Source organism: Lagopus leucura, unplaced genomic scaffold, assembly GCF_019238085.1.
Source record: "Lagopus leucura isolate 7727_CA_CO unplaced genomic scaffold, USGS_WTPT01 Super-Scaffold_100001, whole genome shotgun sequence".
NCBI lineage: Eukaryota > Metazoa > Chordata > Aves > Galliformes > Phasianidae > Lagopus > Lagopus leucura.
Window position 1 is genome coordinate 72,102,426 of NW_024962262.1, and position 72,089 is coordinate 72,174,514.

At 39.3% G+C, this 72,089-nt stretch overlaps 1 protein-coding gene across 3 annotated transcripts; it reads right to left on the reverse strand.

Annotated features, from left to right (window-relative positions):
• Positions 1-2,534: 2,534 nt before the first annotated feature.
• On the reverse strand, positions 2,535-27,216 carry KCNJ15 (potassium inwardly rectifying channel subfamily J member 15). 3 transcript variants are annotated; one of them, XM_042867280.1, is made up of 3 exons: positions 26,880-27,216; positions 4,800-4,937; positions 2,535-4,422 (listed from the first exon to the last, which is right to left on the reverse strand). In XM_042867280.1, the coding sequence occupies exons 2-3, from the start codon at positions 4,865-4,867 to the stop codon at positions 3,279-3,281; spliced, it is 1,212 nt and encodes a 403-aa protein (XP_042723214.1). In that variant the 5' UTR covers positions 4,868-4,937; positions 26,880-27,216; the 3' UTR covers positions 2,535-3,278. The 3 variants fall into 3 exon arrangements, with proteins under 3 accessions (XP_042723214.1, XP_042723215.1, XP_042723216.1); XM_042867281.1 differs by lacking the exon at positions 4,800-4,937; XM_042867282.1 differs by lacking the exons at positions 4,800-4,937; positions 26,880-27,216 and adding an exon at positions 5,221-5,413.
• Between the last annotated feature and the right edge of the window lie 44,873 nt (positions 27,217-72,089).

A 72,089-nucleotide genomic window follows, 5' to 3' on the forward strand; every position in this document is an offset into this window, starting at 1 on the left:
TAGAGCAATAGAAATTAAGCCTACATGAAAGCAGAAAGGAGAAATACAGCTCATTGCAGAGTAAAACTGTTCTAAAGAAGGAAGTGAACAAAAGTACATTACATATTATACTACCATGTGTATTCTATTGCTCACTCTTTCATTTTGCTGAATATTTGTTTCCATTTATTTATTTGTTTGTTTTTCTTTTTAATTACTTTTCAATTGCATCACTGAAAGTTCAGAAAGAATCACTTCTGTAATGCTGTATTTATTTCCAAGGCTTTTGCTTATGATGACTGTTTTCTTCAGGATGACCTTATGACTGAAATGGACTAGTGATCCCCAACAACTGAGCACTAGGATTGGTGTACATGTTTCCCTATCTACTTCCTTACATCACGAGGTTCAGATCCTATAAAAAACAAGAGCAGTTTGATCTTTAGTCTCCTAACTGGCTGCCTCAAAAGTTCCAGCTCAACTGCACTGCTGCAGCTGGATACCCACTTTCTAGATACAAAAATCAAGAAACACATAAGCTTTTTAGGTCTTGACAAATGTATCCACTGCAGGGCTCAAGGAATTAGGTTTTTGTAAGATACTACCAAGAAAGTGCAATAACAAATGAAAGGATGTATGCTCTTCTGGAAGACTCAAATTGCAATCTTTATTTCAATTGATCAACAAGTACTCCTGGAGAAGAGTCAGGACACTTGCTGTTGTTAAAAGTTGTTCTAAAGTCATTTTACTGCCTGGGGAATGACTTTAGAAATGACTATCTAACTGTAATCTGTGTACTTATCCAGACAAGAAAGAATTGGAATGGATTATTGAGCCATGGAGGCTAAGAATTGATAGTAGAAAGGTTATGATGCCTGCTCACCTTAACCTCAGAGCATCCCAAGGCAGTGCTCTTTGAGTGGTAGGACATGAACCTAAGGTACACAGAATCACTGAAAAACTTCATTGAGCATATACGGCTCCTTCCATCAAAATAAGCAGTCAGACAAAATAAAACTGGAAATGAACAATCAGTGACTTAAGCATTAGCATCCTCTGCATATGGCTGGAAACGAAAACTTGCATGATAACACTGCACAATATCCCCCAGAAATGCTTTCCAAAAATACTAGGCAGACCCTGTAGTTACAGTGATCTGAGAAACCCTGCTTGCATGGTAGTGGGTAGTGTATCTTCTTGATTTTGTGTAAGTCTCTCTCTCTTTGGATAACTCAGGAGAGCTAACGTTAGACAAATGAGCAATTATAAGCCCTTCATTCTCCTATCCCTTGACACCATCTCCTTCCCTGCCAATGGTACATGTTCTCTTCTTCTTGGTACTCATTATTGGCGCCACAGACTCTATTCTTGACTAATGGGGTAGCTCCTCAGGAACAAAATTCAGTTCACTTGTTGTTTAGGATATTGTACTGCAGATTGCAGGACTGCATAGCAGTACTGTGTGCCATCTCTGTTCACAGTAAAACACTGTCAAATATTCAAGGAATCATTACTGTGCATCAGAGCTAAGCCACAAAGTGCTGGCAAGTTATGTACAGTAGCTCTTAGTTTGATGACAGCAAAAGTCCTTTCATTACTGCAGGTCTTGGTGGCTCTCAGGCCAAAACGTCTCACAGACACAAAACTCACAGAATCATAGAACCATTAGGGTGGAAAAGACTTCTAAGATCACCTAGTCCAATCATCAGCCCATCCCCAATGTACCCACTGCCCACGTCCCTCAGTGCCACATCCACATGGCTCTTGAACACCTCCAGGGACACTGACTCCACCACCTTCCTGGCAGCCTGTGCCACTGCCTTGACACTCCTTCTGAGAAGAAACATTTCCTAAAACCCAACCTGAACCTTTCTTGGTGCAACTTGAGGCCAGTTCCTCTCTTCCTATTGCTATTACCTGGGATAGGAGGCAAACCCCTACCTGACTACAACCTCCTTTCAGCCATTCTTGATAAGGCTTTTGTTTGCCAGAGTTTTCACAGAATCAAAGAATAATCTCTAGAACTCATAAAATTGCCAAAGTGATGCAAGTCAAAAATAATTTCTAGGTTTCATTAGAAAGCTGATCTACGTGGAACATACATATTGCATGGATATCACTGCTACCTGATTTACTACCTATAATCTGACCACTGCAGTGATCTGCTGAGATCCTTGGCTGTGTTCTGAACATACCTACATATGTGAAGCACTCAACTTTTTCAACATCTGCAAGGTCCCACACCCCCTCCCTGTGCCACAAAGAGATCAGGAGCTGCTCAAACTAAATTCCTTTATTAGTGGAATGGTTTTAATAGACCAAAAATGAAATGGATGAAAGGAATGCTTGTCCTTTATGGTTGCCAGAAAAAGTAAATATTGTCTACAGACATAACACAGATTTCTTTTAACCAAATTAAATATGGTCTATAGCAAAGCAAGCAATCTGTAGAAATGTATTGTTATGCTGCTGTTACAAACTATTTACACTGGATAAAAAACGGGTGTCTCAAAGTCAGCTTTAACTCTAGTTGATTACTATTACGATTCTGTATATCTTGCCCTTACCTCCTTTTTTTTTTTTTTTTTTTTTTTTTTTTTTTTTTAATATCACCTATAAAGTTTTAAAATTTTTTTTTTTTTTTTTGCTATGAATCAGCCATTAACAAGGTTAAAAAAGTGAGTAATCACAAAACACGTTCTGTGCAGCAGAGAAAGAGAAATCCCTTCCAGATCACCCAGCACAACTACTCCGTCACTCTCCTTCAAGATTTAAGGAGTTTGTCCCTTCCCTGCAGGCTCTTCCCATGGTTGGCAATTTGTCTCCCTGATTTTCCTCGCCAGGAATTCCTTCAAAGATAAGACCTGGTATGAAAATTTACATTTTAAGTAGACATTTTTTTTAACAGAGCACATATTTTTTTTAGTAGTACTATGTGCTGTCTCTGCTCACAGTAAAAGTTCGTCAAATAAATATTTGAAGGAATCAGCACTGTGCATCCAGTTTCACTTTCCAAACAGAAAGTGGTGTGTCTGCTTTTAGCGTTGGTATGAGGCAGACACTTGATACAAATCCAACTTTGCTAAGATCATGAACAAAGAAATCCCACCTAATTATAAAATACTTGATTAACAACTCAGCCAAACAAAGGGATATGTTTACTCTACACCAAAGCTATTTTCTGAAAAAGTCTTCACCGCTGGTTTTATAATAGACATACAGTACAGAAAAAAATGTTTGTTTTTTTTTTTTTCTTTCAGGTTTTGGAAAGAATTTAACAAGATAGTTTGTCCATTCAATCAAACATTGCTCTGCTGTAACAACATCGTTCTTAGTTCCCTCTCTCTTTGATCCTCCTGCCTGTATTTCTCCTCTAATTTTTGTTTTTCTGAGTCCATACTATAAAAAGAAGAATCTGTGCTTCTCCTAATCTTCTCAAACTGACTGAAATCTGCCACATACTTTCCATTTGGAGAGAGAGAAACCACAGGCACGAATTCATAACCCCAGTGGATCTCGTCAGGTATGTAGGAAGTCCTGCTTTGACAGACAGCACTGGTGGACTCCACTGTGGCATTCAGGAGCACCACAAGCTCAAAATCCTTATCCTTGAGATTTTGAGGTGTGAGATCTCTTAAAGGGCTGCTTTCATCCAAAATATGGTAGAATGTTAAAGGCAAAATGAGAAATGGGCTTTCTGAAGAGGAGTCAACATTGAACTTGACACTGGCTTGATTAAGCAGGATTCTCTCCCCTTCTTTGGTTTCGTATGTCTGAAGAAGCTTCCCAGAGAGCTGGCACTGTATTAAAAGGCTCTTCCTCATGTTTGCTACCCTGATCACCAGGCAAAGTTCTCCATTGTGTTTAGTAATGACAGCACAGTGGCTGAACTTAATAGTTTCTGCCCTTTTTTTAGGTCTTGCAATTTTTGCCAGAAATGTGCCTGTGATGAAGATCTCAATCAAGGTGGTGATAACCAGTTGGGCCACAAGCAAGAAAATGGCATGTGGACACTCCTCTGTAATGAAACGAAATCCATAGCCAATGGTTGTCTGTGACTCCAGAGAGAAGAGGAATGCCCCTGTAAGAGAGTCTACATTCTTGACACATGGCTCCCGCTTTGAGGTGAACGTGTTTATTTCTAAGTCTCCGTGAAGGAATGCAATGGCGTAATAGATAACTCCAAAGAGGAACCAGGTCATAACAAATGTAGCAGCAAATAAGGTGAGTTTGTACCTCCACTTCATGTCTATAACTGTAGTCCACAAATCTTGAAGGTAGAGTAGGTAAATGCCATCAACTTTGTCTATGCGCACATTGCTGTGACCGCTTTTGGACATCACACGGGGCTTGTGTGCCTTGAGCGCAGTGCTGATGCCTCCGTTAACCAGCGGAACACGGGACATATTAATCTGAGTGGCTTCCATCCTCACTGCTTCAGTCCTGAGGAGAAAAGAAAAGAAGACTGTTACTTAATGAAATCAAATCACAAAATTTGTTCTGAAATGCATTTGAAAGTGTTGAAAAAGGAGAAGGTACAAGCATAGAAGGTACAATCTGAACGCATGAGTAGTGAATTAAAAGAGCTGGAATATAAAGTTTCTCCTGTAAAATAGCTGACATTAAAAAGAACTTAGTATTATATATTGTCAGAAAAAAAAAAAAAAAGGAAAAAAAAAAAAGAAAATATTCTTTGATTCTGGTGACTGCCACATATGGAGAAGTAGATTTCTTTTCAAATAGCCTGCAAAAGAAATTTGATCAAGCTGAAATTTTATGTTAGTACTTTATTTCTGTAAAATGCATTATTTTTTTCTTACGTTTCTTTAGAGAAGAGGCTCTTTTTAACTACTGCAAAAGTTTTCTTTAGTGCCCTGAAGAGAGACATCTGATCGAAATTAAAGTCGCGTCAGTGCTTGGTTTAGAACGCAGATCCAGCACACCACCTCTGTTTCTTCCTGTGACAGAGGCAAAATGAGCCAGACCAGCTTTCACTCTGAACAATTAACTTCCACAAGTGATTTACTCAGTCGGATCTGATTCCTTGTCACAAACCTACAACTAACCTACAGGGAAACAAAGCAGACCTGAACACATCAAAGTCGAGTTTCGGAAAGGAATATTTACACCTAAAACGCTTCAAAACTGTTTGTACTCTATAGCACTCTGACTTCAAGCAGTCTAAGGAAAAAAAAAAAACGGCAATTCACAAAGTCAGCATTCTTAGCTGTGGGCCCTGACCTGTGCGAACCCAGCAGTCATTGGACCACCTGACTTCTGAAGTTTGTTTATTGTGCATCAGTCCGGATGGAGAGTAAGTGTGAGGACACTCAGAACTGAACAAAGCCCTCAGAGTGAAGCAGAACAGTGCTTGTGCCAGTTTGATGAGGCAAGTAACAAAACCCGGCTTGCAGGACTAGACAGTGGTTCATAGAGCAAGGACAGTCCATGTTATAGAAGTTTCCAACAACAAAACTTCCTGCTGAAAAAAAAAAAAACCAACAAAAAAAAAAAAAAAAAAAAAAACAAAGCAAAAAAACATCCCTTGCATCCTTTGTGTTTTGGCAGGTCATTCAAAAAGCATTGTTTTGTTCCATTGTTTTCTCAGAAAGAGCCCTAAGTAAGTGAATCGCTGCTGTGAACCATAAAAAAAAAAAAAAAAAAAAAAAAGAGAATGTCTTCCTTATAGCTACTTAAAAGAAATTTGCAGGAAATACAAGATATATTTGTGGTACACACATGTGCCAGCCCAGGACATCAGCATAATTGCTCACTGAAGTACCTTTCCTGTTATGTCAATTAAAGAGAATTTTTGTATGACTATACCCATCACACTGTTGCAGGTTTTCTGGGAAAGGGTAATTAAACTTAATGCCCATTAAGACCAGTAGCTCATTGCAGTTTGGTATTATCACCAGCGTTTCTCTTCCATCATCCAAGAGCCGTTGACATGTACATATATACCTGTATCTATAAGAAAGGAATGTGTCAGTGATCCCAGTAGGAGATTCCTTATGTGACAGTCAAATCAACACAGCATGCACAGCATGTCCGGATAGTAAACAGGAAAAAACCTTCAAGTGATCTAAAAAAGAACAACAGAAGGAAATGGCGGTGGGGGGGAGTGGGGTTAGGGGGGGAATGTAACTGCTTTTTAGATAAACTCCAAGTGGAGCGCTACTGTCAATGTGGTAAATGCACATAATCTCCAATGGGAAATCTTTTAGGAAAATATATGTCATTTAGTGAAGAGGCACCTTTTCCCACACTGAGCCTTACTCTGGATAAGCTACCGACATCAAATGTGTGAAAAAGTCCATCTCAAAACAAGTATACCTCTTCCTCTCAAGATCACTTCCCCGTAGCCATTACTTCCAGTCACAAACATTACTACGCCCCCTGCTCAGCCTACCTGGACCGTGCTCCTGGGACCACGCTCCCCAGGGCTGCTGGCTCCTCCTCCTCTGGAGGTTATCAGGACAGAGGCAGCCAAGACTCCACCTTTCCTCCTCAGTGCTACAGCTGTTGGGCTTGAGCTGGTGGGGCAGGAACAAGGCTTACAGTCTTGGCTGAGAGCAGAGTTCATTGATTAGGTTCAAGAGTGGCCCAAGGCAAGGGGTACGCAGGCACTCTGCACACTGCACTCACTGTACATCTACTGTGTCCTGGACACATGGGCTACCATATGCAAAGGACACTGGGCATGATAAGCTCTGCACTACAAGTGCTGTGACACTGATACTTCCTTGGTGTGCCAGACTTGGCAGGGATACACTGTACTGGTCATCTGCAGCATCATCAAGCTCTATGTTTTCAATCCATATGATAGCCTGGTAAGATTTCTTATCTGTGCCTCTTCTTTTCCCTGAAATGTGTTGTTCCTTCTCTGGGAACCCTGACCAGAGAAAATCCTGATGTTGCCTCCTACCACACTTCCAGAGCTAGAAAAATGTACCTAATATTACAGATAAGCCGAAGTGCTGTAGCAAAACAGTTCTTCCAAGAAGACAAGGAATAGAAAGGTAAATTGCAAGGCAAATCGTGTTTCCCGGGAACATGCCATGCCTGGCACGTTCCAGACTGTGCTTCAATTCAAAACCAAAGACATTTTTAGCTGTGCTTCTTTAACATTTCCATGCACAAAGTCAGTCTCCATGTGTAGGGATAGCATGGCAGTTTGGAGTATGGCTGTGTCAGAATTTCCCTGTCATTTTTAGTATTCTTCCCAGTCTGTATTTCTGTATGTGACAAAGCTACTTGCCTTTAGAGTGATTTCCTGAAATGGATTCCAGCCAATTTCTGGTGCTTTTTTTGGTTGTAGGATTTTTTGTTGTTGTTGTTTTTACTTCCCTTATTATTATTTTTTTCTTACATCACTTTTTCCTGTGTGATCCTAAATTCTTTTAGTGCTCTTTTCCTCCCCCGAGAAATTCAAGTGAGTTTCCTTTCCCTGCAGAAGTACTTCCCTTCTTCTCTGCCGCACTGATACGGGAAGAACGGATCTGTCATATTGCCTCTGAGCAGCACTGCCCCTGCTGAGGCCCTTCCTTATCACTTACAGCAGCCAGCAGGAGTCATCTGCGGGAAGAAATTGTGGTGAAGCCAGAAGTGGAGTAAAACCAGGCTACAGAGATTTCTCCCTGCCATCCACTTTCCCACTACCTTCTAGTGAATCAACCAGTGGCTATCCCAGAAAAAAATGATTAGTGGGTTTTTGTATACGTAAAACACACAGCATAGCATTTGCATTGCTTTTTCTTGTCCCACCCCCTCTGTAGGCACCTCAGATATTCCATGCCTTAACAACTCTTCCCAGAAACTGAGTTGAAAGATTTTAGTTTGTTTTATTTCTACCATTTTCCCTCTAAGTTAGAAAGCACATCTACCACAGTTATGCAAGTAAACTAGTCTGAATAATAGTAGTAGTATATATTTTGAAAATAAAAGAACATTTTCTGTCTGTTAGCCAGCTGATTTTATGCCGATAAATTATTTTTTGTTACTTAAAAAAAAAAAAAACAACAACAAACGAACCCTAAAACTGTAGCTGCAAATAAAAGTGAATTGAAGTACAGTTAAGTAAAAAGATACTTTATGGGAGAAAATGAAGTAATCTCAGGCTTGTCTCACGCTCTCATGTCCTGTGGATTACCTCCTTTCCTCATGAGCCCTTTGGAACTGCTGAAGGAGACTCCCCATCACAACACATGCTTGTAAGGGAATTTAGTACAGACAAAATCAATAAAACACAGAACTACATACCAAACCACCAACCATGAATACCTTGATCTGAAGGTAATTTCAGCAGCCAGGGATATAACAAGTACATTAACTCTGCTTCCAGAGACCGCATTATCAAGAAGTGAAAGCCAGCTTGCATGCACAGAAAAATGTTCCTGTTGCATGAAGCCAGATCTGCTTGTGCAAGATCTCTTTTGGCAGACACAAAGGATTAGAAGTGTACAGGAGCATGACTTGTTCAAACGGCCTCAGATGTTTTTTTGTTTTCAGATCAGATATGCTTTGCCACTTGAGCAACCCCCACACTCCCCTACACACTTCATTGCCACTCTGACACAGGGCAAAACTTGAACTGTTTTCTCAACCAGCAAAAACCATTAGCAAGATTGGCATTAACCAAAAAAAGCAGTGCTGAGGAAAGAAAACATTGAAAAGCAATACACAATCTTCAGATATTTCCTAGGTATGATGTGGTTCAGTAGGTTAAAAAAGTCCTTCCTGAATTCTCAGTGCTCTGCCTAGCAATACCCTTCTCTTTTTGGGCTGTGTGAGCTGTGGGAGACACGAGGTTCTGCTGTGCAGCCACCAATCAGAAAAATCCTCCTCTGTGTCTGATTTCTGGAACGCAAAAAAAAGAGAGAGGGGTAGTAGCAGTGGTTATGAAAGAATGCGTCAACTCCTCTACCAGCTGCCACTGCAGTCAAAAAGCCTGAACCCTTCATAAAAGAGCCATTCAACCCGGGTAATGACTAACACTTACTTGCACAGCAGAATAGTGTTAGACTGGGAATTGATCATATTGTGAATGACACTGCCTTTAAAAAACAAATCATAGATCATAGAATCATTAAGATTGGAAAAGACTTAAGATCACCCAGTCCAACTGTCAGCCCACTCCCACCACGCCTACTGACCACGTCCCTCAATGCCACATCCACACGGCTCTTGAACACCTCCAGCGATGGTGACTCCATCACATCCCTGGGCAGCCTGTGCCACTGCATCACTGCTCTTTCTGAGAAGAAATATTTCCTACTACGCAGCCTGAACCTTTCCCAATGTAACTTGAGGCCATTCCCTCTCATCCTATTTCTGTTACCCGGGAGAAGAGGCTGACCCCCACCTCTCCATAACTTCCTTTCAGATGATTGTAGGGAGTGACAAGGCCCTCCTCTGAGCCTCCTCCAGACTAAACAATCCCAGTTCTCTCAGCCACTCCCCATGAGACTTGTACTCCAGACCCTTAACGGCTTCATTGTCCTAAATGAACTCTTTTTGATTTTTTCCACAAGACCAGACCACAAGAACTGTAAATGTAACATCAAATCAAGATCAGCTCCTGACGCTGTGCATTTAGGTCCATACACCTCCTCCTGGCCACTCATCAGCAGAGAACAACCCTTGGATGGTAACACTCAGGAGCAGGTGACAGTGGTGGCACAGCAAAGCCTGCCCAGAGGCCTGAGTGCTGCAGATCTGATTGCACTGGAGGTTGAGGTTAATGGTATTGTGTTGGGGCTAGGGGAATGCTTTCCATCACTCACAGCAGGTCCAGGGGAAATCACTGACAGACCAGTATTAAGAAAATAAAAACCCAAATGCATCTCTTTCTCTCCTAGGCAGCCTGCCTGACATCTGGCCGTATAAGATGAATTTTAGCTGAAGAAGTCATGGTACACTGTTGCTTAGAGAGATTTGTACAGGAATCTTGTTCTTTCCAGAGGCAGGATGTGAGGCTTTGCAGTAGCTATTGATTTACACAGATGAGCCTTCGAAACTACACTGATGCAAGAAATAGGAAAACAACCAAGTAGGAAGAGCAAAGGCAAGAGATTATTTAAAGCTTATTGAGGTTAACGGAGAAACTCCCAGTGATTTCACAGGTCTCCTAATCAGGCCTCCAAACAGAGAGAAAGCATACACCAATATCTTCCCAACAGCTAGTGCACTGCTGTCTGTTTTTCCTAAAACCTGCCCTCCAGCCTCTGCTGCGGGTTCTGCAGATATACAGGGGACTTGGCCATGCACGGCTATCCATCTGGAAACCCTCACGTACACTGAAGTCTCCTTTCACAAAGTAAGTAAACTGATCAGTTTCTGAAACTTCTTCCTTTTTTTTTTTTTTTTTTTTTTTTTTGTATGTGTGCTTGATAATATGGTTTATATAATGCATCTGGAAAAGAGAGAAAGGTTCACCAAAAACCTGTCCTGCTCTATTATTTTTAAGAATGTCTTTTCTTCAGTAGTGAAAAATTCAGGACTGTTGACTGTCTCTCTTGCTGGCATATTAATGCTTCAAACTCTCTTTTAAAACACTTCATATCACAGCTAAGCATTCAAAACTTGCCTCCGATGTGATGCTTTTCCCACCCACTAACCCTTTCCCTGTTTTTTCTGTGCAAATCTTATGTGGCTCTTTCTACATGAACAAGTCTAAACAGACTTTCATGAACTCATTTTTCCATTTCTAAGGAGTTAGGTGCCAGAATTACTCTACGAGGTTGACAGGAGCATTACTTTTGCATTCTGCTTATTACACTGATACTCTGTACTTCCATGCCGTATTACTGAAATCCTCAGTCAGCTGTAGGAGCATTAAGTACTTCTCAGAAAACACCTCTGGCATCTCAGCAAAACCACACAGGAAAGGATGAGCTAAAGAGAGAATGGGAGAAATCATAGGATGATTTGAGTTGGAAGGGACCCTTAAATGCCATCTGGTCCAACTCCTCTGCAGCAAACAGGGATACCTACAGCTAGATCAGGGTCCTCAGAGCCCTGTCCAGCCTGGCCTTGAATGTCTCCAGGAATGGGGCACCCACTACCACTCTGGGCATGCCTTATGCCATATAGCAGTAGCAGTCAGTTCTGGCATCAGGACTAGAATATCAGAGATCCTAATACCTCACTCTGTCCTGTTTTCTGGGATGCCTTGGGGGCTTTCAGTAGCTAGACTCTGTCTCCTTCCTCCCTGAGATAATAATCTTTTCTATAAGGGTATGTCTCATTATTTTGTTCTCCCTCCTTTTTGCATAATATCCCATTCCTCTCCTCTTTCCTGCTCTCAGTGAATAGTTCAATTTAGTAATGTTTACAGTGCCATCATAGAAATGTATAGTTGTAACTGCAGAGTTGTTTCTCACAAGACAGCACACTAGTTTATGTTCCTCATGTATCTCACTGCAGGTTCACAGCGCCTATTCCTGACCTCTCCATTACATGACTGTTTTTGCAAGGGCTTCCATTTTTGCAAAGTTTCAGCTGTTTAGGATGTTTCTTCAAAACTGGTCACAAGTGAGCACGTATTTTTATTACTTTGTTTACTTAATGTGTCAGTCAAAATGAAAAAGCCATTTCCAAAGCCAATGCCAAGAAAATATAGTTTGGAATTTTTCTACATCCATGTTAAAACAGTTTTGGTGTCTTTTTCTTCAAGGATGTTAGTGTGTATGCACTCTTCAGTGCAGAAACTGAGATGCATGCTCTCCATGGCTAGCTGAGCACCCTAACAGTTTGGCCAGAGAGTAATCTTGATGCCTTCTTGCTTTCTGGCCTTTTAAATTTGCATTTGTGCAGTTGAGTGTCTTCACTGGGAAGTGTAGAGTCTCCATCTCCCTACTTCCATATTAGTGAACTCTTGTGCAAGGGTGAAAACGAGGGAAAAACTTGCCTCAGGTGCAGGGAGGAGTCTCACCCCCACCTCCTTCAGCGGTCGGATTTTGGAACACAAATGTAGACTGGGAGTGGGGAGAAGCAGAGCAGAGGACACACTGAGAGGAGGTTGAATTCAAGCCAAGTAATGTTTCAGACAGAAGGTAAACACTGAGCCTTTTGGTGTCCTACAGGGCACACTGTGGCATGCCCAAACACATGACCATTGGGCAGCCATCAAAATGAGAGCCAGAAATGGAAGCACCTGCATGCTTGAAGCACTTCCAGCATAAGACAGAAGCTGGGCAGAGATTTTCTGGAGAATACTTTTTCACTTAGTCAACTAAGGCCTACCTAAGTCCTATTTAAGCTCTTAATTCCTGTTTGGGGAACTAGCCCTTCCCAGGGCTGGAGCTCTTGTGAGAATGTGCTTTCTGACAGCTCCCAGTTCCCATTGCCTCCCCCTTCCCTCTGTGAGTACAGGCCACCTGGATGGTGCATTTCCCAGTGCACTTGATGGTGGGAAGGCTGATGCAGAAAAGGCAGACAGAAAGGCTCTGCTGCTCTTCTATCAGATTTCAAGCGGTTTTACAGCTTGCCCGGAGGCATATTTTACCTTTGTTATTCATGTTTATGTACAACCTGGTATAAATCTCCTAGGAATAATCTTACTGTGTAAGCTCATGTGCCAAGACTGTTTCATGTTTCTGTACACAACCAAGCAGTAACTATGTTTCCTTCCAGAATTTTAGTCATATGGTGGTAACTTCATAACCATGCAGAAAATACTGAGCCAGAACTCGTCCACCATTAACATCGCTAAGTCTTACCAAGCTTGCAGGGAAGGGAGTCACCTCTCAGGTCAGCTCAGAGCACAGATGTACAGTAGTGGGTTACCACCTATGTTTGCTGTGACTGTCATTCCCTGCTCACTATGGGCTGGCCATGTCCTTGTTTTCTTTCACAGAAGGTAAAGGGCAGCACCTTGGTTTCAGCCCCACCAGTACTCACCCACTACTTCACAAGTTATCATAGAATCACAAAATATTCCAAGTTGGAAAGGACCAATAAGGATCATCAGGTCCAACTCCAGGCCCCACACAGGACCACACAAAAATCAGACCATATGTCTGTTAACAAATGCCTACTCCAGCACACAATAATTGTAGTATTAATAAAGTTAAACTCAGAGCAACAGACTTGCCAACCCGCAGATGGTTTAAGATGTGCTCATTTTGCTTCAGATGTGAGGAAGGACTTATGAGACAGAAAGCTCATCTAGTTTCTTTTCTTATTTGCTCATTTGTTTGTTTATTCTCCCAATTCATTTCTTGGTTAATAAAAATCTGGTCTCATTTAAAAACAAACATGAAACCAAAACCAAAAAGCCACACTTACTGTAGATTTCTAATTTAAATTGTCAGCAGGTGGCTGAAAATAAGTAGTAATTTTTCTAGTCATGGTAACACAAAAGGCAGGGAGAAAAGTTAGCATTCTCCTGATTGTTCATAAAAGTTGGCAAAAACGTCTTCAGTCTGCCTTCCCCAGGGCCATTTCTTCCCATATCTCAGCTACCATGGCTGGTACATTAAAAGTATTTGTTAGACAGCAGGGAAATATTTTCAAATTGTTTGGAGTCGTTTGTGCCTCTGATTCCTGTCTTGAGCTACAGGTACCATTAGACTCAAACACAACTTGGTATGCCAAGTCCCATCGCCAGCCTTGTCTCATTCTGATGAGCAAGGGCATTGGCTCCTGTGTCTATGTTAACTGTACAATACAAATCAAGAGCTCTCTTTTTAATCACCATTTGTGATGCCAATTCATTGTACTGTATCCCAGTCAAGTTGGGTTTTGTTTTTGCATTAGTCATAGTGCACCGTGGCTCTCATAGCTCAGTGTAGGTGTGGCAAGGAGGTGAGGCTCCCTGCAGAGTGTCAGGCTTCTGCTATGTCAGAATTATTTCATGTGATTTCTGCATGTGAAAGCCACCTTTCTTGTAAACCACAGAACTTCTTTAGCTCATAAAATCAGAGCTGATGCTGTTGGAGGAATGACCTCAGTACCTCACATAATTAAATTAAATTAAAATGTTTGTAGTTTTCAATCTCTATACAATCACTAAATCTCAAAACTTAAATATCGGTCTATGAAAAGAATTTTCCATTGAGAAAATCTACTTCTTTTAAATACATACAAGATTCATTACTGCTGAAAATCATATTAGGGTTGCAAAAGGCAAGGAAGCAATGGAAAAAAAACTGTTGTACTCAAAGGTCTTGTTTAAATTTTGATCATCTAAAGCCTGATGTGGATAGAATCAAATCTAATTGGGGAAATAACCCATCCTGACCCAATTGGAGGATGGCCCATATTTCAGTGAAGATTATCCCTGGTGACCATTTCTGGGTTTCTCTTCCTGTGCAGTGTGGTATTGTACTGCTTCATCTATGCTTAGCAGAGTAATCTGTTAATTAAGCCAGATTTATGGCTTTTTTGCTGGACCAGAACATACAAAAGAATCCAGCCTTGAGATTTTTGCAATAATACAAAAAATATTTCCAAGAAAGAGGGATGGGTTTGTCGTGGTTTCATCTTAAAACTCATTACAAGTTCATTTTCTCAGGAAGTTGTTTGGTTATGAAGAATTGTCCTACCTGTGCGAACAAGTTCATGCAGTGGAAAATGTTTTCAGAAAGTGATTCTCCTCAATGCTAGCAAAATGCAGCCTCTGTGAGACAAAGTATGCACTTCCCTTACCCTAACCTAGTGATTTTTAAGTTAGGCATCTTTCTCTCATAGACAAAGCACAGATGATAATACTGACATAGCAGATTCACACAGATGCATACAGATTACTTGCTTATTTTTTAATAGTGCATTGCTTTGTTGTGAATTACAAAGTCCGTCCATTATTCTTTTTGAGGTGCACAGTAGCTTCAAAAGTGTTCATCTCTACTTCATTTTCTACATCAGTCTCTACAGAGATTTCAAATTGCATCAGGTACGTATTTCCACTACTAAATTAAACAGAGAACAAGTTCTACTTGATCTCTAACAAATGCTTGATAGCTACTTAACAAAAGATAAAATAATAAAATTTTTAAATGCTGAAAACAAGATTGTGGTACTGCCCCCAAAAATCAAGATGTGATATTTCACAGTCGAATATGTATGTGCTCTTATAGAGAAATCACATGGTCATTTCCACTGTTTAAAACAGTACTTCATGGTATGTGTGTTTGTGTTGTCTGTTCTGTAAATCACAAGCAGTAAATAAAAAGTACTGATCTGGGAGCTTTTGGTGCATCTATAGTCAGTAGTGAAATCCTCTTCATTTAGATGTTTCCTTTAGTGCTGTTGTTTCCCATAATAAGAAATAAGCTTCTGAACAGCATGTCTCAGAAGCATCTGCAATGACCAGTAACCACAACCTGTGACTATGTTCTTGCTCACTGAAGTCTCCCTTGAGTTTTGCCAGCTCTGCGCAAAGTGGCACAGCAAGTTCCCTGATTGGGCACTGGTGTTCCCAAAGGGCTCATGCCTTAGCACTAGTTCCTTCTCGTCCTGATCCTGCAGCAGTCCCCAGACATGAGCTGACTCCTCACCAATCTAGTTGAGGATAGCCCTACACCCCAGGGATGACACCAGTAGTCACAGAGGTCTCATACACCTTAAAACACTGCACCGGTATATAAACCAAGGGCTTTCACCTGCTTCTTTGGAGTGGTCAGGGACAAAGTAAAAATGCCAATTACACTTTCATAGTGATATGGGGATATGTATTTTCAGTATGTCCAGGAGTTTAACTTCATGGCAATTTCCTTTCTATTTTTTTTTTCCCTGACCAATTCATGGATGTGGTTAATTTAAGGTTTAAAGGCTTTTTCTCTCTCACACACACACACCCATATATGTTTTCCACTGGAGTCTGTGCTTTTTCCTAGACCCACCCAAATTCCAGTACATAGCTCACTTGTGTGCCAAGCTTTCTCTCCATGCAATGAATGGAAAAATACCCTTTTTTCCACTTCTGCACATTTTGGGGAGAGGACAGACAGAGAAGAGGGAGGAAAGGTCTCTTGAGTAATTTAGTTATACCTGCTAATTCAGAGCAGAAACATGAGAGAAAGAATCCTCAAGGGATTCATGGGAATACTGCCGATTGGAGTGCATGGGAGCTGATCCCTAATTCTTCCTTGAGACTCAAAGCTGCAAATGTGGAATGCTAAGGAGTTTTAAACACTAATAATGATAAGGTAAAAGCAGTGTAAGCAGCTAGCCAATATATGTCTCCTTCTGCTCAAATGAAGTGTTTTGGTAGAACTCTTCTGTGCACTGATATTTTATGAGATGGATAAAACTAATTCAAAGTTTAATAGTGAGATGTATTAGCATCTTTTATATGGAAATGATGATTTTCAGCTGTTTTATTTTACTCTTTTTCAGGCCATGAGTATCTTGATGAAAGTGGTGGGCTGAGAACAAAGGGATCCTCTTCTCGCCATTAGTAGCCTTGTAGAGAAAAGGCTGCGGGGCCAACACTGTTCTACTCCTGTCTATGCTTTCCCTGCTAAAAGGGCACCATTGTAGCTCATGGGGTGATAGGCCATGGGGAAATGGTCAGTAAAGCTGCAGTTCCATCACCCTATTGCATCTCCAGGGTGAACCTCACAGCCATAATAATATGCAAACACAATGCAAACCCTTTTTCGTGGCACTCTTTTCCATGTGGATTCTCTGATGTCCATTTAAGGCTAGTCCCCCCTTGATTTCTTCTTCTCAGTAAAGGCATTAATAACATCTCTTGGGCTTATGGAGCCACCTACTACTACTTTCATAAAGCCTGTTGGAACATCATTTCTGAAGCATCTGTTCACCTGCCAAGTTAAGCTGAAATTAGCCTGTGGATTTAAATACATGGGCTGTATCCCTTAGCCGTGAGGGAACAGAAATGAAATTAAGCTAGATTAAATGCATAGCCTTTTGCCAAGAAAATGCTATCATTGTACTGAACTTAACTACCGCCGTTAAACTGTGAAAAAAAAAATGATTTAAAACTATACATTTTTTTAAAGAAAAAGATGCTTCCTGAGTTATAGCATGAGGTTACAGCCCTAGATTGTACGTCTTGCAGATAAACTGACAAGGAATCAGAGGGAAAATAATCTTTGTTTTCCTCGTTGCTTTCCCAAATTACTCAGTCCCTGCCAATTTCCATGACACAGACCCCTCAGTCTGCTGCAGAGACTGTGGCTTCTCAGGGGGAGGAAATAGCATAAATGTACTGGTGCACGTCAGTGGTTTTTCATTTTCTTGCCAAACCAAAAATATCAAAACAAAACAAAAAAAAATACGCTGAGGTTGAACCAAAAAACGCTTTTCTGGCCTTTTTTTTTTTTTTTTTAAGCTATTCTGGACTGGAGACTCTGTTTAAATCAAAATTAAACCTGTTATTTTGATTTTACATTTGTATAGATGTGTGTGTGTGTCTAATTTAAATCATGTGAGGAACAAGCTTTTGCTTTACTCAAAAGATCAAATATCTAACTTGCACAAGTCAAAATGATTTTTTTTTTACTTTTCAGAATTGTTTTCAGACTTCTTCAGTCCGAGAGTCAAAGTTAACATGAAAGCACAAAATCTTTCATCTGATCTTATGGGCATTTTCAGCTGAAAAAGGCTTTTGGAGGAAGAATCCCTCACATCTGTAACTGTAAAGGCCAACTGGATTTCCTGGTGGGTTCAGTGTGTACAAGTGTACAGTAAGTTACTGTGTTTCCTAGCAAAAGACAGCAGAAGCAATGCCTGTGCACATTGCTGAACTCTGGGAATTTAGCTGTGTAGCTCACAGGTCATTTTCCTTTGTTCTATAGCTTCTTGGAAACCTCTGTGAAAGGTCTGTGTTGTTACATTACAACATGCTGAAAAAAAAAGAAGCAGTGATAATGTGCCCAAACAATAAAAAAGCCCATGCTGGTGTTCAAAGTCATTATGCTTCCTTATGCTCAAAAGGGGGTTATTTTCTTGTTTATTTACACATACCTTATCTTTATGACTGCCCCTTTATGATCCCGTGTCATTTCAAGTGCTCAATAATCTTTTACAGTTGGAAACGTGGGAAAGCCCAGCTTTGATCACTGAAGTAATTAGACTGACTAGGACATTTTTCACGTTCTATTAGGAATAGTTTCCTAAAACATTCCAAATACCGCAAACATTTTTTGCTTTTTTTTTTTTTTTTTAATTCTACAATATTCAGCAACTTCTACCTTATTTTTTTGTACATTTTCCAAATGCTACGAATTTCAGAAATCACTTTGATTTCTGAAAACTTTGATCAGACTCCAAGCAGTCTGATTTCCGTTAACAAAAATTACCACCATTCCCCAATTACTTTCTGTTGCCTTGTTATAAGGCTTGATGCACCAATGAAAATGTAGCCTAGCTGTGGAGTCCAGGCATAAAGAATAACTTGGATATGAGAAAATCAACTACATCTCCCATAAGAGATCATTCTTTCAGTGGAAAAATAAAACTTTTTGATCTCTAATATCTCATACATTTCCTGTAATACTTATTTTTTTAAATACTCAGTTTTCATTGAAAAAATATGGTGTAACCAAACAGTAGTCATTTGTGTGTCATTTTAGTGCTATTGACTATTTTGTAGACAATTGTTAAAGATAAGTGATTGCAAAAGTAACTAATCATGACTATGGATATACCAAATTCCAATAGCATATTTCAAATGAAGTTAAGATTTGCCATTGTTAGGAAGTCCCGGAAACTGTGACTTAACCAATGAGCAGGTTAATGTCAATGCCATGGTGAAACCCTGTCAAACTCATTCTTTCCCAAAGAACATATTCTGCCAAGAGTGCTGCTTCTGCTCCACTCACTGTATGCTTCATTTCTGGTCTGCAGGCAGCTTGATGTCATAGCACCTCCAAAATCTTCACCTCACTCAACCAGAATTTCAGTTCTTTAATTAGCCCTTTTCCAATAAGCGTCTTGTGCATAATCCTCATCTATCTCATGGATATGTCACTCAAACTTCCAGCATCAAAAAAATGCATTTCTTCTCTACTATTTTGACTGTATTTTTTCCCTTCGTTAGTGGAAACATCTCTTCACATTAAGCCTTATCTTTTCACAGCTACTGCCCTGGTACTCAGAGCTTATGCCTTGGGACATTTGTTCCCTTTATGTTTAGGCATCAGATCAGCTCACCACTATCCAAACAAGTCCTTGAAATGCACTTGTTTTGAGAAAAATTCCAACTTTAATAAACATCTGCTTGTCATTGTGTTCACCTAGCAAGTACCAAGTCTGGATTGTATCATGCCTCACTTGCTGTTAGATCTGAAATAATTTAGAGCAGATCTAAAGTTTTCCTATTCTTTGTTCAGCTCACTGCAAAGCATTTTGTGGGCCTACAGTATGACAAGAAATAACGTATTCAGATTATGAACTGTGTTTTCCCTTAGAATTGATAACGAATGATTTGTTTTCTGGGATTCATCTTTTCTTCAGGAAGGCTCTGGCTACCTTGGATGCTTCCTCTTTAACTGAGTTATGTCTGAAATAAACTTGGAGATTTGCTTTTCTTAAAGTTTGCTTGGAAATTTGAGATAACTAGAAACCTATCTGTGAGACAGTAGTTCAAACTTGGTTTCCAAACATTTACCAAACTGAGCCATTTCTGAATGAATGTACTGTGAGATCAATTGTTGGGCTTTTAGGTTGAAATATCTCTCTTTTCATGTTAGCAATCTGAAAGGTTTCTGTGTAGTCTGAGCTAGTCCTCTTAAAGCACCAGCATCAATGGAGAGTTGAACACCTGCACTCTGTCTGTCCCTTCTTCTTCTCTGCCTGTAGGTGCCCTCCCTGCAGTGCCCTAAGATCTGATCCCAGAATTCTAACTTTTACACAGCTGACAGTTACTTTTCTTACACTTGCAAAGCAGGTCCTGAGAAGTGGCAAGTTTATTTCTTGTGTGGAAATCAACAGTGTATGCAAAGGTACACCCACACTTCTTAGAAGAACTCTGGTTACACATATAAATTATATAATATATATGCATATCTTAAGTTGGAATATCCTAAATAAATATATGTAAATCTAACTCATACTGATGAAGCTTTTTAGGTTAAATCCCATGTCAATTGTGTGGAGTGGAATCTAATACAAGATTAAATAAGCAGGTGCACTGTTTCCATCAAACATATAGCTTAGTTACTATAAAAGAATGCTTGTGTTGAAACAGATGAACAACATTCATCTGTAAAAGCAAACTATCCAGGAATTTAAAACAAGATACAGGGATCTGTCTGCTCTGTTTTACAGGTTCTTGTCAATGACAAGAAATGTGTCAGCTTGCTTGTTCATGTCATCAGCTCATACACTGTTGCCATGTCTCTTACCAAAGTGTGCATTCATCTTGCTTGATCTGCAAAAGGTTTCCTCATACATACCTTTGCACCTTCAAAATGATGTCTGGGTCTCCATGAAAGTAATCAGCTCTGCTTTTTCATAGCCACTAACGTTTTACATCTTTATCACCCCTACTACCATTTTTCACCACCAGTTCCCTATTTATAATGCTGCTCAAATATGCTCCTGTTTTTTCCAATGCCTAAGGTTCCAGTCAGCCAAACAGAACTAGTAACAAGGTGAAGAAGAGACTAAAGCAAAGTCATTCAAAGCAATATCTTGTCTTAAGGTGAGCAAAGCTTAAGAACTGGACCAGTTTATTTCTATTAGAAGCACCTGGAATTTTAGGAACTTGGCAAATTCGAAAACTTTGACTGCTCTTTTCTTCTGAGGCTGGGGAATGAGGATCAAATCCTTTTCCCAGCTTTTTTTATGGATTCTAATGTTAATGTTTAAGCTCATGTCGTAAGTATTATAGGTAACATGCTTAAATCAGCTTCTAGTGAGAACACAAAGGTTATTGACTTCTGTGACACTTTCAGTCTTTATGTAGCAACTTGGATGGTGCAGAAGTTTCTTAAGATCATTTAGAGCAAACAGAAGCAAAAGCTTTTCCTTGAACACTTAGTCATTATTTAAAAGTTCTAAAGATGTAGTGCAGCATTTTAAATCTTCCCATCTTACATTTTCACTTTTTGCCAACCAGAAATATATCTGCAAATTCAGATTGTCACATCTACATGTAATAGGAGAATGCACCACTGTGGTCATTCCTCTGCACTCTTTTCTTGGACTTTGGCATATAAACATTATTGAAATAATAGAGCATGCTCCCTATCACCTAAGACCTTAGGTAGAAGAAGGATATTTACTATCAGTAAGTACAATTCTGTGTCATAATCAAGTCATAGCTTTGGTTATTTTATTGACAGAAAAAGAAATCAACACTAAATTTTAGATATTATTGTTCCAAATTTGTTATAAGTGTGTCATATGTTATATATATGAATATAATGTGTACCTGCATCAATAGAACTGATCAGGAATGAAGTTCAAGGATAAGGCATTCATAAAAACCTGGGATGAAACATCTATAACGTTGTGGTCTGTACTGAGGAAAGGGAGTGAGGTCAGCAAGTGTATGTGGAAAAATAAGGTACATTATTACAATTCCTGGCAGTATGACAATTACTGTGTGACACCACCAGTTGAAGATCACCTTCTGGCTTATGCATTTCCCAGAACAGGGTTAAAGAGCCACAGCATGAACAAGAACCAGATCTGAAGCCTTTTGTTTGCCTATTATACGTAGACATTAATGGCATTGTTAGCTTTCCCACACCTGCCTAAGTTGTGTTCATTCACCTCTATACTTCTGGAGGCATTTTACACTGCAGAACATTTCAGTCTTTGATTCATTTTTTATGCCTTGACAAGAGCTTTCAGCACCTTTTACATAGCATATTTCACAATAGGTAATCAACATGCTGAAGGCCAGCACCCATAGTGAGCTGATGTTCACTATGTTAATTTATAACTCACAGATGGATTCGATACTGGTTAATATCTTTGTAGGCATAAACAGTGCAACTGAGTGCTCCTCAGCTAGTTTGTGGGTGACACCAGGCTAAGTAGTATAGTTGCTACAACAGAAGGAAGATACGCCATTTAGGGGGACTTGAACAGGCTTGAAAAGTAGGCTCACTAGAACCAAATGAGGTTCAACAAGTCCAAGTGCAAGGTGCTGCATGAGGAACACAACAATCCCAGACCTGAGTACAGACTGGGAGAAGAACTACTTGAGAGCACCCCTTGCAGAGGACTTGAGTGTTCTGATGGACAAAAGGCTTGATACAGTCCAGAATTGTGTATTTTCAGCCTCGAAGGTCAAATTGTGTCCTCCACAAGAGGGATGGCAAGTGAGGAGAAGAAGGGGATTGTCCCTTGTTGTCCTCATCAGGCTCCGTCTGGAGTACCGCATCCAGGCCCGGGACCACCAGCCCAAAGGAAGATGTAGAACTGTTGGAGCAGGTCCAGAGGAGGCCACAAAGATGATCAAAGGACTGGAGCACCCCTCCTGTGAAGACTGGCAAAGGGAACTGGATTTGTTCAGTCTGGAGAAGGCTCTAGGAAGACCTCATTGAAAATTTCCAGTACTTATGAGTACTGGACTTATAAACACTTATGAGCCTGACTTTTTGCACAGGCATATAGTGGTAGTGCAAAAGGGAACCGTTTTAAACTAAAAGGGAGGAGATTTAGGTTAGATTTCTTCCTTGTATCTCAACACATCAGAGGATGTTGAGGCACTGGCATAGGCTGCCCAGAGAAGTTGTGGTACCCCATCCCTGGACGAACTCAAAGCCAGCTTGTTTGGGGCCCTGGGAAGCCTGAGCTGGTGGATGGCAGACCTGCCCATGGCAGGGTGGTTAGAACAAGATGATCTTTAATGATCCTTCCAACTCAGCCATTCTGTGATTCTATTGCCTTTTGACCTATTCTTAGCTAAAGAGAGGTTGTGATTTAAAACCATTAAGCCAGAAACAGGCAAGAGGCCAACCATCATGTACCATCAACGCCACCAAGTATACACGTTAATGAGCCCCAACAGGGTAATAAAATAAAATGCTGCCTTAAAAGACTCATTTTTTTCCATCATAGACTTTGCATGTTCATGAATATTTTGTCGTTTGCCCAAGAAGATTAATTAGAATTTTGAGTGTTCTGTATCAAACATCTCCTCAAATGTGTTGATATATCTTTTTGTGAATGAAGACTAGCCTTGATCAAATGCTGTGAAAGTCACAGAAAGCACACCTTTTATCCATTGCTGTACTAACTGTGGTTAGGCTGTTTATTGTGGAGAGAGAAGACTGTTGATAAGTTGATGTTGAAGTATTTGAGAAAGGAAACTTTCTGGAAGCATTATTGCTAGATAAGGTTGCAGGAAACTGAAGCCTGTTTGCTTGGGTGAAAGGTAGGATTGTGGTTCAGAAGAGAACAGCTGGCCTAAAAATTAGTGGGAGTAAGGACAGGAGTAAGGGTAAGAATCTTTGAGTAGGACAATCATTACGCAGAAAACAAAAAACACTTAAGCAGTTATGAATGATCAGAAAATTACAGAAATACCTTTTGTTGAATTTTTTTCTTTTTTGGTCAGGCTTTGTAATTCAGGTGAGTATAAAGGGAAAATTTCCCCTTTTCTCTTGATCAGTTCATACTAAGAAAATTCCTGTGAAGTCATCAAAGCATGTATGCCATTTGTTATATTGTTTCATTACAGATTACGATAATTTATTGAACAGGCAAACATGTTTATCATATAGCCTCAAAAGTGCCAGTTTTAGATAAGGAAAAGTTCAAAGTGTACAATGAGAGAGGTATCCTGCAAGCTACAGTCTAACCAAGAGTGAATCACCTCAGTTAAAGCAATGTAGATTAAATTAATCTAATCAGGCCATACCATTATTCCAGTTAATACTTATTTTACTTTATCACTTTTGATTTATGAAGAAAATGTGGCATATCTAGTCTCCCAAAGCATGGACAACTCTATCTGACAATCTCTGTGAGAAAAACAAACCCGTAAGGAATCAAATGAGTTTTTAAGAGGCACTAAGCTTCTGTTCCCAAGCTTTATACTTCTCCTTTATGTTAAGAGTCAGCTAAAATGCAGGATAGCCTGAAGGTCAAATTGCAGGAGCTAGTTTGAACTGAGTGGAATAAAGACATCTTTAATCAAGAAGCCACCTTGGGAGTCAATGGTAAGGCAACATGCTCTCTTACCTGAGCAGACACAATGTGGGGAGAGAAAAGGATTTGTAACATAATGTCTAGATTGAAATGAATCACTGAAAAAATTAAAGGATAGTGGTACTGACCACCGACATCAGTGAAGCAAAATGGATCACCTGAGTGTGGAGGTTAAGGGGATACTCAAGCCTAAAAGCTTGAAAGGCTTCCAAGTATCTCCAATGGTGTTTGGCAGACACAGGAACTGCATAGCACCACAACACTTCCCTGAGATATATGCTGGGTCCAACCTGTACCCTAGCAGTATGATTTCAGCCTTTCACCATAGACAGACAAGGTTTGCAAAGGGATCCACTGGAAAATGGGAGTTTGTCCCCCTTGGTAAAAATTACTGCAGATCCCAAAACATACATCTACCCTCTTTCTGTCCAAGTATTTATTTTGCCCAGTAAAGGACGATAATACTTAGAACATTCATGTTGTCTCTTGTTACTTTTCTGCCTAAGCATGACTCCTAGCTTGCCATGAACCTCAGAGCGTGCCAGTCATACAAAGACAGTTTCATACTCAGGAGGTGAGAAAGATGCTGTGGTTATTACTTGCCATTTGTGTTCCTTCATCCAGCCCAATTAGTAACATATCCACTGTTTTTGGCTGCCATACATGTGCATTTCACACCATTTGAACTAAACAGATTTAAAATGAGCAGGCGGTATAATTCATGCACAGCCAATACAAGAGAGTTTCCTGTTTCAACTGTGCCCTGTTGCTCCCAAAAGCATATATGCACTTTATGCCAAGCTATTTACCAAATTAGTGAAAAAAAAATACACTGAGTGCTAAAATGCACTTCAAGCCTATAGTAATTCATTCAGATATGTCATGAATGTTGTCCCATTCCAAGGGGTTAGGAACAGCTTGGCAGAAAGGTAGTTTTCAGATATTTAACATTTAGTGCATTAACTGCTCGATGCACCAGCCAATATTTTTTTGTTGTTTTTTGGGGGTTTTTTTGTCTTTTTTTTTTTCTTATGTTTATATACCCAGGATAGCCAACAAAGGTAAAGAATTTTTCCCTCCATATATTAATTTTTTTTTTTTAAAGGAAAAAAACGGAGAAAAAAAAAAAAAAAGAGAGAAAAGAAAGAAAAATATCATTTTGTAATTAGCTTTGGTTTTCCTGGAAGCAAGCTGAATCAAAATTTATTTCAAAAATGTTCTGAGGTTCAGCATGCAAAACAGTTAAGTTTCTGTTTTTCTTGGCCCCTCACAAGAGTACCATCTGGTACTTCACAGCTTTGGTTTCTACCTGTTCCCAAAGCACACAGCCTGTCCATGTAACAGTGTGTCTTAGGAGGAGGAGAGAGTAATATTCCAGACTTCTTTAGTGAAATTTGGACAAACAGAAATTTCTGCTCAAATCAGGGCTATGTGTTGATGACTTGTTTGTTTCATTGCGTGAGGAGCCAGGGTAAAAATGAACTATTTGTTTTCATTTGAAACTCTATAAAAAGTAACAGGATTGAAATATTATTGTATGTATGCTGGAAGACTGAAGCCCAAGTCATCTGCTGCTGTTTTTGTCTCTAGTCCATGCCTCATTTACCAGGGTGAAATTCTTGGGGAAGTTTTTGGTCTCGTCTACACTCTGCTTTACAAAAGCAATGCCAGTTTGTACTGTATAACCAGCTGTGCTAAGTTACATTCCAGGCTTGCTTCCCCCCTTCTATAAGCTGATTACTAGAGTGCAGGGAGCATAGTGACATTTTACAACAAAAGAAATAAAAAAAACTTATTTGTAGTAGCAAGTTTTCCCCTTTTCCTTCTAATTTTGAGAGAAGAAATCACAGCTAACAATATCACAGGGAATACAAACAAAAGGTTTGGCAGATAGGTACTCAGACACTGTAACCAGAAAGACCCTAGCAATGCCTTTAGCTGCAGGACAGCTAAAGGCAAGTGCGGAAACAAGTCTAGTTGAAAAGTAATGTAGATCCTCCTGGTTCACAAAGGAAAACCAGCTTTGTTCCTTTTTTGCAGCAGCACATCACGGAGAAAAAAAGGAACTTATCTGTAAATCTCTTTAGAGCATGATCTCTATGAGAAAATAAAAAGGAAGCAAAAACAAGCTACACTGAAGTAGAGGGGAGTTTTCAGCACGGGCTCAGACTCTGATTACTGAGGATAAGCCAAACCTGTTGTAAACAATAATGCAGTAATGTGAAGACACATGCAAAATTTGGAAGAAAATGCATGATGTCCTCCAACTCCGACATGTTTACATTCCTTGTAGCTACCACTAAAAACTTACATAATCTTTTCTTATACAGATAGGTAACGAGGACTGGATAAAGTTCTAGGCAAGTTTTCCTAGCATGTTAACTAAAACTGATTTCTCACTGAAAAAAGATACAAGAACTGGCTGAAAGACATTCAAAATATACAAAAAAGCCCCAAAATGCTGTGTATTTCTTTAAGAAAAAGTATCTGACAGGCAAATACTTACAAAGTTAGATCCAGCCCCCCTGACCAACACACAAAAATATCAGTCACATGCATTACAAACCTTACATTCAGGAGCTTGCACTAGTGGAAAGACCAAACCAAGACAGCTTTTCTGTATCATTGCTAAACTGCTGTATCTCCAAGTTCACAAGAAGATGTAAGCTTATAAACAGATTTTTCTTCTACAGACAGTTTCTAAATTCTGAAATGACTATTACAAGAAATAGGAAAATAACCTCCTCATTAGCTTTCATTTCCAGACAGTATCCACAGTACAGTTAAGCATGTATGCATTTCTGACAAATACCTCTTACCTGTAAAAGAGCAATGTTCAGATTCCTTACTAGATGTTATCGTCATGACAAGTCAAACAATCTTTTTTATAAAAGGTTGAATGTCTTTTCAATAAAGCATGTGTGTATAGTTTAAAAAAACATTAAAAAAAAAAAAATCAAAACACCATCAGAGTCTCCCTTCCCTCACTGTCAGTCAAAAACAAGTTGGAATAAGTCTGAGTTGAAATTACCTGAATAAAGAGACTGGAGAGAGAGAGGGAGGAGAGGGAGGGAGGGGGAAAGAGAGAGAAAAAAAAAAGTCTGAGAGGAGATTCAGTGATGTCAGCAGTATGTCTTAAGGAAATCTACAGCTGAGCCCGGCAAACTTTATAACTACATAGCACTCAACACCCAGTTACGTGGTAAGTAAATACCTGCTTAAAAGGAAACTGATGTACTTTTAAAGAACGTCAGTTAATCTTTGAAGAAACTTTAGCCAAGCTGATCAAAGTCCCTTAAAGGCCTTATTGCCTAAATAAATAAGGTTGCAAGTGGTTGTATAACGCTAAGAGCAAGAAGAATTAAAAGTCAACGTTATTGATTACCATTTTCCTGTTGGCAAAAGGAAGGCTGAAACTCATCTGAAATACATTTGTACCAGGGTTGTAATGTACTGAGCTGTAACAGCTACAGATGCAGCTAAAATCCCTGACCACCAAAGTTTCCAGTCTGTTTAGCCACGATGCTCTTCCTCTTTGATGATTAATTCTAGGTTGGCTTCAGTGCCTTTCTGCTCAAATAAGAGTAGATGGAAAAAACACAGATAGTGCTGATTAGATTAGGGGAAAGTTGGGTACCTTAAGTAGAATGAGGAAGAGATGCAAGTTCTTGCCTGTATACTGCTGTAGGTACCATACTAGTGTTCAATAGGATTTCTGGAACAAAATGAAAAGAGCTGCTGTGAAAGGGAAGACAATGCAACACTAGAAAGACTAATGTTGTTGTCCTTGGACATCATTCTTCTGTGTCTATATTCCCAGAGGTAATTCTTCCAGGAGCTACGTATCTCAACAAGCCTGTCCAACACAGTACAACAGCATCACCTGCAGAGCCATCCCACAGCACTATGATGCCAGGTTGCTTTCACTACTCCCTTATGCTCAGGGGAAAGAGGAAATCAGCCCAGGGTGAACAGTTTACTAGCAAGATTCTGCGCAACTGAGACTCATGGAGAAGACGTTAGCAAAAGTAAAATCTCTCCTTTCCTCAACAGCACTGACAATCAGACATTTATTAACAGCCATTATTAATGTAATGATATGCAACCATAGGAAACTAAAGGATGGAATTCTGCTGTCATGTGGTCAAGTATGTAGGCATTCAGGCAGTGCCAGTAGGCAGCAGCTGTTTTGCATTTAAAAGGACAACAGTTAGATGAGATTTTTTTCTTTCTTTGCCAGAGACTGAGGAATTTCACACGACTTGGATTGTTCCCCAAATCCATGAACCTGTTACACTGGTATCTCTTTCTCTATATTTACTATGAGGGAGATGGCAACAGCTCCTATCAGTTTTCATTATAAAATAAATGTTTGTGAATGGATTTTTCTGTTTTCAGATAGGCACTTCTATTTACACAACCCTCTAAAGCATCATGGGATGAAACACCTATACTAGAAATTCTTTTTCACCATCCAGTGAAATTATGTTTAGTTGTAACTGAATTATACGTTATTAAAACTCCCCACTTACAACTTTCCTTTTCTTTCTTCTGTTAAAGTTTGGGAAACTGCTCAAATCATAACCAAATATGAATACTCTAATATGCTAGTCCCACACATTCCCCAAATCAGCATCATGCTGCCTGTGAAATCACATGTAGTGTTGGGGGTCATGAGCAGAGGGTTATACTGAGATAGATTGAAGCATTTCACACTTTGTGCAAGCATACTCCAGTTCCATTTTTAATTACTGTGCTGTTTTGCTAATACCCAGTGTATCCCTGTCACATTCTGGAAGACAGATCAATGGGACAGAGGAATGGAATTTAAGAAGTAAGGACATCCCTCAACTCAGCACTTGAAAATTTATATGCTTTTCTTTGAACATAAGTTTTCATCCATCCATTTAGCAGAGAGCACGTGGGTGATCAGGGCTCTTAGTAGGAAATACTGTCTCCAGGAAGATACAAAGGGGTTTCAAGAGATGACTGAGTTGATGTCATGGGTCGGACATGGACATACAGAATGATCATCCAACTTCCCATTCCCCACTTTTCCTCTGTTTTAAATGTGCTGTCCATTACTCAGTGCACATCCAGAAGGGATGAGGAAAAACAGGACGTGGGTTTCTTCAGCTCAGCTGCCTGGCAATAGCTGTCTGTGCTCAGCTCTTGTTGCTCCTTTATTAGTAATAATTTTAAACAAGCATCATTTCCCGGTGAGTGATCATATGCTGCTGAATTGTTCCCATATTGCTGCTGAAGTGGGCTAATTCCCCAGACAAGCTAATTTGTTAGCTCATGCTCTTCAAAATTTGTAAACTCACTTGCTATTTTTTAAGTTTTATTTCTATGCTAGAGCTCATAAACTTGTTTCCTTACAGCAGCAAGTGGTAAGAGTTTGAAAGTTTGGACTAGATATGTTTAAATACTTATCCAAATGTCTACAATCAATATAGCTGAGCGGGAAGTCCCGTGATGATAAGAGGCTTGGCTCAGGGTATTTTCAGCTCTTATGTACAAAGTAAATTGTATGGAGTATAGCTTAGAAAAAAGTATAGTTAGTTAAAGAGACAATAAAATATACTGTGGTAGAAGAAGTTAGTCCTATATATCAGACCTGTACCTCCAACTTATCTTGAATCCAAAACTCCGTTCTTTTTCTGAAAAAGTGCTTTGGCACTTTCTCAGCTCGTAAGAACGTGCACACCAGGAAGGGAAAGAGACACAGTGACATTCCAACTCCTATCTGTTCTTCTCAGGATCAAAACACTAAAAATTTTTTTGTTCCTATAAACCCCAAATTCACAAGCTGAAAGCCATTAGGTACAGCATGCAAAGAAAGAAAACCAGACACCAGGCTAGAAACGGATCTTACACAAAATAAGATCAAGATATCTTGAGCCTACATGTCACCTAAGAATCACTAAACATCTCTTTGTAATTTTATATGCTAAATATTCATGTAAAGCTCACCCCTGTGTCCCTAGCCCAGATCTCCAAAAGCACTGAGGATTACAGCTCCCAGAGAAATCGCTCAAGTGCCCAGTGCTGTTTTGCATGTGTAGTCCCTCACACTCAGACTCCCTCTGTAACACTGGCAGTAGTGTTTCAAAGCAAATCTTAATAGTTATTCTGCAACAAATAAAAAAAATGGAGGAAAAGCACAAAAATTTACCTCTTGTAATAGCACATTTTTTTTTAGTGCACCCTCAGAATCAAAACAATTTGGTAAAGTGTTCTGCTGGTTCCAGGCCAGAAGCACCCTGCTATGATCTGTGGTGCTTTGCATTCGACAGCAATTTCAGTTCTGCAGCCGAAACACTACTTTTATGTTTCAGTACTAAGCTATCGGAACTTAATGTTTTCTGCATGTACCAGCTGGCTTTCCACCTTAATCTACACGAGCTATTTTTTCTACTTTTATTACGGGCTTTTGAAAAATTGCATCAGTAATACCAAGGTCTTCAGTTAATAGAAGTGTAGAAAAGCCAGTAGGAATGTTGCCTAAATTGTCTATGGGCTCATTACTTCAAAATGTGTCTTGATTTGAAAGCAAATACTATAAAACAAATACAAGAGAAACTATTCATATACCGCTAACAAAATGTAGCACATGATGCAGAACTAAGCCCAAATACCATTTTCTCAAGCATTATTTGAATTATATCGAGCAATTCAGTATGAGACACCTCCAGGATTAAAACTATTTCTAATTATTATTATTATTTTTAAGCACATTGCTGTGCACATGAAGGAATTTAATTAAAAAATAAGAAAGTAACATGAAATTTATTTTCCTACTCATAACCTTTTTAGAAGATCCCCTACAGCTTAAGTTTTACTGACTTTCTTATATGGAGATAGAAAAATATACTTTTCAGACCAGAACACTTGAACACAAGACATCAAAAGTATTTAACCCAAAGCTGGATCTTGTTAAACACAGAGAAATGTTTCTGCAAGTTTGCCTTTTTTTTTTTACTGTGCATTTTCATAGAATCATAGAATCATAGAATCACTAAGGTTGGAAAAGACCTAAAAGATCACCCAGTCCAACCGTTCACCTATTCCCAATAGCTCCTACTAAACCATGTCCCTCAACACAACATCCAGTCTTTCCTTGAACACCCCCAGGGTCGGTGATTCCACCACCTCCCTGGGCAGTCCATTCCAGTGCCTGACCACCCTTTCTGAAAAGTAATACTTCCTCATGTCCAGCCTGAATCTCCCCTGGCGTAGCTTGAAACCATTCCCCCTGGTCCTATCACTAATGACACGAGAGAAGAGGCCGACCCCCAGCTCACTACAACCTCCCTTCAGGAAGTTATAGAGAGCAATAAGGTCTCCCCTGAGCCTCCTCTTCTCCAGGCTGAACATTCCCAGCTCCTTCAGCCTCTCCTCATATGGCCTGTGTTCCAGACCCCTCACCAGCTTTGTTGCCCTCCTTTGAACACGTTCCAGGGCCTCAATATCTTTCTTGCAGTGAGGGGCCCTTTATTCTTTAATTGCCCTTTTTTCTTTAATTGTTTTAAAATAGTCTCCTATTTTTGATATTTTTCTTCTGTGAATTTGAGTATTCATTTGTAGGTAAGTGAACTGTGAATCAAAACATTCATCTGTTCCTGATTGTCAGAATTCTTGATAAAATAGAACTCATTACACACATTCCTCTGAAATTATTTAAAACTTTAAGTGCTTTAGGGAATGCGATTCTCTGCACATGTATGTACAAATGGGCACATGAAGTTTCCTGCTCCAAGGAAATCAGTAACCACACACTCATTGCAAATGTGCACTACTAGGAACCATGATGCACATTTTTCCATCTTCTTTCTTTTGTCGCCTCTGTGTTGACATTGCAACAGTGGCAGCAGCAAGGAATTCATGGCGCATTACCTAGCCTGCTACAGTTTAAAGCAGTGGTTTGTGTACAAACCCTCTACCATATGTTCTTTGCATTAGGAGTGGTTGTGGCTGACAGTGTTGTTCCTAAGGGAAATTTAAGCACATGAAAAGCACATAATTGGAACGGGATTTTATTCCACTTGACGAGCTTCACACGGAAGGATCTGGCTGAGAAGGACCCAGCTCTGTTCTCAATGAAGCAAGTAGTGACCTTGGAAATCGTGTTACCACAGCAGTTAGTGCTTTCAAAAGCTTCAACTTCAGCTCAAATAACTTGGCTTCATGAACACTGCAATTGCTGAAATGTGTCTTATCTTTTCATACTAGAGAAGGTATTCTTCATCTGCCTGCCTTGGGGTTTCACCACCTCATGAAGGCTATTGTCAGGGTAGGGACAGAAGGGCTTGAATGGTGACCTGATCTTCCATGTTCTTCCATGGTCCTGCCCAGAGGTGTTGCTTCTTGATGACAGAGGTGTTCTTATGTTATGTCCAAGATCTTAAATGGATGACCAAGTGTCAGGAAGCTCTAGAGAGGGAAAACTGCCCTGAGAAAAGCCATTCATTCCCGTACAATTTTGGCTGCATTTTCCCTGACACTGGAAGTGAGCCTCCTCTGGTTTTGGTTCTAGCCCAGAGATGGGACAGATTCATAAGCAAGAATTCAAATTCAAACTGACTTTCCACACCAGAATGAAACTGCAAATGGGCTTCAGATCCAAGAGGGATTTTTTCCCCCAATCTGGTCAAGATGTCTGAAGCAGCCAAAATTCACCTCAAATTCCTGGAACCCAGCCACTTGTCTTTGTTTTCTGAGACGGCAGTGGGTGCGTGTTCAGTTTGCTGCATCACAAGCCAGAAGGATACATAAATCTCTCTATGGGAATGATCTGCTCACATTGCTGATAGAACCTCTGCAGGCAAAGATGCTTCCTGTACCACTTTCATAGTCTTCCTCGTAGAAGCAAGAGCAGATAGCTCTCCAGGTCACTTAAGTTATTGTTATGTTATAATTAAGGTATGGTTCTAATATAATATTTGTTTTGTTGCAATTGAATAAAATCTGTTGTCATGGAAAAGTATGCTGTACAGCACTCAAATCCAAAAACATTCTCAGCTACAAGCAGGATTTCTGGTGTAAGAAATGGTTGGTGGTTGTGGTCCAGAATTGTTGCTCCAGGGGATTCTGGGAGAAACAGGACTGAAAACAGTCAGTGGTGAGAACCTTTGACCACTAGTAAGGGAAAAAACTTTCTCTAATCTAACATTTTCCTCTACATCATCCATGATGGTCAGTCCCCCTGGAGTTCCTGTGGCTTCTCCTCAAGCCATGATTCTGGGGTGTATGAACTTCATTATTCACAATTAGAGCCACTGTGATGACCAGAAATCCTTCTGGGAAATGTTGGAAAGCTCAAGCTTTTTGACCATTGGATCCTTTTACGTATTGATGTGTTTCCAATGGGAAGGAAAAACATTCCTCATTCAAAGAAAAACTAATGTCTGATACCTCATAGCACTGTCTCATCATATTTCTTCAACAACACACTTGACAGAAAGAGGAAGGAAATCAGTCTGATTTCAGATACTTCAGGTCACTGAACCCCTAGAATGAGTTCTGTGAATTCTCCTAATTCTCAAACACATTTCTTAACACTGACAGTCTAGGTTAGAATCCAGTGGCTAATTTAGTCTTCTCCCCACCTTTGAAACTTAATGTTGTTTAAATGGAATTCCACTTTGGAATAACTTGAGAAATAACGGATCTTTTTTCACTTGGAATTTTATTTTCATGAGCAGCAATAAGGTCCCTGAGAGAATACTCGTTCTAGAATTTCTCTTACTGAATTTCTTTGAGCTGTGAAAGCCCATAACTATCCGGGACAAAAATATGGCGTTACTATTACCAGCTTCAGATACCCAGACTAGGCAGTCTCTCAGGAAACGGTATGGAAAGGGCTGTCCAAATTAAATGAGAACTTTTGTGTATTTTAAAAGTGTCTTTATGGAAAATAACTTCTGGACAATTAAAAATAACTGACACATAAACTTTGCCGAACTTTATCAAAGAGGATTATGAACTGAGCCTATAGACAACTATTGAGACTGACAGAACTTATGACACTATTGAATACGCACAAAAAGAAGGTAATAAAGGGGAGGGTACAGAGTCTGAGATACAGGGCATATGTACAAAGACTATCACCAGGCTTACTGTCTGCAGTATAGATCATGGCATCTCCAGTACAAAAAGATTATGAAAGTTGTTTTCCAAGAGCAAAGTACAAACATTTGACCAGAGAGTGCTAAACAGACTGAAGATCAAATTTTGTAAAAGGCAGAGCTGTTATCGTATACCTACTGAATTCAGCTTTGAGAGCAAGTAAAATATAATTCATGATGTTACGGGGGCAGAAAATGATTGCTTCATGAACAGAAGATGGCACAGGGATGTTGGCTGCACCCACTGTCACTGTGATTGCACCATAGTTTCCATTGTAGCCTCCTATTTTCATATACTATGAGTGTTTCAAAATGCTGACCTTTGGGGCTGCATTTTTCCATGCTTGCTCCCTGCCCCAAAGGTGAATTCTTTCAGAAAGTCTGAGCAAAATCTTTTCAGGAACCATGGCTATTATTTTTCGGCTGTTGTCAGGACAGTTTGCCTGGGGCAAATTGTATAGCAATTGCTTTGTTCCTCTGAGCTATAATAAATACTACCATCCATCATGTAAGGCAGAAAATTAAAAGCATGGAAAACAATCCTTGTGTTAATGTTTGCAAGTTTTGACTGTTTAGGCTTGCAAATGGCATCAGGTAATGACAGAAGAGATCAAACTGGGTGATACTGCAATGAGTAAAAGGCTCTTTTAATGTGAATTATTGACACTATTCATATCAGAAAGTTTTAGTCTTAAAGAACTCTATGATACAAAGCCAAATATTGACAAGTATTTGTAAAGTAGGGTCTTCAAGACACAGCAATACAACAAGTAACAAGACAGTAAATGATCTATTTTGTCACACTTAATGTCTCGTGTTTGAGATATTTGTTTTTCACACGCACATTGTTAAAAAATAAAGCAACATTCATTACAACCCATTAACTAGTTTACTAAAAGTTTAGGTAAATTGGTGACAAGAGCATTAGATGCCCTGTTATGTGTAGGAGCCTTAAACTACGGATATTGATGCTGAACTATTGGCTCCCATGCTTGAAAACATTCTCTTAGGCCTTTACAGATCACAGACTATTCATGAGAACAGAGATGATCAGCACCATTCAAAACAAAAGACAATTCCAAAACAAAATCTCATGTCTGCTATTAAGACACAGCACCCAGGTGGCCTCATATAGCCCCACACATTGTCCTGATTTTATCGTTGACGGAAAATATGTCTGAAAATTACTGTACAGACAGGAAAAGCCAGTCTCCCTATAGGCCACAATAAAAACTAGAGCTGTCAAAAGGTCTCTGGGAATGCAAATATATCTGTTTCAGAAGGTCTATTCTATAAGCACGCACACTCTACAGACTTCAGTTTTATTTGGTGCCAAGTTGCAGGCAGAGAAAATTTGGTTGCAACATGATCTTTTAACACTTATTGGAGTAGACCATTAATATTCATTAATATTCATTTACCAAGGATTGTTCTTACAGGGGTTTCAACCAGATTTCAAGGCACAAGCTGCCTGAAAATCTGAAACAGACTTTGTAGAAGCAAACAGAATGGCTTCAGTAAAACATAGCCATTATTGTACAGAAGACCAAAGAAAAGCTACATTGAAGCCTTAATTTATGCATTTTTTTCAGGCAGCCTGGGATTCTTTCTTTAAGTTTCTTTAAGCGTTGTTTTTTTGTCATCTCCCAGGCTCTTAATAGACATCAGGAACTGAACAGCATTGCTGCTTGTTCCTCCACTGCGTCCAGTTTGACTACATCCCTATACAAGATGCCAGCCCACTTACCTGAATCTATTCGGAGCAGCTCATTCAGTCTGTTTCTTGGTTGACTGACCTTGATTTCATTTGCATTACTATCTCTGACATTCTGTTATCTATTTGATTTCTGCAATATTCCCACCATCATAATCTTTTCAGGTTTAGCTGTTCCCACGCCTTGATTTCACCTCCTGCCCTCCTTCCCATTTCTTCATTTGTCTTCAAATGATTTCATTTTACACCTGCTGTTGTTTCAACTGCAGCTATTCAGTGCCTGATTATTTACTGTTCTTGATAATGTTGTTCAGTTCACAAAGTCATGTGGTTTATGCGCTGCCTGGATAAATGCTATTTTAAACTAAATATGACTTTTCAATGCAGTATTTTTAATTTTCAAACATGACAGAATTCCTAGAAAAATGAAGTTTACAAGGTTTGCGAAGTAATCTGTTTCTTCTGTAATTTTCTCTCCAAGCTGCAACTAATTTAGGTGCATGACAATCACTGTTGAATACTTCCTCCTATTTTGAGTGGTATCTGAAAATATCTGTCAGATATGCAATTGCACCTACATGTAGAACTTTTTGTTCATTAATGCATTTACTATTTGTAATACCTGATTAAGAGCAAAAGGAGGGATGCTCAATTCATAGTGTTTCGTCATTCATTAATTTTTTATGTGAAGCAATTGCTTGACCCCCATAAATTCTTATGGTACAGCTTTAATCCGTGCATTTATGTGGAACTCTCTATGATTCTTCTACTTCTCATAACACATTTCAACATATTCCCATAATAAACCCGTCAGAAACAATGACACTCATTTTCTTCCACTGTCCATAATTTTCCCATGTTCTGCCAGAGTATAACTCTTTACCAGCAACGCTCTTGACACCAATTTGAAGTCATGCTGTCTCTTTCCCCTACTCCACAGCTAACTACAGACTGTTGACAATTGATTTCATCAGGACAATGAACTTATACCTCTGGATTGCTTGGAATGACAGGAACTCTTTTCCTCAGGGTTCATTCAGCTATTTTCTTTATTCAGTTACCTCATATTTCCACTTGCTCCAGTATACCTTTTCAAATCTTTTTTATCCCCTGGTAGAATTTATTCCTCCAGCTTCTAAAAGGCCAGTTGTGCCATTTATCTCTTCTTGCAGAACATCTGCTTTTAACTCTTTCTTGGAATAGAGATTTCTGATAAAGAAACTGAGCTAATGCCTAATGAAGCACATCTACCTTGTTTGCATTTCAGGGTGGACTGCAAGCTTCTAAACCTGGCTGTTTCAAAATATTCCTTTCATATTTACTTCAACGCATACCTTTATGGTATGCTGTTCACCACTTCTTTTTTTTTATTTTTTTATTTTTCCTGATTACTGGTATCATTGGCCCAACTCTATTCCACAGAAATTAACTGTTAGCATACTGGCATGCTGCTCTTAGATCTTGTTTTTTTGATATTCCTTTAAAGTTTACTCTTCTTGTTCATCCTTGGAGCAATTTGCTGATGTTGTTAAAGATAATTTTGCTTCTTTTTTTTCCCTTTAGACTTGGCTTTTTACATTTTCCCCACATCGCCCTGTTTTATTGTTTGTCTAGACTGTCATAAACTATGTGTACTGTCCAATAACTTCCTTTACTTTGTTTTGTATCACTTCCTTGAGTATTTCCCAGCTGATCTATAGTGATATTTGCTCATAATTGCAAGTCAGTGGTCTAAAACATTATCAAAAACTGTCTTTTAAATGACTACCTCCAAGATCTATTATTTAGTGTAGTACTGTAATGGGACATGGGAGGTTGGAGCTGCTTTCCACAGGAGAACAGAAGCAGAAAAGCATTCTACATTGACAGCATCTATGTTTCCATGGAATAACATCAGTAAGATTCTACTCAAGTTGGTGGGGAGCACAAACTGCATATAGGCAGCTTAGAGAGCCACACAAGTGTGTCTGTCTCTGAAGACAACTCTGATTTCCCATAGATTGCTGAAGACTTGCTCACTTTGGACAGCAAGAGCACCACAGTCAACTGTCAACAGCTGGTCCTGGCCACACAGCAAGACTTGCTATGAGTTTCTATCTTTCTGGACAAAGCAGGCTAGCCGAAAAGGCGCCCACTCTGTCCAGAAGAACACAGAAAGCCACTCTGATTATTATGGAGCTTGGCCATCAGGCCCAGCTCATGCAAATCACTCTGAATTTCTAATAAATTGAACATCCAGAAATCTGGAGCTATCAAAATGAAGCAAGGCATTTCAATTGCAGCATTGGCATAACATTATTTGGACTCAGCATATTACAAGGTGTCCTGCCAATTCTGGGTTTGAGCACACATTCCAAAACAGGTGAATCCATCCTGATTTGTACTTCCATAGCAAATAAAGCAATAAAACTTCTCTAGCAAAGATTAGACTAGCTGGCTGCTAAAAGGAGAGGGCTAAAAGAAACGGTCGACCTCAGACAAGCAACTGTATTTGTTTCCAGAGACTTCTGAAATGAATGCCAATTAAGTTAACTGTAGTTGATATCTATATCTGCATTGAGATATGCACCTGTGTATGAATTTCGATGCACATGCCAGTGCTAGGTAGCATGTTTATTTTGTGTGGATCTCTGCATACAGGAGCAGGGGTGCTTTCTGCAAGTGAGCTGTTCACACTTTCCAAGGTAGACCAGACATCTTCACCTTCTGTTGTTCTAGATACCATGGCGCTGGAGAAGGAAGTAGTCCTTTGATCCATCCAGGCTTCTGGAAGCACTTCACCTCAGATTGTCTCATTTTTGTGTCTCCGATCCTGGCTCATTTGCCAATCAAAGTACATCTCTATCTCCCTTGCTCTCTTACTACCATGTTAAGAGTAGGTCAAGTTTTGTGGACTTTGGCAATTGTGCCATTAAAAATGAATCTCTTTGTTATAAAATAAAAAGGGTTGGGCTGGATGGTGTTGCCAAACTTTAAAAAGCTTCTGTAAAAATATACATTTTCCTATAGATCTGTAAAGCCCATATTTACCTAATAGGCTATGTAAAGGAGCTCCTACAGAATTTCTGGTAAATAGTGTTTGAGAATATATGCCAAAAGCAATATACTGCATTTATCAGCTTGGAAATATTACAATTTTTTTGGTAAATAATACCTTGTTTTCTGAAATGTCTAAAATGTGTATCTAATCCAATTGTGTCACCTCTCATTTCCTTCAAAGAAGGGGGAAAAGGCAAGGCTAAGTCTGAGATTCTGTTTTGAATTAACTGCCACTTTATCTCAAAAAGCGTCGTCTTTGTGCAAAGCTATTACTGCATATACTGTTTCTGAGACAAGTCATCTCCAAACCTTGCAATGCATAACTACAAAGTATTGAATGCTATCAGCACAATCATTTTGCATTTATGTGAGGTTTATCATCCAAACCATTCCATATCCTTGTAGAGGGATCCTGTTGCTGGGAACCAGGTTGTATGCTTCAGGGACTGGCTCATAGCGTGTGTGCAAAAGGTAGAGTAATGGAGGGGTAGGTAGTCAGATATTTTGACTCCACTCAAATGTGACATGGCTAAAACAAATAACTCTCTCTAAGGTGAAAAACAGCAGCAAGTTCTCCTCAGTGCTGCACAGCCATTGAGAGCAGGAAGTAAAGAATATTCAGGTGTTATTCTCAATTCAGCTCTTTTTACATCTCGCTAGTAGTATGAATAGACGTGAGTGTAAGAGAGGTTCAGACCCTCTAACAGAAAATGCAAGGCTGGGAAGGGTACTTACAAGAGACACTTGATTTTCAAGCCATTACAGAGCCCTGATTGTTGTCAGAACAATCTAGTATAGTAAGCACTTGGACATCTACATTGGGATAATTTAAAAAACAATTTTATACATTATAATAAAGTATATTAAACTCATTACACTATTCCTCACTACCAGTCGTTCCAATCCCTCACTCTGTCCACTCAGCCATGCACCCACAAATACCTTTCCATAGCGGTCCATCTTCTTCTGGTCCCTCCTTTTGTCTCACTCAGCAGACAAGGACTCCTCTTCTTGAAAGCATTTCATGCATTGGCAGTCAGCTGCTGAGGGCTGAGAAGTTCATTTTACCTTTGTTCTGCCCAGCTCTGTCATTTCTTCTAGTTGGACTCGTTCCCCCCTGTTCCTGTAGCTTCTTTGCTCTCTCAGCCACTGGAGAAGGTTGAGGTGGTAAGCCAGAGAGGTGGAGAGAAAAGAATAAAGAAGAGAATTTATACTTCAGTATTTTGGAAGCTGGAATCCAGGGAGAAGCTTAAGAACGTGACTTGAGGCCAAAATGCTTGGCTCTCTAGTTACAGAGCAGAGCTAGGCAGGTTTATTCCTATCTCAATACTCTAGCCCATGTCTTGTCAGGAGCTGCCAGTATTGACTGTGTGCAGTGGGATGAGAGGAACTTCTCCTTCACTTGCCTTCTCTCTGCAGCACTGTGGGAAGAAAGGGATAATAGAGGAATTAGTGCAGTGAGGAACTTGTCAGAGATAGAGCAGTCTAGAGTGGAGTATAACACATACCACATTATGAGACCGTATGCCTGGGAGTTATTATGGTGACATCTGGAGGTTACAATTCCTTCTGTCGCTGTCCTCCTCAACTGTTCTCCCTTCCCCTCATTCCAGCAGACTCATGGCCCTTAAACTGTTAATTTTGTCTTTGACTACTATTTAATTTATCCCAGCTGCTCAGTTAGGAAAAAAAAAAAGCAGCATCTCACTGAAAATAGATGCTGCCTCTGTAACAAGCATATAAATTAAATGCACAAAGCACAGGTTGTGTACTATGTTGATTCTTTGTGAATTTTATTATTTTTATCCTTGTTATTAAAATTCCAGTACATTTTATTACTTTGTTTTTGAACCATCTCGATTAGGGCAATACCTCATTGGCATTTCTTATGAGAACCATCAATTAAATGAACTAACAATTTACCACAATTTACCAGAAACAATAGAAGAAAAAAAAACCTGACTCAGTTCTGCTCCTGTTGAAAATGCACAGTTTTTCTAGCCTGCATTTCTTTAATGTCACTTATATTTTCGTGTACATTTTCTCCATATACAACGCGCACAACTTTAATATGTTGGAGTAATCACACACACTCTCCACGTTTATGTGCACATACAAGAACATTGCCACACAGGAATGCTGAACTAAAAGCCCTTCTCACGTGCTCTCTTTCTTGAAGCTTGCTGGCTGCCCAACAAATAGGGATGTATCCTACTATCTAATTAGCTGAACAGAAACAAACTCTTGCCTTTCTTTCAGTACAGTGCAACAGTCAAAATTGACCCTACAGCCGGAAATCACTGACCTTGTCATTAGAAACACCTGATAGTGTGTGTAGTACAATAACTTCGAAAAGCTCAAATAAGAAATGTCTGTGATTTTCAGCTGTTGAAGTGAACCAAGGGATGTTCTTCACAACTTCTTAGATCTATTCAAACACAGCCTTCTTTTAGGAAAGGCAGGCAGGGATCTTGTCTTCCAGGGCCTACAGAATTTAGAGTTTGGTTAAATTTCAAGATTTTTGTATCTCAAGTTACACTAAACACAATATGCATATGAAAGCCTATCGGTGTCTACATTGATGTATGCTGATTTTCATCTTAGTAGTATATTAAAAAAAAAATACTATGAAGACAGTTTGGCAACAAAGCCACCTTCAGACATGTCTAACGAGATATGAGAGGAATGAAAAGGATTTAAGGTCAAAAAAGCACAGTAACTATATATTTCAAGTACTGCATATTTATATGTTTCCATCTCCTTCTGACTTCTTTGACACTTGCGTTATCACATCCTGGCAGAGTGTAAGCAAAATGCCACAGACATCCTGGCAGTCACTCCTGGGCATCCAGGTTAGAGTAGCAGTGGGGTATAAGGGCAAGTATTGGTGGTAGATTCTCACACCACAAGGCAACCACAGTGATCCTTCTGGTAGATATTCTGCATAGAACTTAGCTGTCTCACTTACTGTTTTGCCTTATTTCCATGAGGCGAAAACTGTCTGAATGGGCTGACGTGGGAAAAAGGATGTCTCTCACATTTGACTTCTCTAACAATAAAAGACAGGGCAAGATCTTCCTTTGCACCGTTTTCCATGGGAAAAGAAGTTCCATGCTCAAAACCTGTCATTGAGATAGTTTTAATTTGCATGCAGGCAACTGTTTATTCATTTCAGCCTTCTCACTATCACGTTTCTAACTGACACCAGAGACTTCAGAAAAGCACCCATTAAAGCACCAGGCTCACACTCGAGTAAATTAGACATAAAACAACAGGACAAGAATAAGAGGCCTTGATCACCAAGTGATCTGCAGCAACTTTTGTGATTACTCAGGTGTGATTCTAGTAAGAGCCAAATTTTAGGTGCTTAGCTCAAGTGGAATCCAGCAGTCTAACTAGTGACCTCATTAACAGCATGCTTGATGTGCTTGAGGTGTCACTTGATGTTCTCAGAGCAGCTTTTACATAGATCTACGTAATAGGAAACAACAGAAGCAAGGCTGTATCCAAAATGCAACACAATTAGGAGCACAAGTATCTTTTTGCAGACTTCAGTCAGCAAAAGGGGCACAGCTATGTGCACCCTTTGTGGCAACTACTGTTTGTTGTACTGGGGGACATGGTTTAGTGAGAAGTTGGTGATAAGGTGGATGGTTGGACTGGATGACCTCAGAGGTCTTCTCCAACCTTGGTGATTCTATGATTCTAACAAAGACACTTTTGCAGTGGTTGGAGATGGTGCACGTAGTTCAAGTAACTATCAGCTTACATATTCTCACCACGAAGATCCACCTGGATGAACATCCTCAGTCAGATAAGGCTTTGCTTGGGTTTAAGCTCAAACCATGCAAAAGCTGCTTGGTGGAAAGTCAAATATGGGCTTCCTTCCTCCTGCACAAACTTCCTGTTGTAAAGGAAACTGACATATGATAAACTAAAGCATCACAGGCTCAACTCGTGAGGGAGTCTGATCTCATCTGTATGCAATAACTGTCCACAAAACACGCTGTTCTCAGTATTGACTTTGAGGTGGAAAAGGTACAGATTTTATCTAGCTCATGATAAGTTATTCTATGTAGGAAGGCTTCGCTGGTTACACTGGCTAGATGAAGAAGCATTCTGACAAATCATCAGAATTAGATACAAAGTTCAGGCTAAGCACCACTAAACCAGTTTGCTCCCCAGTCACTTCAAAAATAACTTCTCTTCTTAATGTACCTACACTGGGGAAGGGAATGGATTGCCAGGAAAATGATTTCCTGAAACCTACTTTGTGATGGTCCAGTTTGTGAGTAGTTAATGAGGCCCAATTGATTAATATGAGTTGTACATGTGAAGAAATTAACACTTGTCTATCACTATGTGAACAACTTCCATTCTTTGATCATAGATAAATTGGATACAAATTCAATTACTCAGTATACTCATTTATCAAGTGAAAAGTCTTATTTGCTGGTATTCTCCTTATTATTGTCACTGGGCAGTTGTCTTCAGCTACAACTGCATTTAATGATATCACAACTACATTATGAAGACACTGACAAAACCATTAACTGCAGTGGCTGATATAAAATCCCCTGTGTTTCTTGTTAAAGCTGAAACTCAGTGTTAGTATGATATTCTAGCAGGTAAACTCAGAGTTTCAGCAAACAACTGAAATCTTACATTATTTTTACTGATAAAAGCACGCTCTATTCTGAGAAGAGCAAAAATCATATTAGTGTTTTGGAAGACGATAATCCTGTGGTAAAACTTACGAGTGAAAGCTTGTGACCAGTCACTTCTGATATCACAAGAGGCAAGATTCAATGCTTATTTGTCAAATAACCTGCAGTCTGAAAATCCAAAATCTGTGTGTGACGTAGCTGAAGCCATGTGGTATCAGTCTTTAATTCAAGAACAACTTCCACAATTTTTAACATATCATTAAGATTCCTATTACATATGAACTGTATTCTGGTTACTTTTTAACTGTTCTTGGTGAGCAAAATCCTGAAAATGCACATTGATGGAATTGTTAAGCTAGGTTGAATTCCTACCCTTAGGTAATGATTGCCTTGACAGCTTCTACATCCTTCTTCAGGTCCAGAGGTTAACTGAAGATCTGATCAATTTCTTACAAATCCATGGGGACAAAGTCTCTTCAGTGGCTCATTCACTGACATGCCTGAATGAATTACTCTATAAAAATCTGCCCATTATCATAGGGACTGAGCACAAGGGCATCCAATGCAGTGGTGGACAAGCTCCACTACGGCAAAAGGTGCTGAATCAGCCATTCATCTCAGAGTAAGTTAATCCTAAGCAAGGGACTTAGGAATTGCAATTGCCAGTTTAAACTGTAGCATAATTTTTATTTAATTTGACAGCTTTCAAACTATACATCCTGTAATCTTTTGGAAAACGAACAAACAAACAAACAACAACAACAACAAATATGAGAGCTGACTCTCATACTGGGGGCCCAGATATATCTCTGAAATAATACCAGAAATATTAGAAGGTGTAGAGTAACAGTTTGCACTAAGAAAAAAATAAATTAGAATTGAGTGATCAGATTGTTGTAGTTTTAACATGAAGATCAAGGTCAGAAAACTGGGCCAAACATCCTCAGTTATCTTTTAACACAATGGGCTTTTTTCCCTTCAGCACTGCCATAGCAAAACGGATGCTAGAAATTCTCACTCCAAAGCTCTTTGCTTTTCATCCAGCTTTGAAGTCATGGTGATTTTCCAAGTTAAACTCACTATGGAGAAAGAAATATGCTGGTGTTTTCATTGTAATACGAATTTTCCATTGAAGATGTGGTTGAATTAGCAGTTCATTTTTAACTATTACTTTAATTTGCCCTTTGTGGTCAATTGTGCTTTTCTTCCCTCTATATAAGTCATGCTTCAATCCTATGCCTTTTGAGGCATCTCCACAAAAAATGCTTTAAAGGCTAGGGAACTGTCTAATTATGTGCCTATAAAGTGGCTAGAGAGCTTCGTTTGTATGGAGTAAAACAAATAAGAGAAAATGTGTAGGAATGTGCTGTTGAATGAATGTGGACATACACCCATCATTTTCCCATACATGGGCAATAATATTAAGGTGTTGGGAGTGATTCTGAGTCTAGACATCCATTATAGGTTTTGTATTTTCAACCCCTCTTTTAACTTGTGCCTGGAGTAAATGATGTTTTCACACACTGGGACATTTAAAAAAAGACAGAGAGAAACTATTTCCTTTTTTTCTCTTTTAAGCACACGGGAAGGAAGTATGATTTTGTGTCCTTTGGTTATAAACTTCCCATGTATTATTTACCCTGTCTGTGCTATGTTTTAGTGACTCTCCAGTCCTAATCAATGGCGGACTTTCAGAAGTTGACATAGAAAAAGGTCTTAAGATATTTTAAATTGTGGAATATTTTCCAGGAGGTAATCTGTAAGTAATTACAAGCTGGTAGGTCTTCATTTGCTGGACAATCAATCCAGAGTTGTCATCAGAATGTCACATCAGCCATTATGTGGCATGGACAAATGCTACTAATGATCCCTGACAAATTTTGCTTGTTTTCGCCTGTATTTCTAATTTTTATGTATGTTAGAAACTAAAAGAGTTAAGCCAGGGAATGGCATACCAGAGGAAGAGGAAGCTGGCTGTAGAAAACACAGAGAGGCAGCTGACTGAGATCCCCACCTTGAATTTTAATAGGAATGTAGTGAATCTGGTTAATTGCAAAGATCTAGAATCCAGTAAGGCTGTGGACTGTGAAAAGGAGGAGGGGAGGCTCTGTGGAGCAAAGATATCTTTTCCCTCTGTTTGCATTAATAGTTGTCTACTTCCGAAGAAGTGTTGGACAGAAGTGGCAGTTCAGCTCCTTCCGACTTGCCCTATCTCTGGATATGGCTATGGATATGTGTGCACATCATATGCCAAGGCAATATGAAGCAAACTCAGGTGCCCTGCGTAGACCTGATAAAATTAATGTTTTAGTTATATTTGTGAAGCTGAGGATATTCAGAATCAGCAGCAGCTGTTTGAGCCTCAGACTGAAAGCACAGGCCATCAAGCCTTAAAAAATCCCAGTGCTTTTCCCCAGGGGATGTTTTCCCCAGGCTGTGGAACAAGCTGTGCTCATTGAAGAGGCCCAAGGTAACTAATTAAACAAGGCATTTTAGTGATGGCTGAATAAAGCTGCTTGAGTTTTCTGTTTTCTTGCCTAAGGCAGCACCAGAGGGTGCCCAGATAAAGTCCTCTATGCAATTTGACTGCTCATTCGGTCCTTTTTCTGTTCCACTTACAGTCTACATTTTACAGACATTTAGTTTCCTGCAGCCTGCAATAATGCTTCAGGAGCTTTCTTCCTTATGTTATAGCAATGAGCACTCAGTAAGCTTTCCTTTAACTTGATGGTGCTGTAGTTTTGAAGTATTCTTAAATTCAGTTGGTGCTGTAAGAGCTCTTTCTCCTTTGTCAGTTTTCAATTGCTGAAGGAGTGTGAAGTAAAAACCCACTAAGACCCTGACTGTCCCTGTGCCGTGCCTACACAGAGGAGCTGACAGATTGCTAATAATTTACTGTACAGGGACAGGAAACATTTTCAACTAGTCCTGATGCAGCATGTAAATTGGGAAGAAACAAGACAATGTTCAAACACCATGAGAAAACCCCGCACAATAATTCATGAAGTGAAAAGCATCAGTGCCAGGTTAAAAATAAACTTAGCTAGACAGACATCTGCTACCTCTTCTACCATACAGTCTGAGGGGTGAGACTATTTATAACTGCATGTATAGATGTACGTGGCATTGACAAAATATAGTCTCTTTTTTCCATTTTGAAGCATAATCCATCTTCCATATTAATATATTTTAACATACACTATTACATCTTAATCTAAATTCTGTCAAACGCATTTGCTGTATCAAAATATGCCTTGATATCAAACATGTAAAAGAACCATGCCTTGCTTTTGAATACTAAATCTCACCCAGATGTACTTCTGTACTCAGAAGTCTCTGATCCTGCATCCTTCCTTCAGTTTCTGTCAGTTCCTTCTTGACAGTAAGAAGATTTTCATGACTTTTTTTTTTTTCCCTGAAGGAAATCACTAAAATTTGAGTTCTTCTTCTGTATTTTCTACTACGAGTCCTTGTCTGGCCTCTGCAGCCCATAGATTCAGCTCACAACCCTCTCTCTTCTCTATTTTTCATCAAATAATTTCAATTTAATCCAGGTTCTGTTCTATTTTGGTGCAACCCTCTCAATATGAATGATAATTTATACTTGTTACTGATATAAAGCTGTGCCAAGTACCAGAAGCTGTGAGTGGTCTTGTGCACTGGTGATTTTCACATTGTCTGCAGAAAGCATAGTTACATTTCAGGAGCAGTGACTCATCCCAGTCCAGTCAAAGGAGTTTCCTGTAGGAAAAAAATGCTCCAAACAGAACAGTAGAGTTACAACCAGTGAAGATGCTGGTTCGTCCTCAAACCTGAGCAAGAACTTCATGCACACTGACATATTGCCTTGTTCAACAAGGTGCATAGGCAGGTGGTGCTATCCCACTGAGAATAAGTTCATAGAAATGTATGCTTAAATGCTTTCCTAAATATGCGGACTTCTTAATATGTTTATCCCTATCTGGATTTTGTAATCTGTATGAAACAACCAAATCTGAATTAGTCAGATGTGGGAGGTCCACAGAAAATTGTGGATGGTAGCTTTGGTACACAGATCCCAGCGGTAGGAAAAGGAAATAAAAGACACAACTGAAAGGAGGCTAATAACATCCTAAGCATGGCCGATACTGTCTCCCACGACATCCTTATAACAAAGCTGAGGAAGTATGGGATAGACGATGGACAGTGAGGTGGGTTGAGAACTGGCTGACTGGCAGAGCGCAGAGGGTCATCGTTGGTGGAGCAGAGTCCAGTTGGAGACCTGTAAGTAGTGGTATTCCTCAGGGGTTGGTGCTGGCTCCGGTCTTGTTCAACATCTTCATCAATGACCTTGATGAGGGGATAGTGGCCACCCTCAGCAAGTTTGCTGATGATATGAAGCTGGGAGGATTGACTGACACATCTGAAGGCTGTGCTGCCATTCAGCAAGCCCTGGACAGGCTGGAGAGCTGGGCAGTAAGAAACCAGATGAGGTTTAACAAAAGCAAGTGTAGAGTCTTGCATTTAGGGAGGAATAATTGCATGCACTGGTACAGGTTGGGGGATGACCTGCTGGAGAGGAGCTCTGCAGAAAGGGACCTGGGTGTCCTGGTGGACGACAGGTTGGCCATGAGCCAGCAGTGTGCCCTTGTGGCCAAAAAGGCCAATGGCATTCTGGGCTGCATTAAAAAGAGCATGGCCAGCAGGTCGAGGGAGGTGATCCTTGCCCTCTACTCTGCCCTGGTGAGGCCTCATCTGGAGTACTGTGTCCAGTTCTGGGCTCCCCAGTACAAAAAAGACAAGGATCTCTTGGAAAGAGTCCAGCAGAAGGCCACAAAGATGGTGAAGGGTCTGGAGCATCTCCCCTATGAAGAAAGGCTAAGTGTCTGTTTTGCCTTGAGAAAAGAAAACTGAGAGGGTACCTGATCCAGGTCTATAAATATCTAAGGTGTGGGGGGCAGAGTGGCAGTGGTGACACACTGGAACAGGTTGCCCAATGAGGCTGTGGATGCCTCATCCCTGGAGGCATCCAAGGCCAGGCTGGATGTGGCTCTGGACAGCCAGGTCTAATGGTTGGTGATCCTGCACATAGCAGGGGAGTGAAACTAGATGATCATTGTGATCCTTTTCAACCCAGGCCATTCTATGAATATGAATATATGAATCTATGACAACAGATGGGGCGCAGGCTTGACAATGGAGATTCCATGTCCATTAATATTTCCACTGAAGACATGTCAAATCTAGAACTGAACAAATAAGATTTTAGGAGCAAATAGGAAGTAGTATTTAACGTGCACAAAAAGCACTATCTAAAGCAAATTTGTACAGAATATAGAATTGAATAACAAAAGCAGAGAAGAGGAATTGGAGAACATGAAAGTGACCCCATGCTAGTCCTAAAGTAAGAAAGAAGAATCATGGTGTTCATCCCAAGGAAAGGCTCTTCATGACGATGACTCTCAAATCCTACTGCCACAGAAATGAAACTGACAGTGTTAGCACCCACAGCAGGAAAATGGGCAGGAAGTAAAAATTGTATATATATAAATTTTTGTATACGTGCTATTATTTCTCCCACTGTGGCAATTAGATATGGACAGGTAATGATAGATACAGATGGGTAATAACTATTTTCTTAGGCTTTCAATAATTCATGGTTTTATTTCTTTATAAAATATGCTGTCCTGTTACCATGAACAAGATTTTGAGTGCAGTTTTGTCAGCTTTGCTGACAAACATTTTATTTTTAGCTTTGAACTTCAACTTTTTATTAAAATGTAAAAAAAAGGCAACAAAACCATAAAAAAAAAAAGACATGTATTAATTAGATGTTAGGAAGAAATTCTTTCTCCAGATGGAGGTGAGGTGCTTGCACAGCTGCCCAGAGAAGTTGTGGTGCCCCATCCCTGGTGTTGCTCAAGGCCAGGTTGGATGGGACCCTGGGCAGCCTGAGCTAGTGGGAGGCAGCCCTGCCCACAGCAAAAGGTGGCTTTTGGGTGGAAGGGGGAATGAGGGGAACTAAGTGATCTTTTAAGTCTCTCCCAACCCAAACCATTCTATGTTTCTATAATTCTGTGATACATGGGATCCCATGGTATTATCTTGCTGTTCTATCACAATGGAAATGGCTGCATATTGGTGATTTCTTCTATGTTTGGAAATTGAGACTCAGTGCTTTGATTTGCAATAACAAATTATTTCAAAGGCCGAGCAGCATTCTGTTATTTGTTGGAAAAATATATGCAGCATTTTGGCAAGCTATAAAATTCTTATGTTTTGATAAAGTTTAGAATGCATAATCCATAGTATGACTGAAATAGCGTATGCAATTTAAAACTCCACATTGAATGAATAATCGGTATTTTAATCTTAAAAATGGGCAGAGTAGAGGATAACGCTCAAATTCCTGGCAGACTGAAATTCATATTCTAAGTCTGAGGACAAGTCAACGTCAAAGTTTTGGATAGACTGCTTACTGGCATGTCTTACAAGCAAAGCAGAGTTTAAAACACATACCATAAGAAAAAGGACTTAGGAAACAAATGAATTGAGGTGTCATTTTAGATGGAAATGCCCAGTCTACAGAGAAGCAGAAAGGCAAAACTAAGTACTTTTAATGTTTATAAAATGTTCAGTCTATGGTGATTTGTGATTAATTAACTGAGCACTGAGGCAAAAACTATACAAAATAGCTATTATTTTCATTTCCACAAATCTACTGGAAGTGATAACTATTTGTTGTACAACGTGCTGTCTAAGCTTCAGTAAATTTACCCTCACAGCTCCAACAGTCAGTGTGAGAATAAACAATTAAAAGCTGGACAACTAAACTTGCATAGTTGTTCAGCAGTAAGGCCAGCACCACTCAGCCACTCTCTCACTCTCTTCAAGTGTGATATGGGACAGAATCAGAAAGGTAAAAGGGTGAGAATTCATAGATTTAGATAAAACGTAGTTGCCTAGGTAAAATCTGTGCACACAAACAAACCAAAGCAATGAATTTCTTCACTGCTTTCCATCAGTAGACAGACATTCAGCCATTTCAAGTATAGCAGGGCTCATCACAGATAATGGTTTATTGGCAAGACAAACACTGTCACTCCAAACATCCTTCCTTCATCCTTCTTTACTCCAGGTTTTATTACTGAGCACAGTGCCATATGGTATGGGACATCCATATGGGCCAGTCTTGGTCAGGTGCCCTTGTTCTGTACCCTCCATCTCCTTGTGCACTCCCAGCCTCCTGCCTGTCGGGGCAGCATGAAAAGATAAAAGGTCCTTGACTTAGTGTAAGCACTACTAAGCAACAACTAAAACATTTGTGTGTTACCACCACTATTTTCATCCAAAAAATCTCAAACAGCGTCATACAGCCTCTATGAAGAAAGTTAACTGTATCTCAAACAAAACCATGACACTGAGCTTTTGGTTGATGTCACATTCCCCCACACAGCCAGACTATAGAGGGATTTGGGGCTGACCTGAGGAAATCCCAAAGCTCAATCTTTTCTCAAAGGAGAAAATGGCAGAAGTGATTGGCTTAGTTACCTTTTACTTTACTGGAGGATGGGGCCTAGACAGCCAACCATCTGCCTGAAATAAATCCCATCACCTTGTATTTCCACTTATTTATTTATGTGTTCTAATCACTGGAGAAACTGAAAGCTTTCAGATTGTACAATTCAGTGGTAAATGTACTAACAGTGATACTGAAATTAGTTTGCTGATATTTAGCACTTACTTCAATAAGTTTTTTCAGAGACCATGGAAAAAGTTAGCTTTACACTTCAACTCGTGGCTTTTTATTCTTTTTACTCAGAATATCTTTATTCCTTTATTTAGAGGCATAGATGGGCAGGTCCAGCTAGATAGCATTTGTGACTTCTTCACCAGTTTATTTCAAACCAGCTTTCTTCATGCTATTGCAAATGAGTTGTTGAGCTGTCATTGGAAAGAAGAACAAAGGCAGTTATTCTTCTTTTGAAGCAGTCAGAATTTTACCATGCCCACGTCAGAGCTATTTGAATGGCTTCAAGGAGATATTGTGCATATGCACAGTTTATCCATAGGTTGTTTGAAGGTTCTATTAAAGAGTGCTCTAAACTGAAACTTAATTCCAATGAATCTTTAATATAACAAGTCAATCAACAAACTTTGGATGAAAAAAGTTGTAAAGACAAGAGAGGAATCTGTGCTCCACTCAGTGAATCAAGGTGCACACAACAAAGCAAACACAGAAATTGGTCTACGACAGAAAGTACCAAGGAATGCCATATCTCAGCCCAACACTTTTATAATGCCAGCTATGCTTACATGGAAAAAACTGTTTAATTTGCTGAAATACAGTCATTAAGTTTTGTTTCATAAGTATGTTTTTGATTTATTGGCATTTCATTTAATGTCAGTTATACATAAAAATTCTGGACAAAATAACAAAAAATTAAGATGTGCAATGTAATCTTAGGATTAAAAGTATGTTTTTCTTCGTTACTTGTGGTTAATTATCTTCAGAAATGCCAGCTCTATGTTATTTGAACTAAGAGTGGAAATTTGTTCCTTCTTTCATGAAACAAACGCAGCATTTATGGTTACTGAATATAAGAACAGGTTTTTCAACTTTAATTAGAAACTGTTCTTGTGTGAGAATCAATTATCTGTTTGGTAACAACAAGAAATTTTAATAACAAATGGAGTGATCTCATGCTGAAAGCTTCAGCATTAATGATGAAAAAGGACAGAGTGCATTTTTATTTTACAAGAGTAGTCCAGCACTTCTACCCTAGTTTGAAAATACTACTGTGTTCCGTAGAAGATACTCCTGTTCTTGTGCTTTAAAATTGATGTTTATGTCACCAAGAAGATGTAAGAATGTAATATTTCAGAGTAGGAGGCTTTCTACTGAAAGGTGTGAAAAAAAACCAACTGAATGATGTCTGCTTTCTTCTTTCTTTCTTATTATTCACATTTTTCACTTTAAACTAGACTGGATTATCTTCCAATAAGAATTGTTTTTAATTGTTTACCAGTGATAATGATAATCATAGCAAAGATTGAGGTTTAAGTATCTTTGTTACCACATATCAGGAAAGCTGATGGTAATTTTTTTGCTGATATCAGGTTTCTGTGGAGAAAGTTTAAAATCCTTGATGCTTTCTGATTTCCTGGTGGATCATTCTAAATGAAATGTTTCACAATAGGTGATCTCAAGCTGTTGGATATAAAATAAGATCCTTCTTGACAGCTAGATATTGGCTGGAACTCAGTCTGAGGGGAATGTAGGGGGAAGACTGTTGGATCAAGCAAATCACAAGAAGGATGAAAAAAAGATGAAAAGCCCACCTGTGAATGCTGGCATGGCTCAGCCATGCTACAAGTGCTGTCAGGACTTCTCAAGAACTTAAAGTACCAAGAGAACATTTATGTAAGAAATCTCAATATTTCTAGGAGTGGACTTCAACAAAGAAAGTCTTCGCAAAAACTTAAACGTGGTATTTGTCTTGCTGTATGAAGTCAGCTCTGAGTGACTGATCTGTGCTTCTATACAATGCTGGTATCAAAACAGAAAGCAGTTTTCCTGTTCTTTAGTCCAGTCTATTATTCATTAATCCACATCTAATTCACTTATTTCTCCCATTGTTACACGGAGCAAAGGGCTACACTTGTGGTTGTGCATAAGGAGTATGAGGGAAAGAAGTCTGTTATTTTTAGAGAAGTGAAAGTCCCATCTTTTCTTTCTTTCAATTTTCTGGGTCATGACTCACCCTGAGGACTACAGAGGTGAGTGTCCAGTCCTGACCTCATATAAATGATGCATACAAGACTTAATGAAATTGCATCTTTTCTCTGATGATTAGCACTAAGCTTTCAGTAATCTATTGCGTTGTCTTACTTTCAGCTGGGATGGAATTGTTTTCTTCAGAGCATCTGCTATGATGCTATGTTATGGTTTTAGGAGAAAAGCAATGTTGATAGCACACATGTTTACAGTCACTGCTAAGCAGCACTGTACAGAGCCAAGGCCATTTACAGCAAAGGGCCCAAGGAGCTAGGAGGGAACAGAGCTGATTTAAACTGGCCAAAGGGATTTCATGTCGTATGACGTCATGTGGAAGTTTTGAAGGGGGTGGGAGTTCATTTTGCTCTCTCTTTCACTAACTGGGGGCTAGCTGGGCATCAGTCAGGGGTTGGTGAGTGATTCTTGTGCATCACTTGTTACATATATTCAAAAATATATATAGTCATAACTACTGCCCTTTTCCTTTCTCCATCTTAGTAAACAGTTTTATCTCAACCCACCAGTTCTACTTTGTTTAGCTTTTTCTTCATTCTCCTACCCAATCCCACTGGGAAGGGGGGAGTGAGCAAACAACTGTGTCATGCTGAACCACCTGCCAGATTAAAACACAACATGTGTATAATACATATTCTGTACATTCTTTCAGTCAAGGACTGTCTTTTAATTCTGCCTCTATGCTAGTTCTGATTTGATAAAAACACTAGAGGAGTCACTCAAAATTAAATATATATATATATTTTTTTTTACTTTGCAGAACAAATGAGATAGAAATAGTAAAAATATATACCTGTTGCACCTTCTTATCAACACAAAAATGATAACAGTACCATACTTGATAACATTCAAGTTATTTTTGTAACATTATTAAAATCTAATAAAAATATAATTACAATAATCCACATCCATATCATATTAGCACCCAAATAACTGACTTTCCCTTTCAAAGCTTCTCCTATCTAAATCTTCTGTTGGACAAGCAGGCCTCTCAACCACTGCGCTTTATTTACAGGCAGCCTAAGCCTCCCTGTGGGCTTCCTCAGCCACTTTGTTGCCACTTGCTCTTTGTAGATTTCAGACTTTGCAAGTGACTCTGTCCACGCCCCGACAGTGTCCATAACTGTGAACACCAGGGTCCTCTTTCCTCAAACTGATCACTTTTCTCTGTGAACCAGTGTTTGATGAGGTACTGTGAAGATGTAGTAGTGTGAAGACATCGTAGTGAGATTATTTTTCTCTGTGTAGTGGCATCTAAAGACTTCCCTGCACTAGGCTTGCAACATCTATGCCATCTTCTGGATGTTCAGTGAATCTTATTTATCCCTTAGCATGTCTGGCAGTTGCATGTTCTGATGAATGAACATGTCAGTCTCTTATAGACATTTGTATTTCCTGAAATCAGTAAATGACAGAGTGATGATACTGGGAGAGGAAAAAGATTTTAGGGCAAGAGTCAGTGCTTTGATTGTGTTTCTTTTATTCATTCTTCAATTACTAGCCTAAGTGATTGCTCTAATGCATGGCAGACTGTCACTGCTATGCTAAAAACAGTTACTGAATTTAGCACAAAAATTACTCTTCAACAGGGAAACTGCATTCACTAAATCAAGCATTTATTAAATGCTTTTTTTTTTAGTATACTGAACACCTGTTGAGAATTCTGTCACTTTTTTTTCCCATAAAATGCTCAAATTATAATTTCCTTTATTTTCTCACCCTTTATATCTGTGTTGCATGTCAACATTTCATCAAGACTTACAGCTAATATTCCCTCAATGATTTTAGAAAAAAATATACCTCAATGATTTTTCATTTTTTTAGGTGGTGAAAGGTCATCCTTGCTTTCACTATTCTTCTGTATTATTGGCATCCAAATTGAAATTAGAAGAAGCTTTTCCATGATAAAAACTAGCTGGAATTCTTCAATAGTCCTCTCCATACTAAGACCAGAATTAGCAAGAACTTCAGTCAGTAAAATAATAATGTATTGCATATTCAAACATTAACAACATGCTTAAATGACTTGTTAAATCACAGCCTGGTGAGTAAAGGGTCAAGAGCAATAATTGCAATTGTAGACAGAAGGACAAGGAATAATATTATTACTTAATGTTCTCAGCTATTTAATGAAGTACAATTAATACACTGGAAAAACATTGAAACAGAATATTTCATTGTTTTAAATGCTACTTTTAGGAAGCAGGCAAACCTAGATTTGTCAGTGTCACTGTGCTGATAGAAAATACATTGTTGGTTACAAAGTCAAACACTAAGCAATTTGCTTTTGTTTTAGAAATGAATATTGCAGTTACTACAAAATGAAACTTCTTACAACAGTTGACTAATTCAGATCAAGCTTTCATTGCTAGGAAGCCATTACAGTAGTTTACCATTGAATGGTACTTTCATAGACAAATGGTACTTAAACCTAGTTGAAAAAGAAACCAGAACATGCCCTTAATTTTCATTCTTTCTCAATAATAAATTCAGATTATATCCAGGACCGAAAGTGCTGGAAATCCTAAATGAGAGTTATGCATTTTTTTGCCAGATTATTGGAAACAGATATGTTACAATTCTATCAAATTTTGTACATGGAGGACTTTAGGTTATATATTAGAGATGACGGATGAATATCTGAGATGCTAGATACTTAGCTAGAGCACCTTTGAAATCTTGTTGACATCACAAATGGTGGAAAATACTTCATACACTCACGTAGAGGGTGAACTCACTTGACTTGCTAGGAATCCCCTGTTCTGGAGATAGCAGAGTTTTAGTATCACTGGATCCCACTGGGGACCACTGGGATAGCCCTGGCACATCCTGGATTATTAATTTGATTCTTCTGCTAGTGGTTACTCTCTAAATACATGTGGTTTGATTTCTCTTTCTTGGCAAACAAATCCCAGAAATAAGAAAGATTTATGTTCCAGCTCACATTTTACTGGAAATAATCAAATTCAAATATTCTATTTATTCTACTACAAGGTGAAAGTAAATACACAAACATAAAAATGCCTCTGATCCAAATTGTGGATCTCAAGTGCAAGAGTGGAAAAGTACAAACCTCAGGACAGTTTGTAACAATCCTGTGTTGTCAAGCTTACTGTATCTAAAGCAAAAGATCTTTCTCTCCAAGGAACAGTTAAAGACTTTTTCTAAAGAGTTTGGCCAGGGTAAATCAGGAGTGAAAAATTCAAACTGTCCACTATGCACTGCTCAAATCATGCTAAATCCCTTCATACACCAACTCCTGATAGAAAGACATTATACTAGGACTAAAAAAAAATATTTTGTATGAAGTACATCAGCTACAAACAATAGGGTTTGCTAGGAGTAAGCTTATAACCTAATTAGTATTCTTGCCAGCAGTGGGGACATCAGTTTGTAGCTGTCAGATGTAACAGACGAGCAGTAATATAAGTATTAGAAATCCAAACAGTACATGTAAATGAAGATAAAACTGTTTAACTGCAGCATGTGTGTTCAGGATTTCAAAGCACTTGACAAACTCCAATATAGCTATCTGGCAACTGTAAATGCAGAGAACAAATAAAGATTAAGAACAGCATTTCTGAAGCATCTGGTTCTTTTTATTGTCTCGTTTCTTTTAAATCTTACCTTTGGATTCACATCACAGGAATTCAAGCTAAACAGTGCCACATCATACACCTGGTTTTCAAAGGTGCTGAACTTCAAGCCTTCATTTACAGAGTAGGGAACAGTAGCTGACGACTGCAAGGTCAGATGGAACCACAGACATTTTGGAAAGGATGTATCAGCATCCTAACGAAATGCAAGCAATGAGGATTAATAATTTCTCCTCAGAGCTCATGCAACAGTGGGATTCATCTTATCTAAAATAACCCATGAACCCATAAAAAGTAACCACATAAACTGGTGATTTTGGCTCCCTCCAGAGGAATGTAGACAGGTAACTCCAGGGAGCAACCCACTCTGCATTCTTTGGGCACCTGTTTTAGTATGAGTATGGCAGCCTAGCCAAGAGGTCTAATTGCTGAATGAAAGAAAAGTTAGGTGATATGCGGCATACATTATTGAAACTGTAATTAGAGATTGTTAATAGTATGGAAAAATTATTTTAGAAAATGAAATATGAAGTGGCAATTCAGGACAAAAAAATCATTGCATTTACAAAGCAGTCTGGAGAACTTGCAAGTAGAACCTCCATCTTCTCCCCCATAAGAGAGAAATGAAGGAGAATGACATGGTATATGATTCATTAAAATATTTATCTATGCATATGATTGTACCTTTAAAACAATGCTATTCCCCCTACTCAAATGTCTTTACTAAGGTGAAAAAGGCACCTAGTAATCCACCATTCTGTTTCATGTTGCTCTAAGAATAATCTATTTCTTTTCAAAATGAGTCATAAACGTCTGGAAGGAGAGCTGTAAACACAGGCATTCAGTATTAGCCTTATGCATTGTTCTGTAAAGAGCCATCTCTAATCTAATGATCTGGTCCAGAATAGTTATGGTGATCAAATCCACTTTGTATTGCGTACAGATTATTTCTTTCTATGAAATAGACACTTTTTCTATTATTTCTTTCAGAGAAAAAGAGTGGCATGTTTTTTGATGGAAGACTTACAAGTCATCATGCAAATACATATACAAATGTGAGATTTTATTAAGAGCTTCAATGGCTTTGTAAGGTCTAGCTAAATTCCTATTATTTTTATTCTGCAAGCTAGCCACTGATTCATCTTTCTATAGCAAGCACAGAAGTCTGTGTAATCCTACGGAGAGCTTAAGGATTCATGTTTTTTTGTTTCACAAGATTATTTTTCTTTCCTTTTAGTTATATCAGCTGAAGGGTGAAGGACAACCCTTTCCAAAAATTCTCCTGTTTCTACACTGACTAGTAGTTAGATGATAAGATTACACCTTGCATCCATTCTTAAAAGTTTATTATGAAAGAACTACATAGATGCAAATAATATTTGCACAAATATATCCTGTAGTGACCAGAATGGATACAGAAGTACCAGTTGGACTATTTGCAAGTTCAGGAACACTTATGTCTCATTGTAGAATAACAAAGAGAGGTCAGAATATGGCCCTGAAGTAGCCCTACACAATGCCAGTACACGCCAGTGCAGTTCAGTGACTGTACACAGATATATGAGGATACAGTCTTAGGAGGAGTGGCTGAGGTAACCAAGATTGTTCAGTCTGGAGAAGAGGAGGCTCAGGGGAGACCTTATTACTGTATACAACCACCTGAGAGGAAGTTGTGGAAAGGTGGGGGTCAGCTTCTTCTCCCATGTAACAGTGATAGGATGAGAGGGAATTGCTTCAAGTTGCACCAGGGGAAATACATGTTGGATATTAGGAAACACTCTTGGAGCACAGACTGCCCAGGACAGTGGTGGAGTCACCATCCCTGGAGTTGTTCAAGAATGATTGGATGTGGCTCTGAGGGATGTTGTCAGCAGGCATGGTGGGAGTGGGCTGGCAGTCAGAGCAGGTGAACTTAGGAGGTCTTTTCCAATCTTAATGACTCTATGATTCTGTGATTCTGTAATCCGATGATTCTGTGAAACAGAGGCATGAAAAATTGCCATACCACAGATGAGGGGCAAGCACTTTCTTTGCATTTTGAATTATACCTGTACTGTTGCACTGTAATTGATAAGAACAATGAGGACCATCCAGAGGGGGAAATTAAGAAACCAGCAGAATCAGGAACAGGTCTACATGCAGACATCAGTATCCAGTTTTAAAAATAACTTTAATTTCTTAGTCGTATGTGACTGAACACGACTTTAATTCTGTGGCATTTGGCAACTGTGGTCTGATAGCGCTCACAGAAACCTCGTATCAAGCAAAAGAAAACTTACAATTGTTTTAATAAAGTCTCAAATTTTCCCTTTCCTTCAATTCCCTAATCATTAGAAATTGCTTTTCTATTTGATTAATAAAATTAATTAAATAAAATTGGTGAAATATGCTCTCTTCCCACTGCATTTGTGAACGTAAAGCAGACTGAGGATTAAAATATTGTATACCACCCAGCTGCTGTTTTACTTGCTACTTTAGGTCTAGCAGGCTCTGAACAGCTGATGTAGCCACTGACAGCTTTCATCAGAGAGGAAAGGTTACTTATATCAAAGCAAAGGTAGTAAGGTATCACAATCTACCCAGAATGCTCAGATAGCACTGCTCACCTCTAGGAGAAAGCTTCAAAGGAACTTATGAGAGCAAGCTGTGAGACTGAGAAAAAGAGTTAGGTAGGTTTTGAAGTTTATAAACCTGAGTTTATATGAAGTTTATAAGCCAGAGAAATGACTGGAAAACAAGCTTTAGCTAATCAGCAGTGGGTGTAGTAGCGGATGGGGCACCATTTGGTGAAAAACATTAGTCTGTGTTGGCATTATCCTGGAGAGTAGTAGCAAAGCAGTTTAAAACCCCAAAGTCATGAAAATTCCAGCATCCATGTGTAGTCTGTGGTTCAATATATTTTACTTTGACTGAGAGTTTTCCAGTGTCTTATGGGTATTATTATTACTATTACTTTGCTCTTAGGATCTTTTGCTGAGGTTTCAAAGCAATGGCTCCTGGCAGATCTGCTACCTAATTACTGACCTGGTTGGAGATGCTAAGGAGAATCATATACATGACTTAGTTTGCAAAGCATTTTGGCTATGCAGTTGTTTTGCAAACCAAGGTCTTTCTTTTGTTTGACTGCTACATTTTTTGAGCAATTCTAACAACAGTACTGAAAAATTCTCTCTATATATTTATTCTCTAGAGTTTCCAAAGATGAGGAAACTCATTTTTTTTTCTTTATTTTTTTTTTCTTTTTTTGCCTTTTGTCTTCTTCTCTCCCCTGCATGTAAAGCATTAATGATCAGTTCTTTAAAATATGTGAAAAACATCTGGCAGGTTTATGGCCAGAATGAGCACTGATATGTGATTCACATTTAGCAGAGAAAGAAGAAGAAGAACCAGAAGAAAAGCCACAGAAGGAATAGAAAAAAAAGAAGATGCACTATTGCAAAATAAATAAATAAACAATAGCAATAATAATAATAATAATAATAATAATAATAATAATAAAATAGAGAACCTGTCCCTACTATCCAGGCAAAGAGTGAAGTAATACCTCTCACATGGAAAGGGACTGCTGCAGAATGAACTGCAGCATAAACTGAGCAAAACAAAGCTCTAAACTGAGAATTGGGAATAAAAAAAACAAACCACAAAGATCTATCTGCTCTTGGAAATCTACCTTCAACTGTCAACACCTGAAATCCCTCCATTCCCCTCACTTTGAATATCTTCCAGGCATTTTCTTTTCCACCAGCTTTGACGGTGATCTGGTTGCTTGAATCAGTGGGATGGAAATAATTTTTACCACTAATGCAGAATGCTTTCCTAGTAGAACAGTGCTTAATGCCCTTAATACTTTTCAATCTCCCTCATGCTAATAGTTTAACAATTCTTTTGTGCCAACTACTGGGAAATCAAGAGGAAGCCATTTCCTGAAAACCCATGTCAAACACATGTCATTTTGTGGTGGAGATGGTCTCTGGAGATTCACTTCTGCCATTGCTAACATAGAATCAGCTATAGGGAACTAGAGAACAAACAGACCTTTGTCTGCAATCATCATCTTTTGCAATGCGGCATTTAATTCAAACTCAGCAGAAATGTGGAGATCTGTATTAAACACCAACACTCTTTATTGACTGTATGGGGGAGCAATCCTCGCTATGGTTTTACAGCACTGGTGAAAGCAGTAGTGGATGACTTCTGCAAAATATCACAGAAGGCATTCGAATGAGTTGGACAGCTCTTCAACCAGCAACGTACGTTCTATTGCAGAGATTATAAGAGATTGATCGCTGTGAGTATATAAGGGCTAGGTTCTACAAAATTTTAGCCATCCTGAGAATAAAATATCTTCAATGATTTTAGGTTTTGGCTCCCACATGTGGGATCTCTAATCCTTGTTTTGTATCAAGGTCTTCTCTAAAGAGTTCAGGGAGACAGAGTTCTGAAGAAATGGAAGTTCCTGGTTGTCAAGGGTTTGCAGGCTGGTTCAGCCTGGTTCTGTGACTAGCGGGGTGAGGGGATTTTGCAAAGTTCATGCCTCTGGAAAAGGAAAACAAGGGACCCCAAAATAATTAAAAACAGCAGCAACAATCTGAGGAGAAACAAATTTACTAAATATGGTATCGGAATGCAAGATAACACACTATAATTAGATATTGAAACTAACAAATCAAATATAATGAGAGAGAGGATCCAAAAGGTGGATAGCCATTACCATAACACTGAGGTGAGATGTGCAGTCCAGTTGAGCAGCAGGGAGGAGAGCCTGATGAAGAAGGACCATCACATCACCTACCAAGGCCTTATATCTGTTTCTCCTGAGCAAAAGTGATGACAGTGCAGTGAACAGTCCTCTGGGGAATGTAGTTCCTCTCTTCTGAGACAGGTACCCGGAACTGGAGCATTAACACTTTAACTCCCAGTACAATATATGATGTTATCATAAAGAATCCCAATAACCAAAAAATCATGAAACCATGACACTGGTCTAATGGCTTCACCAAAGAAGTGATATTGGAGCCTGCTGTCCCAGCACAACTACCCTGGGTAACTCATCCTGTGTAAAACAGTAAAGTCAGGCCAGTTTCACCACATGCAGATTTTTCAGTCACTTAAGTCAGCACATTTAAACTTTTGGATGAGAAGATAATCAGGCTGTGATGATATTAAAAAGAGCTGCTTTAGCACTGCTTTGGGACCAGCCGCTCAAGTAGCTATTTATAGATGAAAGAACAACAGGAAAAGAGAAGGGAAAACTGAACTGACTGAATGTGTGAGTGACATTCTTCAGGTTTAATTAACACATCACCAAAATGATCTCAGGAGTTACCTACTTATCTTCTGTTCTCCAAACATCTGATCCATATGCAGTTTTCAGAGAAGTTGTAATCCCCACATTCATAGTTGTGAATTAAGAATAAAGCTTAATATATACTTTGGTTGCTCTGGAAGTAATGTTTCTTATTTATTTCCATGGAAACTACAACAGCTACAAAGAGCACAACAAGATGATTTTATAGAGCAAATTCTCAGCTACCAAGCACTATTTTTCAACACAATCATCACTACTGACTGTGTATTTTTGTTCATAATGATCTAGAGCTTGCATGCTGCATTGGTAAAAATCTGCACCATTAGAGGTGATCCATTGTTTCACAGCTGTTAGAATGGTGTCATTGATGAAATGCACCATCAACCCCTCACTAAGCTCACACCCACTGTATGGTCTCTGTAAACATTCAGCAAAAGTCATTATAGTGTATGTCAATGAGTGCCTTTTTTTCCACATAGAGGAATTTAATTCCAACACCTTTGCTTAACATGTGCTTCCATATCAGACACCATTTTGTCAGACTGCTCCTCTACTGCCATTTGTCGCATGACAAAAAAAATGTAATGGGATAATGGTGGGAAGGTTCAGCCTCTACTGCCCTACCACCACCATTCATCTCTGACATCATGGGCCAACATAATAAAATAGGAAGCATTACTTTCAGAGCATCCCTCGTACATAGTGCTCTGGACCTTCAAGCCCCTCAGTGAGTGCTGATGCAGTGACCCTTGCTATAGTCTTTCAGTGTATGAAGCAAACACGAATCCTGTTAGGTGGTTATGTTTCATGAGGAGAAAATCCTGTCCTCAAGACCAGCTCTCACATTTTGGGCCTCCAGGGCCCCCATTGGGCTCCCCTATGAGCAATTTCGAGCAAAGCTGGGGTTTTTCTAAACCACTGCTGTTGATGAAATAGTGTCCCAGAAACCATTCTGGAGTGGGGATTGCAAAGGAAACATGGCAGTTCGCTTTCTCATCTAACCCCATCCATACCTCTGCCACTGCTTGGATATATTTCCTCCTGTACCTCACGAGTGCAACACAGTAAGGAGCTATATCCTCTGCATTTATTTTATTCCGTGGATCTTCATTCTGCCCTGTAGGCATCAATTTATTAGCTGTTAACATGCTTTCCCAAAAGCAAATAAATAAGCAAAATGCTATACTGAGGCAAGGTTGAAAATAGCTCTCCTTCCCCCCTTCTAAAAAAAGGGCAACAAAAACTGGATCTTAGCTCTCCTCAAATCCCGACTGTGGAGGAAAGGTAAGGCAGCTGCCCGCAGCGCTGAGGTGCCCGAGCCAACTCCTGTAGGGATGCAGGATCTGCTTCCACTAGATGGCATCTCCGTCCTGCAAACATCTCCCGCTGCCACACCGTTACCTAACAGTTTACACAGCTCATCGAACACCATTCCAGCTTTTAGCAATTAAAGATGGGCAAATATTTCATTAGCCTACATCAATTTATACTGCATGAAATAGTGCCTCAGAGCGTGGCATTGGAGTGTCTTCCTTTCAAACATCCCATCCAAAACACGGATATTTGCTGTAAAGACCTGGTGAGAGAGTTTGTTCTCTCCGTACTTTAACACATTTATTTCCAGGTGTGCTTTCTGGTTAGGACAATGTTTTCAATGCTGATAGCAAATTGTTGAGATTTTTCATGCTTACGGGTTAATAATCCATCAGCTCCAACTAGCAAAACAAAGCATTTATTGATACTGCAAAAATCTGTCTGTGAATTGTACTATAATTTGTTCATTTTACATAGTGTGGGACATGACTAATATTGCGAATAAAATAGTGGAAGTAGCAGACTTCTCCAAGCCTCATGCACAAAGGTCTCATCAGAACCTGTGCCATCTATAAAAAATGTCCCATCTTATGCGTCTGAAGTAATGAGGAGGCACCATTAAAAATGAGTTTGCGATAAGTAGTCCATCTGCTGCTACCAGGAGAACAAAGGAGCTTTCTTAACCCTATCAGTTTTTCCAAAATATCTGCAGCTTTGTTGTGACTGATAGACAAGGCTATCTTGGAGCAACAGGCATCTGTCTTCTTATTCATATTCTAAGAATATGAATATTCTAAAGGACACCAACACACCATGTACCTGTACTTCAAATACCCGTGATATACACCTAGACATTAAAAAAGATGGTCTTAAGAAATTTTAAAAAGATTTTAAACAGATCCATTAAAACTACCTGTCAAGGTAGCATAACACCAATGGAAATAAGAGCCCCAGTGCTGCCACACACAGAACTACTTTTTAACAGCTGTGCTTCTCAGGAAAGTCAAGGGAGTCTGACATTAAAGAGATTTATCCATATATTACCATCCTATCTGCTTTGGTGCAGATCTTAAAATACTTACCCTGGACACTTCCCTAGTGGAAGAACAACATTTCTGAACTTCTGTCCTGACTTTTCTATTGAGGCAAAAGCTCCAGAAGAAATACCAAACATCAGCCCAACAGCTGGTGGAAAAAAGCCGGATTCATCACTGCTGCCACTGTAAATGGAAAAATGTAACAGAGATTAGATTAGGTTTGTTTTCAACTGAAGATGAGGCAGATATGGTGATAACAAGCCAATATGTCATACCCATTAAGATTTGAAATATTTTTTCAGTATTTGAGTATTCAATACACAGACAGAACAGTTGTCCCTAATAAATTGAACACAAGGAATGTCACAGATACTATGATAATATTAATCAAACAGAAAAATTAAGCTGAAACTTCTCTGATGTCTGTTGCTTGATATAATTAAGAACAGTATGGCCAGAGGGGTAAGAAAACATTAAAAAAAATACAACACTGTGATAATGGTTGCATGGTGTTTTAGATTATTGTAGTGTTGAATGTGCTATTTGATATCATGGCATTTTCAGTGATCTAAGGCTTGTGTAGTGAATGAGAACCTTGGCACCTCCCTGTTCTTCCAAATAGCAATGCAACTTATAGCAAAAATATTGTAATAAGGAACAAATGCTATCCAAGTGTCTCAGCTGCCAAGTGACAGCCTGATGTAGCCCTAGATGAGCTGACGAAAGGTTGGGCTGGAAGTCTAAGGGCCTAAGTTCAAGTTTCTCATGTATCTCTGACAGATCCTGTCTTCTCAGTCATTTCTTCACACACTTCCTTGCTGCACTTTCCATGAACACCAGCACATCCCAGGCCCTACATGACTCTTGCCTGAGCCAAACAAGTGAGGATGTCCTCCTGCAATTTCCTCCATCATAATGCATTCACATTTTCAAGGGCAGAGTGAACAAAGCTCACACACTGAGTCATTTTTCAATTGCAATCTCAAGACTAAAACTGGTATTGAGAAGGTTACTGTTCCTTTCTGCAACTACACATGCAAGGGGAAGAGGTTGTAGAGTGAGGGTTTATTTAGTCTTTCAGCTTATTGTTAAAATTCGTCTTTGTTTTTACCACCTCTAGCAAGAATTCATTTGATTAGGTATGAAGAGGAAAATATAACTATTGAGTTCAGAACCTTCAGGGGTTATCTGAGTCTGAAATCCTGGCAAATCCACTGTGCACTAATATATCACTAGCATCATTACTCAAAGAACATTTGCCTCAAAAAAAAAAAAAACATTCTTTCTTCTTCAGGAAATCTCTATTGGAATGATAATGCTGATTTGATACAGTTAAAAGCACAGGCATGTCTTCATTTATATGCATATTTCTTCTAAATAAACAATAAATTGGGAGATTTCAGGTATGTTGTTTTGTGAAAAAAGATTGTGCCCCAAGCCCATTGCTATTTGCTTGACTTTTTACTGGGGTATTCAATGCCTTAGAAAAATTAGTAGTATAATGAAGGAAAATGTCACCATCTGTCTGAAGCTGGCATTGAGAGTGAAATGCCTAAAAAAATGCATATTATTCCCAAAAGTAATTTATCATTTTGACCAAAAGATAAAGAATCCAGCACTGTACTAGTCATGAAATTTCATGTGCTCAGAGGCTTTAAACCACTACAGTTTCTTCTAGACTTTTGCCAGCACTTACTAATGCCAGTGCCAGCAGGAAGGCACTGCAGGTGGAGCAAAATCAGAAAGGGCAAAATGGAACATGAGGAGCCTGAAACTCCTAACTCACAGCACAACAGTAGCACATAGAATCATAGAATCATTTGAGTTGGAAGGGACCCTTAAAGGCCATCTAGTCAGTCCAACCCCCCTGCAATGAACAAGGGCACTTACAGCTAAATCAGATTGCTCAGCACCCCATCCAGCCTGATCTTGAGTGTCTCCAGGGATGGGGCACCTACCATGTCTCTGGGCAAGCTGTTCCAGTGCTTCATCACCCTTGTTATATGAAAGACTTATTCCTTATAATTAACCTAAATCTCCCCTCTTTTAATTTGAAACCATTTCCCCTGTCCTATCACAATATCCCCCGGAGCTCTTTCCTGTACAAACAAGGTCTGTATGTAACCTGCCATGGGACACTTTGTGTAGCCTGCTACATCCAAGTAAGTTATAAAATGGAGGTGGTACTTTTGCAGCGAAATCATGGCTGCAATCACGGAAGACAAATATGTTCCAATCAAATAAGAAGAGGTAAAATAACTCCATAACTCTTTTGTGTCTCCCCTTTTCAGTGCATTTGGCTTTGTGCTTACTCTTTCCCATGCTCCTCACACCCCCCATTTATTTTTTTCTCGAGTGGTTAGTCTTTCTCTTCTTTTGATTAAGGCCTAGCTGAAGTAATAATCCTCTGTGTCAGAAAGCACTGGTAGGTTTTATGTCCTGCCCCTGGTGGCACACCATGTTGCCAAGGCAAAAAACACTGTGTGGAAACTTTGGGGATCAGTGAATTCCATAGCTGTGTTCCTGTTAATTCTCAGGATCACCTTTGATTTCTTTGAAATGCCAGAGCTCCACACCTCTGAATCCAGACGCCATTTCTGCTGCAGTTATTATCCTTAGAAAATTGATTTATTTCTGGAAATTTTCTCATCGGGAGGAACGACCACTGCTCTTGGTGGAAAACATGCATCTGTGAACAGTTTTACCACTGGAGATCTCAACTGGCTTTACCATGTTTCACCACTGCATATTGTGACCAGTTCTCTAATTTTATTACCTTGCCAGTGCTACTGAAACTCAGTAACAAGCACGTTATTTCAGGACTCTAGATTTCACAGGGTCTCTACTCAACTTTCTTCCTTCTGTTTATTTCCATGTTCTGAAATTAGAACTAAATAAAGAAGTGAAAATGAAATAAAGAAATAAATAAAAGAGGAGACAAAAAATAAGAGATTATTATTTTCCCACTTAAATCACACCTAGACTACAAATCCCACACTGAATGAGAAACAATACTGTTAGTCCCAAGAGTAGTAGCTCTAATATACAGCATATAATATTCATAAGGTCTCACTGAGCTTCAGACAGGAGGTAAATTCAATCGTCAGTGTTTTGTACATGAAGAAAGTACAGAAGAAAAATAACTTACTGAAGATCTCATTGCAAGTAAACAGCAGGACTGAGACTAGGACACAAATACCCTGTGGCATTTCCCACCAACTCAGTCATCCTGGCAACATATTGTGCTTCCACCACTGAGTTCCAACCACCCTCAGAGCCCATCACGATAAGTTATCGTTGCATGAATGTTTTCATTCTGACAAGTTTTTAGTCACTTGTAACTCTTCAGTGCTTCACCCATCTTCTGTTTCTACTTTCTGTTTCTGATTTGTATCAAAGTGGCCAATTTTTCTATCAGTGTACAACTGTTATCCATCATCAGTTTGTCAGAGTTTACATAATTCACAGTCTGCAAATCAAATCTTTAGACTTTTCCTAGAAGTGGAGATGTGGACAAGGCCCTGGTCAGAGTCTTTTGGCACAGGAGGTTACTGTAGTCACCTCTAGTCTTCCCCGAGGGATACCCCATCAATTGTCTGAGCAGCATAGGGTGACTGCAGCATCACTGGGAGCCTGACAGTCTCGTTTGCCTAGCAGAGAATAGACAGCACAAAGCAGGAGATGATTGATCCCATACATACTTCTGGTGAAGTGGTTGAGCCAGTTCTGTGGGAGGCTGGTCTCTGCTACTGTCCATATCTGAAGCTAAGTTCTATCAAGTCACAGAAGAGAGAACGCTGTTTTTATGTTCAGCTGCTTCTCATGTATTCTTCTGATTAGCTGATTTGCTGCCAAGATGCTGAATTACTTTAATCAGATACATAACAAAGACTATAGTTATCTTCCCAGAGAACTCTGGGCTTGTCCTGCCTAGAGCAATCACCTACCATCACAGCAGTCAGACACTTTAGAAGCAGAAATGAGAGTATATGGCATTGTCTTGGCCATTTGGTAAGAGAATAAAGAAATAGGGATGGAGGAGAGAGCAAGATTGTGCAACCCAGAAAGAAGCAGAAGAAGAGAAGATTGACTCCTTTAACACTCCTGGACTGAAATTTTAGAGGCTGAGGTGAGCAAGGAAGGATGACCTCTGGATTCAAAGCCAGTTTCAGCTGCTTACAACCGCAGCAAAATCTCTGCAATCAAGAGAGGGAGTAGCAGAAGCTCCCAGACCATATCTGAACCCAGTATAAATCAGGAAAGTTATGTTGGTGTCTCTTCAGACTGCAACACTCCACAGTCTGTGTCCAAATGGGGTCCACAGGACTGAGAAGGAACAAGGAGGAACAAGGACTGCATGATGTACTGGGGATAACTGGCATTTCTACCAATTTTTTGCTCTGTTGACATACCTATGTACGGCCACTTAAGGTTAATGGTAAAGCTGGAAATACTGCATTAAAAAGCAAATAGGTTTTCCTTCAGATTTCATCAAAGGAGATTTGAAGAAACCTAGCTCAGGAAGCTTATTTCAGGTCTTCACCACTTGCAGTATTTCTTCTCTCATTTGTTTGTCAGCTTTTAGAATTCCTATTCTTTCTTCCTTTCCCATTACTCCTCTGAGAAACACCATTGCTCTATTGTAACGTCCTTAATATTTCTCAGAACAGAATTATGAATCCTATGGACTAGCCTGCCTGTTCCCTCCACTTTCGCATTTGATCTGAAATCATAGCTGCTTTAAAAAGTGTTTCTTAGCCAAATTTCGAATAGTGCTAAGCCTCTGAGTGCCGATCAGGAAACAGAAATGCCCATCCAGATGTGTGATGGCAACTGCTTAGGACTCACCATTACCTTGTCACTGTCATGCAGACTTCACGTGGTGCAGATTTCCTGCACAAAAATCTCACCTTAGCAAATAATATGCAAAAATAAAAATATTTCTCAGCAAGAGCATCACTGGAACAGGTTCCTGGGTTCCGAAGATAGTTTCTGCATCATTTTATTTCTAAAAAAGAATTGAGAACAATTAAATATAGAATGAAAATAAAAATCAAGAGCAGTTTATAGAAAGCAATTCTTTGTCTCGTATATGTGACTTTGTTATAAGTACAGGGGATTTGCTCTTTGAAAAATCTGATTTGATCCCTAGGTTAATGTAGTAAAAACAATAAGCACAACTCCAGAGGGGTGTAGCCATATACAGGCTCTGAGGAAGGGGGTTGTACAGGATCAAGTCTATTGTTTGGGAAACTGAAGTAGGATTGGAAAGAAGAGTTTCACAGATTTTGCTTAGTTTCTGGGGATAAAAGTGGGGAAATCTTAACAAATGGCTTAGAAGATGAGTCCAAACTTATATAACTATATATAAGTATATACTATGTATATACATATATATATATGTATATACTATAACTTACAGTTATAAAACATCAAAAAGGGGCTTCACAGAACAATACAGTTCTGTTAATCAACAGCCAGCCACTCTCGCTTCTTCTCTTTTCTTGGTATGCGCAGAACTGCTTCTCACATGGTGTTGTTTCCTCTCTCTCCTCTCTTACATCTTTCACACAATGATTTTTAACCTTTTTTTTTTTTTTTTTTTTTTTTTTCCCAGAGGCACCACCAGTTTGGCTGATGCTTACAACTTTGGGTAACTGTGGGTCCATTCTGTGGATAGACAGAACAGGCTTTGGCTAGCATGGAGACTGCTGAATCTCAGAGGCCACCACCGCACCTCACCCCTGCCTCTAAAATTTTACCGTACCTCCCAGTTTCTTGTCTGTTTCGGGTCAAGACTGAGGACTATGCCTGTATGTCCCTCCCATGGTCTTAGTCCTGTGCTTAGAACAGGAATAAAGAAGACATGGTTATATTGCTGTTGAACTCTTAACATCATATAAAACACCAGAATGTAAGCCAGACAGCTCTGAAATAATTTTCACAGTAAATTGTCGTGCTGAACCAGAAGGCTTGTATGAATTATAAAAGATTTTAGGAGGAAATGAAGTGATTCCCTAGATGAAATTTTTGGATTTAAAGAGCTTAAGAAAGTTCAGGATTGCAGTTGTTTTCTTACTTTTTATTTCTGGCAAGTTCCAAGAACAAGAAGAGAAGGATTTTGAGTAGAGGGAGAATTTTTCAAAACTATTTAAAGAAATATGCATAATCATCTGAAAGTTAACACAATTAAAATGTATTGTAGTCTTCCATGCTTGTTATCTTCCATTGGCTCCATTTCAAATTTGTCAGTTTTCCCAATGGAATCTGTTTTTTTCTTCTCTCATTCTCTGCACCAAGTGAAACAAACGAAGAAATCCAAACACTTGAGTAAAAGAAAACTCCGAAGTCAAGCTGGGAACATTGTGTCCTTACACAAGCCCCACACTAAAACTTCTGCAATTGTTATTGTGAGAAATTAAACCAAGTTTCTTCTAACACAGCTCATCTTCTGTGCAGAGGTAATAGTATTTTCTACAGAGACTAATCTCTAGTGTCCCTTTACCCTAGAAAACAGTTACAATTCATGGAAAACTAAAAGAAAAGACATAAATGGGAAGCTTAGTATAGAAATTCTAGACATTCAGAAAAAGAATAAAATTTCAGTATATTAACTGACTATAAATACGTAAGGGGAAAAAGAAAGCAAAAAATACTGTCTGTAAACATTTTAAAATAGGTTTTAAAGCAGCAACTGAGCAAGAAGGTATTGCTATCAACATTGTCCTAAAATCATGAAACTTCTGTTCTTGATCTACACAGAGAGAAAGTCTGAACTCTATTGAAGTGAAAACCTAGACCTTCAAATCTGATTCTGGCAGAGCTCCCCAGGTAGTCCCAGAGCTCACTGCCCTAAGGCAGCTTGAGCTCTGCCCTGGGGTTCTTCCGCATAAGCTGGTGGGCAGAGGGGACCAGAATTCTTGGGCCAGTAGCTTACATCTTCAGCATCATTATCAGTTTCAGCACTATGAAATAAACCTGAACATATTACACGTGAGCACAAATACGCCTCAAAAGATAAGTATCCTCTAGTAGGTCACCTAGCTACTTCTAAAATCAACTAGATCCTTTCCTTGTTCTCTTACAAAGAAGGCTGACGGAGCTGGACTTTTTCAGCCTGGAGAAGAGAAAGCTCTGAGGAGACCTCGTTGCAGAATTCCAGTACTTGAAGAGGCCTTATAAACAAGAGGGAGATAGACTTTTTATGTAGTTCGATCATGATAGGACAAGGGCGAAGGTTTTAAACTAAGAGAGGGGAAATTTTTCATTCAGAGGGTGGTGAAGTGCAGGAACAGGCTGCTCAGAGAAACTGTGGTGCCCCATCCCTGGAGGTGCTCAAGGTCAGGTTGGATGGGGCCCTGGGCAGCCTGAGCTGGTGGAGGGCAGCCCTGCCTAGAGCAAGATATTGGATCTGGATGATCTTTAACTCGAATTGATCTCCAACCTGAGCCT

Excerpts from the sequence above, each read along its gene's own strand:
- KCNJ15 (XM_042867280.1), bottom strand. The coding sequence starts at position 4,867 with ATGTCTCTCTTCAGGGCACTAAAGAAAACTTTTGCAGTAGTTAAAAAG. Across the intron at positions 4,423-4,799 it reads AGCCTCTTCTCTAAAGAAAC|GACTGAAGCAGTGAGGATGG; the intron begins GTAAGAAAAAAA and ends TTTTCTCCTCAG.